Source organism: Podarcis vaucheri (genome assembly GCF_965113315.1).
Source record: "Podarcis vaucheri genome assembly, chromosome: 18".
NCBI classification, from domain to species: domain Eukaryota; kingdom Metazoa; phylum Chordata; class Lepidosauria; order Squamata; family Lacertidae; genus Podarcis; species Podarcis vaucheri.
The window spans coordinates 5,852,124-5,909,800 of record NC_138756.1 but is presented as its reverse complement, the minus strand read 5'-3'; the positions used below and the strand labels follow the sequence as shown (position 1 = coordinate 5,909,800).

Here is a 57,677-nt window from a genome sequence, read left to right as displayed (position 1 = left end):
GTAAACTACTTTCAGCATCTCTTTTGTCAGGAGTAAAACACCTCCCAACAAATAGCTGATTATATTTATTATACAGTGGTACCTTGGGTTACATACGCTGCAGGTTACATACGCCGCTAACCCAGAAATAGTGCTTCAGGTTAAGAACTTTGCTTCAGGATGAGAACAGCAATCGTGCTCCAGCGGCGTGGCAGCAGCAGGAGGCCCCATGAGCTAAAGTGGTGCTTCAGGTTAAGAACAGTTTCAGGTTAAGTACGGACCTCCGGAATGAATTAAGTACTTAACCCGAGGTACCACTGTATTGTTGTTTAGTCGTTTAGTCATGTCCGACTCTTCGTGACCCCCTGGACCAGAGCACGCCAGGCACTTCTGTCTTCCACTGCCTCCCCCAGTTTGGTCAAACTCATGCTGGTAGCTTCAAGAACACTACCCAACCATCTCATCCTCTGTCATCCCCTTCTCCTTGTGCCCTCCATCTTTCCCATCATCAGGGTCTTTTCCAGGGAGTCTTCTCTTCTCACGAGGTGGCCAAAGTCTTGGAGCCTCAGCTTCAGGATCTGTCCTTCCCGTGAGCCCTCAGGGCTGATTTCCTTCAGAATGGAGAGGTTTGATCTTCTTGCAGTCCATGGGACTCTCAAGAGTCTCCTCCAGCACCAGAATTCAAAAGCATCCATTCTTTGGCGATCAGCCTTCTTTATGGTCCAGCTCTCACTTCCATCCATCACTACTGGGAAAACCATAGCTTTAACTATATGGACCTTTGTAAAAAAATGTAGTATAAACACTGATAACTGGGAAACACTGACCTGCGAACGCTCCAATTGGAGAGCAGCCGTTACCAAAGGTGTCATTTATTATATTACGTATTGCATTATTACATCTGGTTATGACATTAATATCTCACTTTTCCTACTAAGGAGGTCAGGGAGGTCCTCTCCCTCCTCATCACAACAGTAATTTAAGGGTAATGTACTGTTGAGGGACTGTGCCCAGGTCAAGTTCATTCATGGAGCTTCATGGCTGACCAAGGATTTGTTTTTTTTTTTTAAGTGATATTTATTAAAGTTTCAAAAAAGGTTACAAAAATAAGAGAAAGAAAAAGAAAAAAAGAAAAAAATACAAAATACAGAAAAATAAAACAAATCAATCTTTCCATGTCTTGTCTTTCATTTACTTGTTTCCCTGACCTCCTCACACCTCCCTTTTTTGTATTCCAGTTCAGTTAGTTAATTCAGCAAATCCTTTCCCTCTTTGTTTTTATCCTAATCCTTTAACTTAATATATTGTAACTTTGGATTCTCACCTGTTAACAAACCACTTAACTTCATTCTGACATCATTCTAACATTCATTAATTTTGCAGTATTTCTGTAAATAGTCTTTAAACTTCTTCCAATCTTCTTCCACCGACTCTTCTCCCTGGTCTCGGATTCTGCCAGCCATTTCCGCCAGTTCCATGTAGTCCATCACCTTCATCTGCCATTCTTCCAGAGTGGGTACCGTAGATCTTGTGTCTTCCAGTACTTTGCAATAAGTATTCTTGCTGCTGTTATAGCATACATAAAGAAAGTTCTATCCTTCTTTGGCACGAATTGGCCAACCATGCCCAGGAGAAAGGCCTCTGGTTTCTTCAGAAAGGTATATTTAAATACCTTTTTCATTTCATTATAGATCATCTCCCAGAAAGCCTTAATCCTTGGGCACGTCCACCAAACATTTCAGCCAGTGGACATGGCTGACCAAGGATTTGAACCCTGGTCTGCCAGATCCTGAACTAACCCAGGGATGGGAAGCCATTTTCAGCATGAGGACCACATTCCCTCCTGAGGGGGCCACACGCCCATGGTGGGCGGGGCTGGAGGCGACAGTAGGCGGAGCAACAGGTGTTAATTTAACCTTCCTGCGATAGGCTAGTTTCCACACCCTCCCTCCCTATCCTCCAGCCAGGCAAGCAAGAAGATTTTCAGAGTTTAAGAGCTTTTTAAGCACCCTGTAATCTTTTGAAGAGTGGTATGTACATTTAATAAATAAGGATAATGATTGCAGCTAAGCAAAAAAACAAAAACCCAACACTGAAGAGAAGGCGCTTTATTTTGCGTTTTCATTTTGTATTTTTATGCTGTGAACCGCCATTTGATGAAGGGTGGTATACAAATTTAGTAAATAAGCCAACCAGGGCCAGTGAGGGATTTGGCCTGGGGAAGAGCCCTGAGGGCCACATAGACCCTAAGGGCTGCATATAATTCCCCATTTTTTTGCGATAGGCAAGCCATATTACGAATGCAGTTTTCCTTGCACAAGTCTTGTAACGTGAAAAATAAACTACTGTTTTATGTGCAGGGGAAACGCCCTTTCAGGAGATTGACATGTGCTATTAACATTATAATCCCAGAGTGGTGCATGCTCTGGTTATCTCCCGCTTGGACTACTGCAATGCGCTCTATGTGGGGCTACCTTTGAAGGTGACCCGGAAACTACAACTAATCCAGAATGCGGCAGCTAGACTGGTGACTGGGAGCGGCCGCCGAGACCATATAACACCGGTCTTGAAAGACCTATATTGGCTCCCAGTACGTTTCCGAGCGCAATTCAAAGTGTTGGTGCTGACCTTTAAAGCCCTCAATGGCCTCGGTCCAGTATATCTGAAGGAGCGTCTCCACCCCCATTGTTCTGCCCGGACACTGAGGTCCAGCGCCAAGTGCCTTCTGGCGGTTCCCTCACTGCGAGAAGCCAAGTTACAGGGAACCAGGCAGAGGGCCTTCTCGGTGGTGGCGCCCGTCCTGTGGAACGCCCTCCCACCAGATGTCAAAGAGAACAACTACCAGACTTTTAGAAGACATCTGAAGGCAGCCCTGTTTAGGGAAGCTTTTAATGTTTGATGTATTGCAGTATTTTAATATTTTTTTGGAAGCCGCCCAGAGTGGCTGGGGAATCCCAGCCAGATGGGCGGGGTAGAAATAAATAAATAAATAAATAAATAAATAAATAAATAAATAAATAAATAAATAAATAAATAAATATAATAATAAATTTGGTTATGGTTGCTTTTGTTGAACTGAGGCTGAGAGAAAAGTGATTTGCCCACCCATGGGGCTTTCCCAGGACAAAATGCTACTGAGAATTCTTGTCCCTTAAATCACCCCCCCACACCGCCACTTTCCCTATTACGCATGCGCGCAAAGCAGCAAGTTTCCTTCCCGCCTGGGCTCGCTCAACCAATGGCGCATGCGCCAGAGCGGATCGTGCACTCTGAGCATGCGCCGCAGCGGGCCCCGCCTGCTCTGCGCCTGCGCGTAGAGCTGCGGCCGCCATTTTGTGCGTAGCGAGAGGAGGCGCGCGCCGCGCCAACTGCCACTTTAATTATTATTTTATTTTGTTGCTGTACTTTAAATATTTCTTTCTGAAGAAAAGCAGTTTTGGGTTTTTTTTTTATAAAAAGAGCCGAGGAGGCAAGTTCCTTCCGATGGCGGCGGAGAACCTGGCCGGCGAAGCGGCGGTTCCCCTCAGCGGAGGCAGCGAGTCGGATGTCTCCTTCGGGTCGACGCGTCGCCTGAGCGACCTGCGGGTGATCGACCTGCGGGCCGAGCTGAAGCGGCGCAGCTTGGACAGCGGCGGCATCAAGAGCGTCCTCCTCGAGCGGCTCAGGAAGGTGAAGAAGCGTCGGGGGGGGGGGAGATTAAAAACGCGCCGGCGTGCAAGAGGTTAAATGCATACTGCGCATGCGCATCCGGTGGCCTTAGCCCTCCCCCTCCCTCCTGTGGATCTGTAGACTCCGAGCAGATAGACGCCCTTTGTTGTTGTTGTTTAGTCATGTCCGCCTCTTCGTGACCCCCTGGACCAGAGCACGCCAGGCACTCCTGTCTTCCACTGCCTCCCGCAGTTTGGTCAAACTCATGCTGGTAGCTTCGAGAACACTGTCCCACCATCTCGTCCTCTGTCATCCCCTTCTCCTTGTGCCCTCCATCTTTCCCAACATCAGGGTCTTTTCCAGGGAGTCTTCTCTTCTCACGAGGTAGCCAAAGTCTTGGAGCCTCAGCTTCACGATCTGTCCTTCCAGTGAGCACTCAGGACTGATTTCCTTCAGAATGGAGAGGTTTGATCTTCTTGCGGTGCATGGGACTCTCATGAGTCTCCTCCAGCACCAGAATTCAAAAGCATCCATTCTCCAGTGATCAGCCTTCTTTATGGTCCAGCTCTCACTTCCATACATCACTACTGGGAAAACCATGGCTTTAACTATACGGACCTTAGTTGGCAAGGTGATGTCTCTGCTTTTTAAGATGCTGTCTAGGTTTGCCATCGCCTTTCTCCCAAGGAGCAGGCGTCTTTTAATTTCGTGACTGCTGTCACCATCTGCACTGATCATGGAGCCCTTTGGGGGCGCGGTATTCCGAGTCCGCTTAGGTATCGATCTCTGGTTGCCTGTAAAAAATCGAGTGCTGACACCCCTGCCCCGAAGAGGCTACAATCTACTGGTATCCGAAGCGCTGTCACGTGGAAGATGACGACGCCAACAACATAGAATAATTATAGTAATTTTATTGTTTATACCCCGGCCATCTGGCTGGGTTTCTCCAGCCACTCTGGGCGGCTTACAGCACATAAAAAGTTGTGAAACATTAGCAAGCTTTATAATTGCTATGATTACTATCCTCCTGCTGCTGTTCCTCCTCCAAAATGGAAGGAGCCGGATGCATGGGTTCAAACGAAAAGAAAGGAGGTTCTCTATTGATTTAATAAAATCTCAAACACCGCCTGCTCGCAAACAAAGAAAACAGCGACTTCAAAGCTGCTTGCAAAGAGATAGAAGCATTAAAAAACCCGATTTTTTTTTCACAGCGTACAAAAAGTGTAAATTCTGAATCGGATCAAAATTACCTTAACTAAACTAAATGTTTAGAAGGTACATTTTGGCAATAAGAGCAGTTTGGCAGTGAGACAAGGGGCCTTGGAAGATGGTAGGCTCCCCCTCCTTTGGAGGTTTTTGTCAGGGGTTCTTGAGCTATGTTTGCTGCCTTCCAAAGGTGTTGCACAGGGGTGTTGCCTTTGGGGCCCTTTCCAACTCTTCAGTCTACGAATCTAAAGCTAGAATCTAAAGGAGAGTGTGTTAGGGAAGGGGCACATGATTCTAGTTACATGCACTTTGGTCTAGTTAAAACAGAGACCAGAAAAGAAGTTCGCAAATCCACAGTTGGACAATTGAGGTCCGGAAAAATCCTATGTGGTGGCAACATAAAAGCAGGGCCTTTTCCCCCATTTTGGCTTGTCATTGTAAGAACTCTGGGCTGTGCTCTCACAATATCACTGATTGCACCTGCCAGCTCTGCCCATCGTCCCAAACCCACGATGTGGAAATGTTTCAAGCTTTATTTCTACAGCTTTTGTGGTCTGTGTTGGTTTTGAAACAGGACATAGTTACGGGCCGCAGTTTGAGCTTAAGATGGCTCATAATGGCAGCAGTATTGTGATGCGAACCTATCGTAAAAAAAGACAAAGCCCTCCCTGCATGGTTTCACTGAAGCTCATGAAATGTTATATTTAATAGTGTGTGTTGTAGCAACGTAAATACACATACATATTTGTGTGTATTTATACATACGCATAAATAGAAGGAAAAGTGATAAAAACAGAAGTCAACAGGCAATGAAATGCAGAAAGTATAGTATGTAGAGCTTAGTGCATTTTTTCTGTACATTTGTGTGTGTGTATAATGCAAAGGTACATTCTGATAAGTGACAGTTAACAGAACAGCAGTAATTTGTGACAGCTAATAATAATAATGATAATAATAACAATAATAATTTTATTATTTATACCCCAGCTACCTTGCTGAGTTTTCCCAGCCACTCTGGGTGGCTCCCGACAGAGGACTAAAAACAGAATAAAACTTCAAATATTAAATACTTCCCTAAACAGGGCTGCCATCAGATGTCTTCTAAAAGTTGGATAGTTGTTTATTTTCTTGATATGTGACAGGAGGGCGTTCCACAGGGCGGGCGCCACTACTGAAAAGGCCCTCTGCTGGTTTCCTGTAACCTCACTTTTCGCAGGGAGGGAACCGCCAGAAGGCCTTTGGAGCTGGACCTCAGCTGGACCGGGCTGAACGATGGGGGTGGAGACGCTCCTTTGGGTATACTGGGCCGAGGCCATTTAGGGCTTTAAATGTCAGCACTTTGAATTGTGCTTGGAAACGTACTGGGAGCCAATGTACTCTTTTGGGACCGGTGTTATATGGACTCAATGGCCACTCCCAGTCATCAGTCTTGCTGCCACATTCTGGATTAGTTGCAGTTTTTTGGGTCACCTTCAAAGGTAGCCCCATGCAGAGCGCATTGCAGTAATCCAAGCAGGAGATAACTAGAGCATGCACCACTCTGGTGAGACAGTCTGCGGGCAGGTAGGGTCTCAGCCTGCGTACCAGATGGAGCTGGTAGACAGCTGCCCTGGACACAGAACTTACCTGCACCTCCATGGACAGCAGTGAGTCCAAAATGACTCCCAGGCTGCGCACCTGGTCCTTCAGGGGCACAGTTACCCTATTCATAACCAGAGAGTCCCCCACACTTGTTCACCCCTGTACCCCCAAAACAGTACTTCTGTCTTGTCAGGATTCCGCCTCAATCTGTTAGCTGTCATCCATCCTCCAACCGCCTCCAGGCACTCACACAGGACCTTCACTGGTCCTGATTTGAAAAAGAGGTAGAGCTGGGTATCATCCGCATACTGATGAATGGACAGCCCGAACCCCCTGATGATCTCTCCCACCGGCTTCATATAGATGTTGAAAAGCATGGGGGAGAGGACAGGACCCTCATCCCCCAACACCACTTTCTGAACACGGCCCAGGAGGAAGGAGCGGAACCACTGTATAACAGTGCCCCCAACTCCTTCCTCTAGATCACGGGTGTCAAACACAAGGCTCGCGGGCCGAATCCAGCCCGCCAGACCTCGTCATGTGGCCTATGTAGCCGCCGGCCACCAGCCTTCACCTTTTATTCTCGCTTTTTTTTTTTGACACAAGAAAGCCGCCTCTTCAGCGCATGCGCGGCAGCCTACAAGCCAGAGAACGTCTGCCCTCTAGCGGCGCCAGCCGTTCTACACAGGAAACCTCCACTTGCTTTTATATTGAGTGCATGCCATCCTGTGATGTGACAGATCCAATGGCTGCCTAAACCCTTCTCTCCTGTACTGTAAGTCCTACAGATACAACCGGCCCTTTGAGGGTGACCAAACTGCTGATGCGGCCCCTGATGAATTTGAGTTTGACACCCCTGCTCTAGATGGTCCAGAAGGATATCATGGTTGATGGTATCAAAGGCCGCTGAGAAATCCAGCAGAACTAGAAAACAGCTTTCACCTTTGTCGCTAGCCCGCCGGAGAGCTAATCATTCCTGCTTCAAAATCTTGCAGTGTAGTTACTTTGTCCAGAGAAGGGCCATGGGATTGTCCTGAAGAGTGAGTTGTAAGTAAATGCTTAACCCTATGTTCTTTTAACAGGCTGTTGAGGAGGAGGGGGGAGACCCTGAAGAGATTCCAGTGGTGACAGAAATAACCACAAAGAAGACGCCCAAGAGGAACAGCAAAGGTATGCCGGGGAATAGGGGAGGAGTTCTGCTTGCATGTGTAGGGTTAGCTTGCCTATAGCTGTGCCTCCCCCAAAATGCTGAGAAAGAGCATTTGCTTAAGACAGAGTGTCTGGACAAATCACAGAGTTGTGCTCAAGAATTCCTATATCAAGCACTCAGTCACCCTCCCCTTCCCCTTTAGTCTGAAGCAGCATTGAAATATGTTTACTGCTTCATTTGCTGTATGTATTCAGTTTATGACCTGCCTAATCTATACCTTCTAGGCAACTTACACCAAAACAAATGAAAATGCCAAACGGCATCTTTAGCCGAAACTAAAAAAACATAAACAAAACCCAGATTTTTGCAGATACATTGATTTTTCTGGTGGGTTTTTCCTTTTCCTATTGGGGCAATGCATTTATTTAATTATTACTCATTTACGCCATTTAGATATCACCCTTTAGCCTAAAAGGCTGCTGATATGGAGCAGGCTGATCATCATTAACAAGTGGGTCAGGACCCGCTGCTGTGTTGCGGCCTGATCTAGGTCGGGTGGCAGCAATAGCACACTTTGCCGTGCATACAGCAAAGCATTTAGCAACGGATCTCCAAATGGATGTTTGGGTTGTAGTGAAAAATGGCAAAGGGTATTGGGGTAGATATTGCATTGACCCATCTTGACAACATTGTGGGCCTTATTTATTTGTGAAATTTATACTCCACTTTTCCTCCAAGGAGCTTGAGGTGGCATACATAAAGGTAAAGGGACCCCTGACCGTTAGGTCCAATCGCGACCGACTCTGGGGTTGCGGTGCTCATCTTGCTTTATTGGCCGAGGGAGCCAGTGTTTGTCCACAGACAGCTTCCGGGTCATGTGGCCAGCATGATTAAGCCGCTTCTGGCGAACCAGAGCAGCGCATGGAAACGCCGTTTACCTTCCCGCCAGAGCAGTACCTATTTATCTACTTGCACTTTGATGTGCTTTCGAACTGCTAGGTTGGCAGGAGCAGGGACCGAGCAATGGGAGCTCATTCCATCGCGGGGATACGAATCGCCGACCTTTTGATCGGAAAGTCCTAGGCTCTGTGGTTTAACCCACAGCACCACCCGCATCCCTTGGTGGCATACATACTTTACTCCATTTTTATCATCAAAACCAACCTGGCTCAGAGTGAATGATTGGCTGAAGGCCACCCTGTTTGCTTCGTTGCTGATCGGGAATTTGACCCCTGGTCTCCAAATCCCAAGTCCAGCATTTACCTTTAACCTAGTCCATCATTCTTTAATCATTACACTGCCCTGGATTTCTGCTTAGATCCAGAGTTGTTAGTGAGGACTAGGCCTTAGTTTAACCTGATTCTATTTACATTTTTCATTTGCATTGCAGAATGGGCCCTGAATAAAGATTATTCTGTCTGTCTGTCTGTCTGTATGTATGCATGCATGCATGCATGCATGCGTTTTAATAACCCTTATCTTACTAGGGCGTAGACCAGAGGAAGAGGGAGTTGAAGACAACGGGCTTGAAGATGACTCTGGAGATGGGCAGGTACAACTAGCCTTGCAGCTGCACATTAATAGTTCTTCCTTGGAGTCCCGACAGCAATTATATATGCGGCCTTTTTCTCTTTTCACAGGAGGATATTGAAGCAAGTTTGGATAATTTGCAGGATATTGACATGATGGATATAAATTTGTTAGATGAAGCTGAAATAGATAACGGCAGTGGTGTAGATGACTGTGCTGATAGTAGACTTGGCTCCTCCTCTGAGTCTGATAGTAAAGAAAATGCTGGTGCAGAAAGGAGAGAACTTCCAGAGCAGCTTTCAGGATGTCCTGTAGGTAACATGGAGGCACTTCCACACATGTCAGACATTAAAGAAGAATCGAGAGAAATACCAGTAGCCATGGTATGCATCTCTTTTAAAAAATACATGCCGTCTGAATAATCGCCACAACTTCCATTAATTTTCTTAAAGTGGAAATAATTTGGGTTTGTTTTTTTTAAATATCCCATTTGATTCTTGCCCCCCCTTGTGTTTGTCCAAAGCTGTTGCAATTTTTTTTTTAAACCTATAAGCTTTAAATGCATGCATCATAAACGTTGCAGTAGAAAGATTCCAGAAATAGTTTTTTATTTTTTAAAAAAAATTAGTTATTTCCCCCCCTTCTTTTTCTTTTCACATGCATTTCCATTTGCTCATCTTCCTGTGTGTCTGGAGGCCTTTGCCGAATGCATCCCAGCTCAAGTTTTGCTTGAAGCAGAATGGTTCTGGGCAAGCCGTTTGTTGTCCTTAGAATCAGGACACTTGAATCTATCGAGAATTGATAGCCAGCTTAGCTCCTCTATACTTGTAGTTAACAAAAGAAATCAGGGGTTGTATCCTATGTTTGTTCTACTCCAGAGTAGATCCGGTGAAATGAACGCACATGGCCAGCTTAAATCTTGTTCGTTTAAGTGGGTCTCCTCTTTCCTGAACTTAATTGGATGCAACCCCAGAAGCCCAACGTGTCATTCTGTGCAGATTTAAGCTAGCTTGGGATTTAACCATTGTTAGAAACTGAGATATGGAAGCTCGGAGCTAAATGGCACATGGGCGCAACAACGGAATGTCTAGGCACACTTTTTAATAACAAGAATACAAAGCTGAAAATGAATGAACAGCAGCTAAAATATTCCATTCATTTTTCACATGGTCTAGTCCTTCCCCTGCCCACCCCCCTAATATTCTTAAGAGGATCTCTTCTCCAGTCTTCAGAGAGTAGCTGGAAGTGGGGAGACAGAAAAAGGTCCTCCTATCCTTCTACTCTGCAGTTTTAATCTGAAATCTTATGCACAGTACTGCACCCAGAGCTCAGAAACCGCTCATGCTAATGAAATCCCCTATCGCAAAATGCGCCTAGAACAATGAGAGTTTCGAACACTGGATCTAACGCCAGGCCCGCCAACTTCAAAAGGAATTTGTGAGCGGATTCCAAAGCCAGGTGTTTAGAACTGGGGTGCCAGGGATGATTTCATTTGTGAAGCATCTTAACTTCCCTGAGGTCTTGGGGAAGGGCAAGAGCTAGCTTAGTTCAGGGAGTGCTTGGATTTGGGAGACGCGGGCTTGAATGCTACCTCTGCAAGGGCTTACCTGTGCAAAGGAAACGTGCCGGGGAATCGTTACTTTAGGGTGTATGTGTGTGCATGAAATGCTGAGGCCAGGCCTTAGTATATGTGATCCCCAGTTCAGTTGTGGCAAAACGTGTGCACCTGCCCACACTCTGGAGCACTGATTTTAAAACTTAAAGGTTTATTAGGTCTTATCCTTGTATTTCATAACCACCTGGAGGCCAAGCTGAGCTTCTCTTCCCTCACCAGCCTCACCCTGGGTAGAATAGCATTGTCTCCCGTCCCTTGCAGTTTGGGTTAGCACTGCTAGTGGTTTAGACAAAACCTACCGGGGGTACGTTTAGGTCCTGCTTCTTTAGTGCAACACCGTTTAGTTTAGTTTTTTTTTTTGTGGGTGGAGAGACTAGCGGTCTGCTTCCGTGCTAAGCAACATCCTCTTACTGTGTATATAACAGGTGACTTAGAGAGGAGGTAAGAGGGAGGAATCTGAAGGCATGATGTGCCCTGGAATATGGGAACTCAGTAAGCTGCCTCATATTGAGTCAGTCCTTTGACCCATCTAGCTCAGAATTGCCTGCACTGACTGGCAGCTGCTCCCTAGAGTGTCCTTGCTCAACTTGGAGTTGCCTGGGATTGAACCTGGAACGCTCTACTGCTCAGCTATGGCCCTTCCCTATTAACCCCATTAAAACCATTAACCATCGCAGCAACATCACTCTCAAAGAATTTGCTGTCATTTTTCATCGTTGTTGTTGTTTTAAATTCCCCCAGTTTCGTTTACCACTGTTCTCAAAGAGGTAGAAAATATTATTTAACTACCAGCTGGTTTGGGGGGATGAGGTTGCAACTAAAGGGCTGTTGGAGGGCGGTCTCCCTATTTCCAATTCATTCTTGGTTTTCAGTGAAGAAACTGTGGTGTTTCAGGAAGTTTGACGCTGTTCTTCACTACTTATAGGTGGAAGGCGAAGAGGCCAGAAACACCTCTGATTTGGTGCCCTCTGATTTTACAGACGTGAAGGTAACTTTTTTCTTTCCTCTCTGTGTGTGTCTAGATCGATAGATGTAGAATAGACGGAGAATAGATATATCGAAAGAAAGAGCCATACATTCTGGTGGCAGCAAATAGGTAGGGTGGGATTCATTCAGCTAAAGAACTATGGTTCATTGGGTTAAAAACAATTGCGGTAGCTCTTTGCCTTTGCTCCTCAGCCATCATTGTGGCATTGAGATTATGGGCTGTACCCGAAGCTTGCCTGACTCAGACTAGGCTCCCTGAAGGTGATAGGCAGGACTAACTTGGGTTACATTAATTTAAATGAATCTACATAGTTTCAGACAACCCAGAGATGGGACAAAGCATAGAGATGGTTCATGCTAGCCGCCGAGTCACTGCTGGGGAAGGTGTTATGCTGTTGCGGCAGATTTTGCGTCGCGTTGACTTTTCATCTTGCCGTACAATGGAGTCTTGTAACTTTTGCTTGTTTCCACCCTTCCCCTGTTTATTATTTTAATAGGAGCTCGAAGAATTTCCCTTGGAATCAGGTACTGATACTTAAAAACAAAACAAAACACCTTGCTCTCCCTGGCCCTTAACCTTCCACATAGATTTTGCACACAAATCCCTTTAGTTACTCTTTTTAGGTTTTATTCCACTAGTATCTGTGGTTCACTTATTCGTAACTGGCGCAAAGTCCAGATCACACACACACACCAAAAAAAGGGAGAAAAAGCCACAGAGATTGGAAATCTGGTCATATCACCAGATCTGCAACAGCATCCTATTATTAATATGGCCCAAGACCAATCTTTCAAGACAGCAGTTTGCTTTTAAATCCCTTAATTGGGGAGTACACTGAGCTTAATGAGCAATTCCTGTGTGCAGAGCAGATCTTGTGATATTACCCAGTGCCTTGGTTCTGTAACTTTTGACTAGAGTCAGCAAAGGCAGGGACCCAAATTGCAAAGTGGATTCTTGGAAAGACGGAAGATGGGTCGGTCATGGAAATTCCCATCACTTGCTTTTCTGGACTATGAATGTCTTCTCATTCCCACCTGAAGTTGTTATTGGTGTTCACGTACGGACTGGTCTCCTTGAAAGAATTTCAGTAGAATAAATAAATAAAATCCGGGAGTTGAACTGTCTGAAAGAGAATCCGTGCGGTCTTTATAAGCATCATGGACTTTCAAAGCTCATTTCTGGGGAGAGAAAAAAATGTGGAAAAACGGAAAGCAGCACAACCGCGTGAAGACAAATGAGGAGCAAGCTGGGAACGCCGCACATAAAGGTTTTTCTTCCTTCTCTCTTTTCAGGCGTTGCCTTGATAGCCATGTAAGACTGAAGTTAGTGTTAGGCATTTGAATGTGGTATACCCAAGGGGTTTTCCAATCTCTGTGTAGCCTTAGCCGTTCTCTCAGTGTTAAGTCTGGCAGCCATGCCCGTTCCGCATTTGTCTTTGCTGTGTTTCCCTGGTGATTAAACCTTGTGCCATTCTATTCCTGTTAAATCCATAGAAAATGAGAAAATGCTCGACATTTTGGGTGACACTTGTAAATCTGAGCCCCTTAAAGAAGAAACTCCCGAAGCAGAGCAGGCACAGGAAGAGAATATCTCGTTGCCGGTCAAACAGGAAGCCCAGGAAGAGGAAGACGCACTTGCCACTGCCGTCGCTCAGTTGGACGAAGAGCTTTTAGATACGGACAGCCAGTCAGGCCAGGCTGCGGCCAAGAGCGAGGAGGATGAAGCGAAGCACTTAGTGGTAGCGAAAGGGGAGCCGAGCGAAGAGACAGTAGAGGAAGCTAACCTGGACTCTGACTCTTTAGCGGTAGAGAGCAGGTGTGGTGGTGGTGGAGGAGGAGAAGGAGAAGGAAGTGGTGAGAGTAGCAAAGCAGCCCAAACTCTGGAAGCCAGTAGTGAGGAAACTGCGGAGAAGGACGCAGGTTTCCAGGTGGTTAGCCAAGATGCCGAGAAGATGGAAGCCAAGGCTAATTGTGAGGAAGAGTCCTCTGCCCAAGAGGGTGGTGATCAGAACACGAGGTTTGTTTTTTCTCCGTTTTAGACCAGATGCTCTCTTTTTTTCTTCCCCGTTGGTCGTTTATGAATGCAAATGCGCTGTGAATTCCTCCAAAGGGGCCCTGTTGCAAGGCCCTTAACCTGATGATAGCTTGTTCCAAATAAAAATCTTTTCCTTTTTTTTTTAGTTGTCCTTGCGCACCTTTTTTTGTAGAGCGTGGTTCGCTATGTTCTCCCCCTCCCCAGCCCATTTCTCATTAAGCATTTATTTTATTTCTCAGTTTTGCAAGTTGACCTTTGTCCACTCTAAGTGGTAGCTCTGTTTCATCACCTCTGACCCTCCTTGTTGAGTTCTTAAAGATACCCCTTAAAAAGGGTTAATTCCTTTCACGTTATTTTCCTGGTAGGTATCTGATCATAGCAGACACAGCCTTGCGTGATCTTTTTCTCATGGCCTCATTCTTGTTGAGTAAAGTTCTTTGTTTCCCCCCCTGTCTTTAGCTCTAATAAGGATGCAGAGGCTAAAGGTGTTTCAAAGGATGAGAAAGGTAAGCTGTAACAACGATTCTTTGCTGTCGTCATTCATAGTTATCCTCAAATCCTACTTGCAGGTAGCGACCAGAATCCAACTAAGCTCTGAATCGACCCGTTGACATTAACGGATCTAAATGAATTTCCATTAATTTCAGCAGGTCTACTTCCAAGTGTGACCAAGTGGGACACTAAGTTTCTCTGGAAGAGTAATTTGGGTAATATTAAATGGTCTTGAATGTAATTTCTAATTTGAATCGGCGCTTCTACCAAATGGGTGGAAGATAATGGGACATTCCCCTGCTATATGAAGCTCACTCTCACACACATAGACAGTAAAAAAGGAGAAGAAGATTGTTTCTAAAATATAAATGCCTACAAAGTTCTCCAATCCTCTTTGCACGTAGTGGGTAGTATCACTAAGCTATACATGGAATAGACACATTGAAAGCTAGCCATATCCATGGGTCTAATGCGAGTATGACATGATACGCTGAAATTAAGGGGGGGGTATGTCAAGTTTGCCTAAACCAGTAGTGTGATTTAAGGCCCTGCTGTGAGCTTGATTTGGGCCCCCAAGGAAAAAAAAAAGATTTTGAGAAAAGTGACCTCAAAAAGTGAACTTGATGAAAAACAATGGCATTCTTCCCCCCCCCCCCAACCAAACGAAATAAGGTATCTTTGGCATTGTCCTTAGTCATTCCTGTGATGCTTCGTTATGCTCTTCGTCTTTCTAGCCCTTCTTGTCTACTCCATAAGTCTTCAGCTGATGCTCGTCCAACATTCTTAGCTATAGTTGCTTCTGCCCAAACAAGCACTTTTTAACATTTTCAGCCCCTGTGGAGAGAAACGCATTAAAACACCACATGGGTTTGAAAAAATTGGTTTTTGGACTACAACTCCCATCGGCTGCATGGCCATATATTGGCGCCGATGGAAGTCATAGTTCAAGCACATCTTGATATAGTATTGTTGAAGTTAGATCAGAATCCCTCATGAGCTCTCAGGTGGGCCGGAACCAAAGAAAACTTCCAAGTCTGTCTGCTTCTGCGATGCTATCTTCCTCTCTTTTTGGATGTAGATATTTACCATTTCTCTCCTCTCCCCCCTTCCAACTTAGGTCGGGCTGGTGGTAGTTCTGGCAGAAATCTGTGGGTTAGTGGTCTTTCCTCTTCCACCAGAGCTACAGATCTGAAGAACCTATTTAGCAAATATGGAAAGGTAAGCATTTCCCAGAAACAAAGAAGGCTGAAAGTATTGAGCTCGGTAGTCTTTTATTCAAGTTGTCCTTTTGTACATGCCAGGGTGAGCGTCTTTCGTCTTCCCTCCCTTCCACTGCCCCTACCCTTCTTGGATTTAACCCATATCACTAAAAACCAACCCAAATAAATAGCTCTGGAACATAAAGAGGCTGGGCTTCCTTCAGGCTGGAAGCTGCAACTAGTTATGAAGAAACCATTCTAAGCTGAAAACACCTATTCGCTTTGTAACGGGTTTTCATTCACCTTGCATCTGCAAATGATCAATCTGTCAAGTGTATGTCGGCAGTAAACAAACACTGGCGTCAGTGAAGTTAGCTCCTTCTTCCAAGAAACCAAAACAGCACAGGTCTATCAGTGTATTATTCATGCATCAATTATATTGATGATCACATTGGCTACATTACATTGATTTCCTGCAAAGGGGTGGGGCGAGACTTGCATTACCCCGCTCCAGCACACCTGCACTCTTTCATTCAAATGTAAATGTGAAGAAAATTGTAATTTGTCTCTTAATGATGTCTGACTTAATCATGAAACATTTTGCCAGAAATATTTGGTGCTGAATGGCACCCCAAACTGTTTCTGCAATACATAGTCTTTATTGTTGTATACAGTAATAATACAGTGGAACCTTGGTTCTCGAATGTCTCCATTGACAGACAATTCGGAACCCGAATGCCGGAAACCGTTTGAACCGAGGCATGTTTCTCCATTTTATCAATGTATTTTGCCGGCCGCCCTTTGTTCTTCGGTTTTTGAAGGTTTCGGAAGTCGAATGGTCTTCTGGAATGGATTACGTTTGAAAACTGAGGTTCCACTGTATGAGACATTTAGGAACTAACCCCCTAAACAGAGAGCACTGTTGACAGACAAAGAAAGGGGGGGGGGGATTGGGAAACTCCAGCTTCTTGAAATTATGGTTTATTCGAGGCCCCAGCCCTATGGTAAGTTTAGGAGGCATTAATCCAGTTGCTGGCAGCTGGCAGAAACTTGCTTCTACTATTGCAGTGCAGTGGTAACTTGGGTTACAAACACCTTGGGTTACAAACACTTTGGGTTTCAAACTCCACTAACCAGAAGTAGTACCTCGGGTTAAGAACTTTACCTCAGGATGAGAACAGAAATCGTGTGCTGGCAGCAGCGGGAGGCCCCATTAGCTAAAGTGGTACCTCAGGTTAAGAACGATTTTAGGTTAGGAGCGGACCTCCTGAACGAATTAAGTTCGTAACTGTACAGTGGTACCTCGGGTTAAGTACTTGCCGTATTTTTTGCACCATAACACTCACTTTTTTCCTCCTAAAAAGTAAGGGGAAATGTCTGTGCGTGTTATGGAGGGAATGCCTACGAGTGGCATGCCTACGGATTTTCCTCCTCTAAAAACTACATGCGTGTTATGGTCGGGTTGTGTTATAGAGTGAAAAATACGGTATATAGAGTGAAAAATACGGTAATTCGTTCCGGAGGTCCGTACTTAACCTGAAACTGTTCTTAACCTGAAGCACCACTTTAGCTAATTGGGCCTCCCGCTGCTGCTGCGCCCCCGCTGCACGATTTCTGTTCTCAACCTGAAGCAAAGTTCTTAACCTGAAGCACTATTTCTGGGTTAGCGGAGTATGTAACCTGAAGCGTATGTAACCTGAAGCGTATGTAACCTGAGGTACCACTGTACCTTGGTACTCAAACGACTTGGCTCCCGAACAAATCAGCTCCCGAACACTGCACACCTGGAAGTGAGTGTCCTGGGTTTGTGAACGTTTTTCGGAAGCCGAACGTCCGGCGCGGCTTCTGCGGCTTCCAATTGAGTACGGGAAGCTCCTGCAGCCAATCGGAAGCCGCGCCTTGGTTTTCGAACCGTTTCGGGAGTTGAATGGACTCCTGGAACGGATTCCCCCCCCCCCCGGTAATTTTGCTTCCTCCGGCATTGCTGTGCCAGAGTTGCCCATGCTCCTTTGCTTCCTGTCTCTCTGGCAGGTGGTGGGTGCAAAAGTGGTGACCAATGCCCGCAGTCCCGGTGCTCGCTGTTACGGCTTTGTCACCATGTCTTCATCCGAGGAAGCGACTAAATGCATCAACCATCTGCATCGGACAGAACTGCATGGGAAAATGATTTCTGTTGAAAAAGTGAGTTCTTTTTGCTACCCACGAGAAATGTGACCGAAAACAGCCCACTCCTTCGTGGTAAACTTTACCCTGAAATGTACACACAGGTGCCATGGTGAGAATGCTTGTTATTCACAAATTCAGTTATCTGAACGTAAAGAATTATGCCCAAACCTCACAATTCAGATATCCGAACAGCCAGGGTTTGCCCACTTCCTTACCCGTTTGTGTTTTGTTGGTCACTGGCAGCTATTTTGGGGCAGAAATCATTTAGGGAGAGAAGGAGATTGGACAAACCAGGGAGCAAGAGAGATCAGGCAAATCATTTTTCCTTTGTTTCTCTCTTGTTGGTTTGCTTGCAGCCATTTCAGGATGGAACCATGGGGGGAGGGGAAAGAAATTGAGCAAATCACAATTTATAAATGTTCCCATAGAGAATAATGGAAATCATCAGCTCATTATGCGAATGCTTGCCTTATGAACGATTTTCTGGGAACGCATTGTGTTCAGAAAGCGGGAACCACGTGCACCACCTTGGGCTTCAGGGGTGGGTGGGGACAAGCATTTGAAAATTTCTTCCTCCCCTATTTTGCAAGTGGTTCATCCCAGGAAGAGCATCTTATTGTGCGATCCTACTGACTCGTGTACACGCATGCCCCGGCCCTAAGCAATTTCCTCAATATCATTCCAGGCCAAAAATGAACCTGCCGGGAAAAAAGCATCATCAGACAAGAAAGAAACAGAAGCCAAGAAGGAGAAGGACAGGCGTCACTCAACCGACTCCAAATCGGAAAAGTAAAGCAGGAGTTTTAATAATCCCCTGTGTGTCGGGCTTTGAAGCCGTTTCGTGACAAAGCATGAATGAGCAGAGCAAATGGGGACAGGAACGCTTCTGAATGCCATTTGCTGGAAACCACAGGAGGGGAGAGTGCTCTTTTTGTTTGGGATACTGGGGCCCGGTGCTATACCAGCTGCAGTGGCTCCGGTGGAGTACAGGATCAGGTTTAAGGTGCTGCTTTTAACCTTTAAAGCCCTAGGACTCTCGTACCTACGGGGCCGCCTCTCCTGGTATGTCCCACAGAGGAACTTACGGTCTTCAAACAAAAACATCTTGGAGGTCCCAGGCCACAGAGAGGTTAGGCTGGCCTCAACCAGAGCCAGGGCTTTTTCGGCTGTGGCCCCGATCTGGTGGAACGCTCTGTCCCAAGAGACTAGGGCCCTGCGGGACTTGACATCTTTCCGCAGGGCCTGCAAGACGGAGCTGTTCAGCCAGGGCACAGTCGGACCCCCTCCTTTGGTCATCCCCACAGAACTGTAGCCCAATGGTTGCCATTAATTTGATTCTGAATTGATTTTAGAATGAATTGATTTTAGAATGTTGTGTTACTTTTATTGCTGTTAGCCGCTCTGAGCCCGGCTTCGGCTGGGGAGGGCGGGATATAAATAAATGATGATGATGATGATGATGATGATGTTCAGAGTAGAACCCCATGAAATTAATGGCCATGGAGACATGACAGCTGCTTCCAAGCGTGCTTGTGCACAAGGCTTCATTAGGTGATGAGCAGCGATCAAATCCTGCTGCCTAGGCTGCACGATCCTGTTCCTGACTGAAACTCGGGCAAGCAGCCAATGAAGAATTAAACAGGGTCTTCCTGCCCACCCAGTGATGTCACCAGTGATGTCACTGGGTGGGCAGGCGTGGCTTTGGGGAAATTGCCATGATTGGTTTGTGATCCAGAGGTTCTTCACCTCTGGACTGCAAACTTGCTTGAAGAAGCCAAGATCTGGCTGCTACTGCTGGAAGCATTGGGCTAGGCTCAGCTCTAGCCCCGAGAGAATGAAGGTTACTGCCACTCTTAAGCCAGAAATGTGGACAGACTGTGTGTATGTTCTCTCTGCTGCCCTCCAGGTTTGGGGGCAGTGGAGCTGTTCTGGGAGGAGTTGAAGGAAAAGAGGTCAGGTCCCTTGGTCGATGCAGCTGTGTTTTGTGCACGCAGAGAAGCACGTTGCCTCCTCCTTTTCCAGCCCAGGGTTGTGGATGTGTGCAATCAATGGCCAAGAATGGGAATCTCATTGCGCTAGAATCCTCAAACTGGCTTCTGTAGCTGTGACTTCTTATGAAGGAAATTCTCTGCTGCCCTTCAGAATCAGTTTCTAGGTCTGCCTATAAATAAAATGAAAAAGGAAAGGAAACAGAAAATACAATTAAACTAGCAAATAAAGGAAGCATTTCAAATTTTATTTTAAAGGTGCTCAGTTCTTTTTTTCTCTCTTAAAAGTTTTTTTCCTGACCACTTTATTTGTTGACATTGATGGGATGTTCTGATCTGCAAGGACATCTTAGCTGCGCCTTTAGAATCCCGTAGCTTTACGGCAAAGGTGTGTGTGTACAGTGGTGCCCCGCAAAACGAATGCCTCGCAAGACTGAAAACCCGCTAGACGAAAGGGTTTTCCGTTTTGGAGGTGCTTCGCAAAACGAATCTCCTATGGGCTTGCTTCGCAAGACTAAAATGTCTTGCGAGTTCCTGCGGGTTTTTTTCCCTCCCCCCTTTTTCTAAGCCGCTAAGCCGCTTATCAGCTGATCTGATAAGCCGCTAAAAGCCGCTAATAGCGCTAATCCGTCAATGGGCTTGCTTCGCAAGATGAAAAAACCGCTAGACGAAGAGAATCACAGAACGGATTCTTTTCGTCTTGCGAGGCACCACTGTATTTAAAGTTTTTGTGTGTGTGCTATAATCTACTTTTAGGTCTCCTAGCCTTAAGAAAGAAGAAAAACTGGAGAAAAAGGATGACCCCAAAAAGTCAGAAGAGAAAGAGGTGGGAGACGGGAAAGAGGGGGTCGAAACGGAGGAGCAAAAAAAGGGATCCTCTGACCGTTCGCGATCAATTAAATCAGGTAACAAAAGCTGTGGGGGTGGGTGGCTTTTTTAGTGTGATTTATGGCCCTGCTGAGAGCTTGATTCATGCATGTGAGGGGCGTGTGAGTGGGTTGGACATTTGTGTCCTATATAGAAGGCCTCTGAATAATATCACGCTACCCTTAGGAAAGGCGTGGGTGAGATTATGTAGGCAGAGAAGCGCTCACTAACCAGTCTGAACCTTTTCGTCAAGGGGAAGCTCTTGTAGGAGGCTCAATCCCGGCAGCTGAACAAATGCTCTCGGAAGAGGCTTGCTTAAAACCAGTCATTCCCAAATTGCTGTGCGCAGTGAGGAATAAATTAAAGAACTGAAAAGCTCCCTCGAGCCCAAAACGACCCCAGACGAGGCTGCCTGCTGCTTCTCTGCATGATCTGCAACTCTGATCTTGCCTGCTTCCATTTGGCCTACGTTGGGGTAGTGGGTGGTGATAGCCCATGTGACTGCACTTGGTGTGATGGGGTCATTCAGTTGCTCCTGGTGCAGCAGAACGACCTGCCTCCGGAGCAGGCTGCCTTTTGTTCCTCCACATGATGGGTTATGTCACGGGAAATGGGGTTGCTTGTGTGTAAATCTCCAGCCGTTCCAAACTGCTTAGGTGTGGTTGTGTCTTTCCCTGACTGAGCAGCCCCTTGCGCTGCTGCTCAGTCGCTAGCAGAATCCGTGAGTGGGCGTCTCCTAAATTTCCTCCAGCATAAGAATTCCTTAACGGACAACCTTCGCCTCGCCTCTCTGCGCGGAAGCCTTCTACGCAGAGTGGGCGTGCCGAGTGGTGGTCCTCCACCCTCCTCACTGACTTCACTGGAAGAGTCTCGGAGCCTCACCTCCGAGATGCTCTCTGCCTCTCCCTTCTTCCTGGTGTCACCTGGACTTCCTTCCCCAGATGACGTTCTCTCTCTTCCCTTACTCGTTCCCTCTCCTGCAGAGTCTGGGAGCCTCGCCTCTCCCCTCTGCTCCGATGTCAGTTCCCTGACAGGTTACTCTGGACAGAACAGTGACTCAGATAAATATACAGAGCATAGACTCATTTGATGAAGGCAAACTTTTCAAAAACAGCATTGAAACATGCCTTCAGATTTCATTCAGAGGGGGAAACGCACCTTTGCTTTGGAAAATGCTAGGCTTGTGTTCATTTGTGCGTCTCAGAGGGGTACCTTGGAAGTACGTTTTGACCTATTCAGAGCAATTCCTTTTGTCTCCAGCCTCTGTGATGCATCCTGTTTCATATGGATATGTCGTTCCCTTTGTTCAATTTGCTTTTGTGATGGCTTCCTCACTAGACACAAATAAACCTGTCTGATCTATCAAGGATACGAACAAGAAGGCATCTCTTAGCCTCTAATTTTACCTTGTTTGAATTGTTCTCTCTCCACCCCACCCCCCCAGCCCCATTCTTCGGCAAACAGTAGCATCGGTGGACTTCTGCCTTGTTAAGTGTCAGATAGTTAAAGCAAGGGATAGGGACCAGTGGCCCTCTGTGTCGGGTCAGCAAACCTTTTCAGCAGGGGGCCGGTCCGCTGTCCCTCAGACCTTGTGGGGGGCTGGACTATATTTTGAAGAAGAAGAAAATATGAATGAATTCCTATGCCCCACAAATAACCCAGAGATGCATTTTAAATAAAAGCACACATTCTACTCATGTAAAAGCATGCTGATTCCCGGACCGTCCGCAGCCTGGATTTAGAAGTCAATTGGGCCGGATCCGGCCCCCGGGCCTTAGTTTGCCTGTGTGCTAGGCGAAGGGCTACAGCTGAGTGGCAGAGCAATCTGCTTTGCTTAAAGAACTTCTCAGCTTCAGTTCCCTGATAAGTAATGCTTTGAAAGACACTCCCCTCCTCCCCTTGCCTGAAACCCCAGAGAGCTGCTGGCAGTCAGTGTAGGCAATATTGAGCTAGATGGCTCAATAGTCTGACTCGAGTGTAAGGCAGCTTTCTGTGTTCCTTCCCGTATTGCTGAACGCCCGCTCCCATCAGTCCCAGCCAATGTGGTCAGTATTCCACATGATTGTTACATGCGCGACTCTTGGCGTGTGCCGTTTTCAGTACCAGAAGGGGGTGGAACGGGGCTTACCCATGTCCTGACGTTCACGCTGCCTTAGAACGCAACTCCTTTGTAAATGGGGAGTTGCCTGCCAATAAAAGAGCGATGACTAGTCTGATTTTTGCACTCGTTCCAGAGATCTGAAGTGCCTAAACCCATTGTTGCCTTGCAGAAAGCCGAGGAACAGAGCGGACGGTGGTCATGGACAAGTCCAAGGGAGAGCCGGTGATTAGTGTGAAAACCACATCAAAAGAGAGAGTAAGCCATTGGTTTGGTGTCTTAAAACTAGACGGTGCCAAGAAAGGAAGGGCAGGGGAGGGGGCCACACCCTTCTCTTTTGTAGTTCTAATAAATCGTCGCACCCAGCAGTCCCTGGATGTGCAGAGAAGTCCTGTTGCCCTTTGTGTAATGGAATAGCGTCATGGGAGTTGGAACGGTTTCAACTGAGCCTGTGTGGGCAGCGAGAGGAGGACCCAGAGATTTAAAAGTTCCAGGAGGCATCGTTCTGCTTCTAAAGCAGGAGTGTGTGCAGCCTGTGGCCCTCAGCCCAATTTCACACGGGTGCCAGAAAGAGGAAAGGGGGGTGCCAGAAATAAAAGAGTCTGTCTTCCCACTTTTGGCTGTGCTGCTGCCCTCCTGCCAGTGTACAGCCCTGGCACGTTGCCGCAAGGGAATGTGGTCCTTGACCTAAAAAACAGTTCCTGGCCTGTGTTCTAAAGCTCCTCAACTTACTTGAGCACCCCTGTTTTTCACAGGGCTAGATGGACTTCTCTGGTGTGCTATCCAGTAGGGCTGGGCTTACATTCTCAGATGTGATCTGTCCAGAAGTGCCCCTTCCTAACAAGATTACACCAGCGCTGTGTTGGGAGGCAAAGACGATTGGGGTGGTGGTGGTAATCTTGTCCTCTCGGCAGGAAAATGGACATCTCCCCGTTCTTTTGTGTCAATCTTTCTAATCCTTGCCTTTCACCCCACCCCCCTACCCCACTTCTCGACTCCAGAGCACAAAAAGCCACGACCGCAAGTCAGAGAGCAAAGAGAAACAGGACATTCTGTCTTTTGACAAAATCAAAGAGCAGCGCGAACGAGAGCGGCAGAGGCAACGGGAGAGAGAAATCCGAGAGACCGAGCGCCGGAGGTAGGTTGGGATTCCCCCTCGCCTCACCTGCGGAATTCTGCCCTCCGCAGAATGGCAGGTGATTGGCATCGACACAATTTCTTTTCTTTTTTTTAAATATTTTATTATTGGTCACAGAATACACTGTTGAGTCTAGAAGGTAAGAGCCAATCTGCATTCAGTTGAAGCAAACTCACTACGAGTCGCAGTATGGCAGCTTGTATTCTTCTGGTCCATCAAGCTTCAGTGATAATTTCTCCCTCCGATCATGCTTTATATGGTCGAAGCTCCACATGTAGCTGAGAACCACATAGGCAGTTAGCATCATGGCGATGCCACCAATGCCTGGTTTCTTCACCTCAATGTACTTTTTGACAAATCTGTCATAGCCTCCTCGGATACTCGTAACAAACCCAGCTGGGGTGTAATCTCGAGTTGCTAACCGGTTTGGCAACTGCCCCACTTTTACATCCAGCAGCCTCGTATCTTTTACTGGAACGGGTCGGTCCGCCATCTTGAAGCTGCTGCAACGCCTCCCTATCGACACAATTTCTGACCCGTGGACCTAAGGCGACCCTCCCTCCTTTCTTCAGTTCACCCTCCTTCTCTTTTCATTGGCTGATCCCTGCGCCACCCCTGAGTGCTTTTACCTGACTGAAATGGGTCCTCAAATTGTGATTCCTCTTTCTTGTCGGGATGGAGAGGTGTTGAGGCGCTGGTGGCGGGGAAACCTCTGGGTTTTGTGGGTGGGTGGAATGTATCCTACTGCACAGAGTCCTAGCTGTTGCCACACCCACTTCTGGCGCCCAGGCCACACCCACAACACCAGCCTGTGGCCTCCCGGAAGGTTGCCCAAGAGGGAATGTAGCTTTCAGCCTGAAAAGGGTGTCCCTGCTTCTGAGAGAAACACCAGCAGGCATTTCCAACCATCTTCAGCCTTAAAACAGGGGCCTCTCATCATCATCTGTTTTAAGCGCAGCTGTGCTTGCATCTCCAGACATTTTATTTATACGCTGTCCACCAGCAAAGTCTTCTGGGTGGTGAGCCTTGGAATGGTGACATACCTTTCATAGGGTATAATAATAATGATGATGACGATGAATTATTTATTGAATTTATATACCGCCCTCTACCTGCAGGTCTCAGTGTGGTTCACAGAAAATATCACAATATATAAAGTCAAAATAAAAGACAATAGCCCAATAACACGCCCCACCAAAAGAGCCACATTTTAGAAGGGCTTAGGATGTCACTCAGATCAACCAAAGGCCTGGTTAAAAAGGAACGTTTTTGCCTGGCGCCTAAAGGTGTATAATGAACAAGCGAACTTCCCTGAGGAGAGCATTCCACAGACTGGGAGCCACTGCAGAGAAGGCCCCGTTCTCGTGTTGCCACCTTCCGGACCTCTCAAGGAGGAGGTAAACAAAAGAGAGCCTCAGAAGATCTCAGGGTCTGGGTAGGTTCATATGGAAAGAGGTGGTCTTTGAGGTACTGTGATCCTGAGCCATTGAAGGTTTTATAGGTCAAAACCAGCACTTTGAATTGGGCCCAGAAACTAACTGGTAGGCAGTGCAGTAAGACCAGGATCGGTGTAATATGCTCAAACCGCCTTGCTCCGGTGAGCCAATGAATTCTGCACTAGCCAAAGTTTCCAAACTATCTTAATGAACGTAGCTAACTTAGGTTCGTTCATTTCCCTGGGTTGAACTTGTTTGGTTGCATTCCTGAGAGCGGTTCACAGGGGCCACCCTAGCTGTCAGGGCTTTGTGGTTAGGCAGTGGCAGAGAGAGAGAGAGAGAGAATATTTATGCGTGCACTTACTCTGCCACTTAAAACTCCCCCTCTCCTATTAGGAGTAAAACTCTGGGGCAAGCGTTTACCACAGGGTGACTTTCAGCAGAACCACTGGAGGGAGCCCCAAAACTGCTTCTGGATCTCCTGTGCAGCTTAAGGGCTGCCCACTTGGTTGCTGGTGCTAAGAAGGTACTGCTGTCCTTTTTAAAATAAGGCAGTGCTAAAGGCAGCTATCGCTTGATAGCTGTGTGCTTATGCTAGGTTCAAGTCTGCGGCTGGAGGAAGAAAGGAACTGATAGGCTTTCTACACTAATGGAGTGGAACTCCAATATGGGCTGCCTCTCATTTGTTTCACCCTTGTTTCCATGCATGGCACGAGCACTCCAGAGGATTCGTTTTCTTTCTCTTTCTCTCTCTGCGCCCGCTCCCCCCGGCTTTGAAATATTTCTGCCTTGGCGCAGCAGCCAGAGATCATTATCCAGTGATGACTTTGTGCTCCGTTGACATTATCTATTATGCAGTTGTCACTTGCCTCGGCATCTGTGCTATCTGCTTCAGTTTAATGGGGATTGTTCAGCTTCTGAGCGAAGCCTCCTGCATATTTCCCCCCTGCCGCTCCCATTGTTCCAAGTGGATATTTTAAAGGGCTCTTTATTATGTAAGAGCCTGACACATTTTTCCCTCTTAGACGGGTGCTCATAGGCTGGCTGGTGAAACTCTTTCTTCCTTTCCCGTTCCGCTGATTAAACGTTGCCCAAGTACCTTTTTGTCTTTTCTGACACGTAATTATTACATTTCTCCTCCCTCCCCCCACCCCAACGCTCATATATTCACTTCTCTATAGGTCTCTGTCACTTCCCTTCCCTGCTCCCTCCATTTTATTTTTTCTCAATCGGTCTTGCAAGTTCTCTGCCAGAGTTTCTAGACGTGTGGAGGACCCTGGGTTTCCGCTTTTGCTTCTTCAGGGGCAAGGACTTTTCCTGATTTCCACATTCGAGGAATCCTCACTGCGGCAGCTCATATGCCGAAGGGTCTGCCGCAAATCTCCAGTGTACCAGTAGCCTTTTTTGTTGGGCAACTGGCTCAACCAGTACAGGGAAGGGGGGGCAGCCAAACCTTTTGAGTCTTCCCACTCAGCCGCTGGAACAGTGCCTTGAAACAGGAATGGGACTGTTTCAGAGCCTACTTAATGCTTTTGCGACAACCCCTAGCCCAGGAACAGAATAGTAGCTCTGTGTGTGTTTGTGTAGCCAGTTGCAAAATGTTGGCTTTAAAGAGAGATATCTATATTACTCAGTGCACCCCATGACCTATGTGCTGGGATGGAGTCAGGCTGAGCATTTTAAGCCCGAGCTTTTCATCACTAGCCGACAGAACTGTTCAAAGATCTGCCCAGGGGCAGCCAATCAGTACTCAGGCTTTGCACGTGCGAGGGACTTTCTATTGCTTAAACCAGGCTTCCTCAAACTCGGCCCTCCAGACATTATGAGACTACAATTTCCATCATCCCCGACCACTGGTCCTGCTAGCTAGGGATCATGGGAGTTGTAGGCCAAAAACATCTGGAGGGCCGAGTTTGAGGAAGCCTGGCTTAAACTATTGGGAGTCAAAAGCCCTTCCTAATCTACTGCAAACAACCTGGTGATCTACGCAGCTTCCCTGCCCTAGGACACAGCCAGCACGCTCAGGTGACTTCCTGCTGCTGGGGCTGGGGATGCAGAGTTCAGTAGATTCTGTTTTTTTAAACATATGATTAACCTTAAAAAAGCTGGAGGACGGTGGCTGGGGGCCTATGCAGTATTGTTGAGAGGACACCATACATTATATGCTGTTCTATAAATTGTAGGAAACACTTGGGCATAAATATTTGGAGAAGTGCATAGTAGTGGTTGCTACCCTAAGAATATGGGTAAGATTAAATACCTTGTCTCGTTCGGGCAGGTCTGCAGCATATAATGCAGCTAAGGTCTAGAGGGTGGCAACACGAGATCTGGCCTTCTCTGTAGTGGCTCCCCGTCTGTGGAATGCTCTCCCCAGGGAAGTTCACTTGGTGCCTTCATTGTACACTTTAGGCACTAGGCAAAAATGTTCCTTTTTAACCTAGCCTTTGGTTGAGCTGATTTACATCCTATGCCCTTATAATATGTGTGTGTTTTTTGTGTGGGGGGAGGCTATTGGGGGGTTGTTTTTATTTTTATTACGCATTTTGTGGTTTTATATCTTGATTTAATTCTGTGAATCACTCTGAGACTCCCGGGTATAGGGCGGTATATAATTAAATAATTAACAACAACAACAACTTAATTAATTCTCAGTGAAGACTGCTGCGCAGCTTGCCTAAAGCCATGCAGCCTCCCTTGATATTGAAGATTCTGGTTTTTTTAACGTATGATTTATTCATTCTAGAGGTCCAGGTCTTTAACTTTGCGTATGATTCTTGGGTGTTCAGTGTTACCTCCGGTTGCTAACAGAATCCGTTCAGGAGGTCCGGCTGCATCCCGAGGAATTTGCAACCAGAGGACCGCTTCTGCGCTGCACAATTTAGCGCTTCTGCGTATGCATGCGCGGCGACACCCAGAAAAATACTTGCGGGTTTGCTGCGTTCGCATCCCAAAGTTTACGTATCCAGAGGGATACGTAAGCGGAGGTAAAGGGACCCCTGACCATTAGGTCCAGTCGTGGCCGACTCTGGGGTTGCGGCGCTCATCTCGCTTTATTGGCCGAGGGAGCCGGCGTACAGCTCCAGGTCATGTGACCAGCAGGACTAAGCCACTTCTGGCAAACCAGAGCAACGCACGGAAATGCCGTTTACCTTCCCGCCGGAGCGGTACCTATTTATCTACTTGCACTTTGACGTGATTTTGAACTGCTAGGTTGGCAGGAGCAGGGACTGAACAACGGGAGCTCACCCCGTCGCGGGGATTTGAACCTCCGACCTTCTGATCGGCAAATCCTAGGCTCTGTGGTTTAACCCACAGCGCGGAGGTATGACCGTACAATTCATGTTTCTGCTTGAGCGCAACCTGTATTTTAAATACCGAACAGGGAGCGGGAGCGCCGGGAGCGGGAGCAGCACATCCAGGCCGTCCGGGAGCGGGACGAGAGGCAGAAGCTGCAGTGGGAGCGGGAGCGGCTGCAGTTCCAGCGGCAGCGTCTGGAGCGGGAGCGGATGGAGCGGGAGAGGCTGGAGCGGGAGCGGATGCACATCGAGCACGAGAGGAGGCGGGAGCAGGAGCGCATCCAGCGTGAGAGGGAGGAGCTGCGCCGCCAGCATGAGCAGTTGCGCTACGAGCAGGAGCGCCGCTCGGCTTTGAGGCGGCCGTACGACACGGACGGGAGGTGAGGAGGCGGCTGAGCTGCGCCTCGGGGAACTGTAGAGCTCGTGCTAAAGGCTGCATCCCTGCAGCAAATCGCAACTACCCCACTTTTTACCCAAATGCAGCAAAATGTGTCAATCATTTGAGTCGTCCCCTTAAATTGAGGGTTGGGGTCCCCTCCTGGTCATCTGGGGGGCAGGGAGGGGGGCTGCTTGTGGTTGGGAAGCCCCGCAGGTACGGAGCCAGAATAGAAATCAATGACCCAATAAATAAAGACGTAAGGCTGAAATCAGGTAAGTACTGGAGATGCAATGAGACTGCAATGAGACTAAGGGAACGTTCTTTCATATGGGGTGGACTGGTAAAAGGGTATTGGGGGGGAAACCAACAAACACCCAGAGTCCTTTTCGTTGGGGATAATTCAGACGGAAATGCCCAGGTGTCAAAAAAGGTTATTTACCGTATTTTTTGCACCATAACACTCACTTTTTCCCTCCTAAAAAGTAAGGGGAAATGTCTATGCGTGTTATGGAGGGAATGCCTACGGGTGGCGTGCCTACGGATTTTCCTCCTCTAAAAATTACATGCGTGTTATGGTCGGGTGCGTGTTATACAGCGAAAAATACGGTATGTATGCAACAACTGTGGCCCATGTTCTGTTAGCCCCAAAATGGAAAACGAGCAAGGTCCCAGCCAAAGAAGAATGGCAATTTGACGGAATTTGCATCACTCGTTTTCCATTTTTGGCCAACAAAACATCTTAAACAGTTGGAATATGCGCAGTTGGCAGACCTAATTTATAGAATAAGAGAACAAGAACAACATTTGTTTAGGATTGGGAAATGTTTATTGAATATACGGGGAATAATTGTGTACACTTGAAAACGTGGGCAGCATTAAGATAAATTCAACGGTGTAAATAAGTTTCGATGGAAGTAACAATGGAATACTGAATGGTTTAGTTTATATAAAATATGTTATGCAAAGTGAACCATGAAAAGATAAGAAGGGAAGTCATTGATATTTTAAGGATGCCCAAATGAATATTCTAAATTGTAAAACAGAAAATTTAATATAAATTTAATATAAATTATATTTAAGAAAAATAAAAATAAAGATGTAAGACTGAAGCCAAGCCACACGGCTGGTCCAAGTACAGCTCAGAGAACTCTTTGCCAGGCTGATTTTTTATTGTACCTGACCCCTGCCACGTTCCTCCCGGAGAGATTGGCAGCAGAAAGAAAAGTCCTGGGAAAGCCATTGCTAGTATAAAACCATTATCAGTTTGTGCTGGAGATGTGCCCAGTTGCTTACAGACACCTATGCACCCATCCTCTTTTTTAGGAGGAGAAGATTAAAAAGCACTTCAGGAATTGGATTTTAGTGGATTTTTACTTTAAAAAGTAAAAAATCTTATTTATGTTAGCAGAGATATCTTTGTGATGGATTATTTCTTGAAAAGCAGGGTATTTTTTTAATCCAGTTTTGGAATGATAAGGTGCAGGATGCAATTCATCCACGTGTTGTATTAGCAACAGTGATGATAATATTTTTTTTATTCACTTTTCTTGTTTTCTGCCTCTTCGTGTCTCTTAATATGGTTCTTTTTCATATGGATTTTTTTTTTTAAAATCTAAATATTCTTAAATTCTACGCTACCCTTTAATTTCAGGTTTGCAGGATTGCTGAGGTTTTTTTTTTTTAAAAAGTTTAATTTTAGAAAATACAAATGAAAAAAAGAGTGCCAGTAAAAGCAGCTTTAACAACAACCCAGAGCTGCCATTTCAAGAACTATGGGAGAAGCAGAAGGTCTCTTCCTGGTGCTGGAAGGGGAATGACCATCGGCAGGCCAGCTTCTCTGGATGGGGGTGACGATGCCAAGGAGTTGCTAAATCCGTTTCCCTTGCAGGCGGGACGACTCGTATTGGCCTGAGGCAAAGCGGGTGGCCCTGGATGATGGGTACCACTCTGACTTCAGTCGACCAGATCGCTTCCATGGCTTTGACCACAGAGACCGCAGCCGGTACCAGGACCACTCGGTGGACAGGTAGCAAAGTCTATCCCTCCTGTGTCTTGCATTGTCAGAAACCCAAGGCCACGCAGGGCTTGCCAGGTCAGGCTGGTGGCTCATCCAGACCAGCTCCCTGTTCTCATCGTGGCTGACCAGATGCCTATGTAATAATAATAATAATAATAATTTATACCTCGCCCATCTATCTGGCTGGGTTTCCCCAGCCACTCTGGGCGGCTCCCAACAGAATATTGAAAACACAATCAAACATTAAAAACTTCCCTAAACAGGGCTGCCTTCAGACATCTTCTAAAAGTCAGATAGTGGTTGATTTCCTTGACATCTGGTGGGAGCAGGTGCCACCACTGAGAAGGCCCTCTGCCTGATTCCCTGTACCCTCGCGTCTCACAGGGAGGGAAGCCTGTGAGGGCCTGCAAGCAAGGCCCGGGCGCAAGAGCGCCCTCTCCTGTGGCTTCCTGTGTATTCAAAAGTGTTTACTGCCTCTGACCATGGGAATAACCGCACGGCTCATTGTGGTTCAAATGAGCAATGGAAACTTTTTGTGCTCTTCTTCCTCACTCATAGGCAGCTCTTTAAGGAAGTGAGCATAGTTTAGTTGACAGAGCAGGAACTCCCTTTGTCTGAAACCCTGGAGAGCCAGTGCCAGTCAGGGAAGACAGAGCTGAACTAGACGGGTCAAAGATCTGTGTTTAAGGCCCTTTCCTGTCTTCCTCTTTAAGCCAACCCTTCATTCAGAACTAGAATCTTTTTAGAGTTCTAGGCACGAACCCTAGCATCAGCAGGTGATGGGAAAGACCACTCTCTGCTCGAAATCCTGGATAGCTGCTGCCAGTCAGAGAAAGCAGTACTGAGCCAGGCGGATGAAGTGTCTGACTTAGATAAAGGTGGCTTCCTCTGCTCCTAGGCCACTTTGGGTTTTGGCTGTTTCACAGTTTTAGCTGTTCACCCAAAAACGTAAAGTGCAAAGGTGACGTTTTGGCGTTTGAGGACAAGCGTGCTGTGCTGGTATACTGACCTCAGAACCCAAAACGGTTCAGTTTTTTGCTTTGTAATGTGTGGAACGACCTTGAGTCACCATGCACATGGCAGATAGCAGACCAGTTAAGAGCTGCCAAGTTGGTTTCTCCTGGCCATGACTTGTCAGAAGTTGAAAAGATGCTGGTGGTTATCGTAGTTTCCTATTGATTAATCCCAAAGTAACGAGATGCACTCCTGGCAACCTAGCAGTTCGAAAGCACGTCATAGTGCAAGTAGATAAATAGGTACCGCTCTGGTGGGAAGGTAAACGGCATTTCCGTGCGCTGCTCTGGTTTGCCAGAAGCGGCTTAGTCCTGCTGGCCACATGACCCGGAAGCTGTACGCCGGCTCCCTCGGCCAGTAAAGCGAGATGAGCGCCGCAACCCCAGAGTCGGCCACGACTGGACCTAACGGTCAGGGGTCCCTTTACCTTTAACAAGATGCACAGCAGCAGAATTTAGGAATATAGGGAACTGTCCCTGACTGAGTCAGACCATGGTCTATGCAGCTCAATACTGTCTGCACTGACTGCCAGCAGCTCTCCAGAGTTTCCCGGCCCACCTTGGGAATTGAACCAGGGCAACTGCATGCAAACCAGTGGCTCTTGCTTGTTTCCAAAGCTTACCCACCTATGTGCGTTAACACGGATTTCCTCTTCCCTCCCGACCAGGAGAGAGAGTTCAAGAACTGTGCCAGATCGGGATGGACAGGTATGCCCATGCAAAGCAGTATCGTTGTCAAAAATTCTTAGATGCCCAAAAAGCTCGCACAATGGCTTATGGTCTTACGGTATTGGTTGGGAATTCCCAGGCTGGGAGTAGTAGGCTGAGGCAGTGCCGCAAGCAATTTAATTCAGGCAAAGGCTGCAGCAAGCGGGAGACACGTACCGTATTTTTTGCTCTATAAGACTCACTTTTTTCCCTCCTAAAAAGTAAAGGGAAATGTGTGTTCGTCTTATGGAGCGAATGCAGGCTGCACAGCTATCCCAGAAGCCCGAACAGCAAGAGGGATTGCTGCTTTCACTGCGCAGCGGTCCCTCTTGCTGTTCTGGCTTCTGAGATTCAGAATATTTTTTTTCTTGTTTTCCTCCTCCAAAAACTAGGTGCGTCTTGTGGTCTGGTGCATCTTATAGAGCGAAAAATACGGTAGCCACAGAAGGAGCTAACTGTCGCACCTCTGCATGATTCCTGCTCTGGCACTGCCTCACTCCATGCAACAGGGGTGTGTGTAATTCTCACATGTTTGAGCATCGTTGGGATCATTTCAGTCAATTTGTTTCCGGGGTGGGATCCTTGGAAAGCAGATAATCCTGACAGAGGCTGAGAATAAATCCCGTCAGGAATTCGTGTGAAGTGTAATTCCACATTCTTGATAACAGCCTCGGCTGTCAGAGATTTGGGGATCCTGGTCAAGAAAGGCGATTTGGATTCTTGGAAAGAGAAACAGGTTACAAATAAAACGAAGGGACTACCTGCTGCTACGTGAGAGCTTTTGCGTGTCTTCCTGCGTAGGGACAGATGAAGAAGAACTGTTCTCGAGCCATGTTTTCCAGGCATGATCACTTCCTGTTGGCTGCACCACATCCAAAATACCTGGAAAATCAGACTCAGAACACCAGCCTGTTATCCATAAGAGACAGGCACTAACATTCTACTTGTGTCTCTTCAGCGATTCCCACTGCTGAAGAGGCAAGCCTTTTTAAACAAGAACCAAAAACAGCCCACACCTGAATAATGGTCTGTTCTCTTGGCAATGGAGTGAACTCTTCGTAACAGAGAGAGCGCGAAGCTCTGGCTTCATGTGTTCTTGAAGAACAACCATTTATTTCAAATACCTTTTTATCTCTGATTTTCCAACTAAAAAAATTGCTCTGGCTGGTTTGCAGCCACAATATGAAAAAGCACCAATAATTAAAAGCCGTAAGAGCAGCAGGCCAAACAAGAGTGGCAGGTGATTTGTCTCACTTTGCACATGAGAAGCAAAGCCAGGTTGACTATTGCTCACACCTTGGGCGAGCCAGGGTCTAAGATCCCTTTATCCGGATCCCAGCCACAAAATTCTCATCGGCTGCTTCAGCACCACGGACTCTCTTTCATGTCCTTCATTGCTTGATTGATGAAGCGGGCAAGGCAGAGAAAGGAGGATTAAAGCTGAAAGGCCAGTAGGGAAAGCTCCTGTATGCTGTAGGAATATCCACTGCAGCCTTCCCAATACGTACAAGAAAACCCCGCTGGTGCATCTCTGTCCTTGTAGTCAGGTGGTGCGCTCTCTGAGCCATTGTGGTGACCAGGCTAGGGCAAGGATGATAAGCCAGGGATTTGATAGAAGTGCCAGTCATACCAGCCAGGAAACCCTCCAGAGCCATCTACGAACCCATTGAATGAATGAATGAATGAATGAATGAATCTACGAACCCATTGGATTCATCTTTCTCCAAGGGCAGATCATCCTGATAGGTTCCCCTGTCTCTGCAGAGGGGGGAAAGTGCTGAAAGCCTAATCTCAACAGAAAGTCATCTGTGGCCTATAGGCTGGAGCTATCCCCCCAAAAAACCCCCACATTTTTTGCAGATGCTAATGCCTTGTGCTTTACTCCAACTTTTTTAAAAAAAGATACTTATTAAAGTTTCAACATATTACAAAAATAAGAGAAAATGAAAAGTAAAAACCATTAAAAAACGATCAGTCTTTCCATATCTTATCTTTCATTTGCTTGTTTCCCTGACCTCCTGGCACCTCCCTTTTTTGTATTCCAGTTCAATTAGTTAATTCAGCAAATCCTTCCCCTCTTTGATTTTATCTCAATCTTTTATCTTAATATATTATAACTTTAGATTATCACCTGTTAACAACCCATTTTTACTCCAACTGTTTGGGCTTGCCTTTTCAGCACTACTCTGACGAGCGGCACGGAGGGCCTGACCGCCACTCGCGGGACAGCTGGGGAAGTTACGGGTCGGAGAGGAGGCTCAGCAAAGGGCGGGGGTTGCCTCCACCATCCCGGTGAGTGTCCGTCAAGCAGAGCTGTTACACGCTGGTGCCATGCTAGAAACTCGGATATAGAAGCCGGGCACCAGGTGGCGCCTTAAACCTAGGTTGCAGTCACCACAACGGAGCGTCTGTTCGCCAGGGGATTGGACTGGGGGTCCCTTCCTCCAGTGCTACAATTCTGCGATTCTATTGCCTCAACTGCACTGCTTGCTCTAATACAGTGGTACCTCGGGTTACATACGCTTCAGGTTACATACGCTTCAGGTTACACACTTCGCTAACCCAGAAATAGTGCTTCAGGTTAAGAACTTTGCTTCAGGATGAGAACGGAAATCGTGCAACGGCGGCGCGGCAGCAGCAGGAAGCCCCATTGGCTAAAGTGGTGCTTCAAGTTAAGAACAGTTTCAGGTTAAGTACGGACCTACGAAACGAATTAAGTACTTAAGCCGAGGTACCACTGTAGTAGTAGTAGTAATAGTAGTAGTAGTAGTAGTAATAATAATAATAATAATAATAATATAATAATAATAATAATAATAATAATAATAATAATAATAATAATTTATTAATACTCTGCCCATCTGGCTGGGTTTCCCCACCCACACTGAGCGGCTTTCAACCGGATGATAAAAACAATACAGGGTCAGACATTAAAAACTTGCCTAAAGAGGGCTGCCTTCAGTTGTCCTTTAAAAGTAAAATAATTGTTTATTGCCTTGACATCTGCTGGGAGGGCATTCCACAGGGCAGGTGCCACTACCAAGAAGGCCCTCTGCCTGGTTCCCTGTAACCTCACTTCACGCAGCGAGGGAACCGCTAGAAGGTCCTCGGCGCTGGACCTCAGTGTCAACAATTCACTGGTCCCAGAAGGAGAAACACACACAATGGAAATGGTATTAACTGTGGACTAAGCAGTGCTTTGTGAGTTCTGTTTTGTGTGCCTGTGGAAAGCCTGCAGCGCAGTCAAATATATCTGTACTCAGCCCTTCACTTAATTTTCCTTGATGCGATGATGGAGGTCCGTGTGTGAGTCAGCCAGGCTTGATTCAGCTGTCAGTCGCCCAGAAATCTCCACGTAGTTGGGGCTGCAGTTGGACACCCACAGTAGTAGTAAAACGCGCTTGGCACCTGGGGGATTTTGAACACACTGCTAGTGTGCTGGGAGGTGGTGTGTGAATTCTCGTGTGCTTGGGCAGCACAGAACAGGCAACCTTGGTTTTCTAGCCCTCAGTAAGCCAGAAAAATCCAAGCAGTGTCTGGATGGTAGAGAACTGGGGTCTAAGGGCACAGGAGTGGTAGTGCTAGCCAGCAGGAGATGGTTCTGGGGAGCCGACAAGTCATTGGAGGAAGGCACAATGGCTCCCCTTTTGTTTTATCCCCAGCTCCTGCTACTCGTAGGTAGACTGCCTCTGGATGTTAAAATTGGATTTCACTAAACCATTTTAAATCTTAAGGCTGGGCTCTGCCCACACCCTAAGATCACCAATGGAGGTCTTCTTATGTTCTGTCATAAGGGAGCTGGACTTCCTCTTTGAGGTTCCCCTCCAGAGGTGACCTAAGTACACTGTCAAGGCAAGTCATATTTACAAGGAAACATCACTAGCTTCCTTCCATGCTTGCTAACAGCACTCTTCTCTCTTTTGGGTGGGCGGCTCCCTCATCCAGAGATGGGCGCGACTGGGGAGATCACAGCCGCAAACTCGAAGGTCACCCAGACCGTTCCTGGCAGGGCAGTGTGGAAGAAGGGATCATCGGCCGGGAGCATGAAAGGTGGCAAGGTAAAAAAAATAAATCAAAGCAAACTTTGCAGGGTGCTCCCCTCTCTACCTTCGAAATGTTTTGTTTCTAATAAGTACAGTTCAGCAGTGCATTTCAGAACCAAGGGCAAGGGTGGCGCAGTCAGGGGAGCGAAGTGTTCCCTGGTGGGTTTCCCACTTCCTGAGGCTCAGCATGTCTGATTCAGGCCTGTAATTGGAAAAAAGTTAATTGTAACAAGCCCCATTTGTAGGCATGCTGCTAATGGCTCCTAAGAGCTTAGGGCTGGAGTTGGGTGGTGACGTATGTGGAGCAAAAACTTAAACACACCGCAGCGTTCCCCAAAAATAGACCAGAGGCAGTTCATAGAATCATAGAATCATAGAGTTGGAAGAGACCACAAGGGCCATCGAGTCCAACCCCCTGCCAAGCAGGAAACAAGCCTACGGCACCTGGTATTCCCAGGCGGTCTCCCATCCAAGTACTAACCAGGCCTGACCCTGCTTAGCTTCTAAGATCAGACGAGATCGGGCGTGTTCAGGGTAGTATGGCTGTAGAAGTTGTACTTGATCCAACAGAGTTTTACTGCTACTGAAGGCAAATGAGCATAGTGGTCACAAATCCAATACATTCAGGATTGGCACAGTCCATAAGAAACTCAGTTGCAGCAGACTTATCTTAAATTTAACGTAAAGGTAAAGGCCATTAGGTCCAGTCGTGACGGACTCTGGGGTTGCGGCGCTCATCTTGCTTTATTGGCCGAGGGAGCCGGCATGCAGCTTCCGGGTCATGTGGCCAGCATGACTAAGCCGCTTCTGGCGAACCACAGCAGTGCATGGAAACACTGTTTACTTCCTGCCGGAGCAGTGCTTATTTATCTACTTTCACTTTGATGTGCTTTCAAACTGCTAGGTGGGCAGGAGCAGGGACCGAGCAACAGGAGCTCACCCCGTCGCGGGGATTCGAACTGCCGACCTTCTGATCGGCAAGTCCTAGGCTCTGTGGTTTAACCCACAGCGTCCCTTTAACTTACAGCTTATATAAACCTTAGCACTATATCAGAACAGAACACTGCACCAGAACAAAGAGATAGAAAGAGGAAATGAGAAACCCAAGCTCCTCCAGCCCTGACAGAAAGGATAACAGAACCAGTTTAAAGAGGCCCCAGGTTTACAGGTCAGACAGCTGGTGATGAAAGACTTCCTGAGAGAGACCCTGGCCATCTGCTGGCCATCAGAGTCAGGCCACACCAGGCTAAATGGACAAATTAATCAACATAGGGCAGTTTCCTACATTCTCTTGGAGACGAAAGGAGATTGACCACAGGTGCCATAAGAGGGCTTTATGAGGCAAACCTTGAACTGTGTGCAGAAGTCAGCTGGAAGGCCAGTGTGCTGAGAGCTTGAATACTAGAGCATCATCCTGGTTAGACTAGGGAAGATTAGGGTTTGAATCCTTCCTCAGCCATAAAGCACACAGAGTGATCTTGGGCCTGTCGCCGTTTCATAGCGTAACCTAAGCTCGAGAACCACAAATGCTGCTTTGGGGGTATAGAAAGGCACAAATAAATGAAACATGGCAATGCAATCCTAACCATGCCTACCCAGAAGTAAGTCCTACTGAATTCAGGGTAAGGGTAAGGGTGGTTGGGACTGCAGGCATTTGTTAAAAAAAATTAAACAATACAATAATTCCTTAGTGACTTGTTCCCTCCCGCCTCCCTGCCCCATTCTTTTCATTTCTTAGCTGGTGAGAGGAGTGCCCCTGCTCAGACAGGGCCTGGCAGTGTGATAAACAGAGGAGGAATGTCGGGGTAAGAGTTCCCTGAAAAGGTTTTGCTGCTCCCCGCCCTGCAAAAACCCCACATTACTTCTGCCGAGAAAGTTTGAAGGGGCTTGGGATTGCGGCTGAAATGTTTTAAGTGACAGCTGTTCTCTTTGTTAGGTAATAGATAGGTTTGTGTGCACATGCAAAAGACTTTGGGGTGGGTGACGATGACCGAGTGGCCTCTTAGCACGCATGCTTGGTCAGGAAAAATGTATGGATTAAGAAACTTGGGAGGCCATGATTTTAAAGACTGCCCTTTAAACAGTGGGATGGGGGGTTCTTGGGTTGTTTTTATTTTTATTATGTAGTCTGTGTTTTTTATACAGTGGTGCCCCGCAAGACGAATGCCTCGCAAGACGGAAAACCCGCTAGACGAAAGGGTTTTCCGTTTTGGAGGTGCTTCGCAAAACGAATTTCCAATGGGCTTGCTTCGCAAGACGACAATGTCTTGCGAGTTCCTGCTGGTTTTTTTCCCTCCCCCCCTTTTTCTAAGCCGCTTATCAGCTGATCCGATCAGCAGATAAGCCGCTAAAAGGCGCTAATAGCGCTAATCCTTCAATGGGCTTGCTTCGCAAGACGAGAAAACCGCTAGACGAAGAGAATCACAGAACGGATTCTTTTCGTCTTGCGAGGCACCACTGTATACATTAGAATTTTATGTTGTGAACTGACCTGAGATCTGCGGGTATTGGGCGGTATACAAATTTAATAAAGAAATAAAATTAATGAAGGAGGGTGCAGGGTGAGCCCTTGAGCAGGAAGTCAACTTTCTGCTTTTTGTCCTCAGGCGCGGAGGGTTCGTTCAGGGTGCCGTCCCAGCTCCCGTGGCCCAGGGAGCCAGTCTGCCAAGTGGTTTTGCCAGCCCAGATAGAACAAGCCGCCCCAGCGACCCTCGATTCACCCGCCGCTATTGAGGACTTTTTGCTTCTTCGCCACGACGCGGCAACTGCACCGAATTTTGTTTCCTGGTCTTCGCCTTGAACTTTTGCCAACTGAAACGAAACCACAGCGCCCTATCATAAAGCTTGCGTATGACGTGAAATCAAGTGTATGTTGTTGCCTCCCATCCCCCCACCCCACCCCCGCAACTTGTTCTTAGCGGGACACCACTCAGTTGTTTCGGAGGAAACATTCCATTTTCCATGAACAATAAATCTGTATTGCACTTGTGAAGTCTTTAACTCTGATTGGCTGAGCCGCCGCCATAGCTCAGAAGGTTCAGAGAGCTTTGAGAGTTTCTACCCAGTCCAGCCTCTGTGAGGGCAGGGAAAGTAGTCAGTACGGTTGGGATTAAAACCTTGCATGGCGCGGCAGTGAGGACTAGGCAGAAGTCTGGGAAGAGTGAAGGAGAGCTCAGAGGCAGAAGGGAGCTTGAGAATTAGAGCAGTGTTGAGGAACGCAGGGCCCTGAAGAAACTTTGCAGCCATTCAAGATCAGGAGAAGTTACCGTATTTTTTGCTCTATAAGACTCACTTTTTCCCTCCTAAAAAGTAAGGGGAAATGTGTGTGCGTCTTATGGAGCGAATGCAGGCTGCACAGCTATCAGGAGCCAGAACAGCAAGAGGGATTGCTGCTTTCACTGCGCAGCGATCCCTCTTGCTGTCCTGGCTTCTGAGATTCAGAATATTTTTTTTCTTGTTTTCCTCCTCCAAAAACTAGGTACGTCTTGTGGTCTGGTGCGTCTTATAGAGCGAAAAATATGGTGCATCCCCTGTAGGGATTGGAGGAAACTGGTGGTTTCTAGCGTTGCAGAATGTCAAGTCTTGGTTGGTGTGGTATGATGCCTATGTGAGGAAGAGAGGACGGGGAAAACGAACTTGTGAGGATATTCTTGGTTTTAACATAACCTCTTCCCTTTGGGATACCAGATGTAACGTCCTAGCTGTGAAAGCTCCAGGCCTCTGAAGCCTTTTCTGTGAGATGGTTCTAATTTTATTTATATCTGCTTGTGGAACTGGGGGGGGGGGGGGGGACACCAAGCCAGACTAGACCACAGTTTGGATTTGTTTTGCAAGCCTGTGTCCTGCTTGCCCAACCTGTACCCTCCTTTGGAAGCTGCTTGCCATAAGCAAAATCTAAAATTCTCTGGGGAGGAAAAAAAACGAAGCTAGCAACAACAGAAATCTTAATCCTCAGGGAATGTGGAAGAGGTTTAAGCGTGCTCAAAACAAAAAGTTGAAGTCTCTTTTTAAAGAAAGTTTTTTATTAGGCAGGTGGTCCTTTTCTGGAAAAGGAATGAAAGACGCATCCCAGATATTCTGTTCTTTGCAAAAGGGCTTGCCTAGTGCTACACAAGACAGAACTGTGGTTTGACTAGGGTGTATTTGCTGGTAAGGTAAAGGTAAAGGGACCCCTGACCATTAGGTCCAGTCGTGACTGTCTCTGGGGTTGCGGCGCTCATCTCGCTTTATTGTCCGGCGTACAGCTTCCGGGTCATGTGCCCAGCATGACTAAGCGCTTCTGGCGAACCAGAGTAGCGCACGGAAATGCTGTTTACCTTCCTGCCAGAGCGGTACCTATTTATCTACTTGCACTTTGACGTGCTTTCGAACTGCTAGGTTGGCAAGAGCAGGGACAGAGCAACAGGAGCTCACCCCATTGTGGGGATTCGAACCGCCAACCTTCTGATCGGCAAGTCTTAGGCTCTGTGCTTTAACCCTATTTGCTGGTAGTTTGCTGGTAATTTTGGTTGCATAAGTGCCTCTTCTGGTGCTCTGCTTGCAAGTAAAGCCTATGTGAGTGGGGAAGAAGGCACAGAGCTCCCCGCTGTGCCCCCTTTGCTGCCACCCTGGTTGCCTGGTCAGAGGGTGAAAGTCTGACGCGCGGAACTACCTAGTAGAGCCTCAATGCATTATTTGGAACCCTGGGTTATTCGGGTTCCAAACTGCACGGTGTGCCACCCCGAATTAGGGGAGGCTCCCTGCTTCCGACCACCGTTCTACAAGAGGTTGAGGAGCAGTGCTTTGTGGATTTCCCCCACTCCTTGTTTGAGTGTACAGTTCCCTTCCCTTGAGTCTGATCTAGCTTGGTCAGGGGAACCAGCCCCCAGCTTAGTGAAGCCACCAGAAGGGCAAGGGTTTTGACAGCACCTCCCCTGGGCAGCTAGCAATCCATACCCTCTGTGCCTTTTCTACTCTGTTATCCTCTTCCCCCCCATCCCCACCCCATTTGCAAACCTGCCAGTAGGGATTCACCTGCTTTAAAAATTCTCGGTAAGACTCCTCGTCTCCACTAAGCACTTAATAATACACACATAAAAGTAGAATTGTCTGTGCTGTCGGATTACTTCTTAACTTGGTTACGACTTAACCTGTACGAGATTAAAAGCAAACCCCCAAATCCTAAACCTCTTTATCCTCCAATTCTCCACGTTAAGCAGAAGCGAAAGGTGGAGCCGCTTGGAAGAAACAGGGCGGTCAAAATGCACAAAAGGCCACTCTTGCAAAAAAAAAAATCGCCTTGTGTCGTCTCAGGTGGAGGTGTGTGAAATGTGCGAAAGAAGGATTCTGGGTGTGTGTGTGTTGAGTGTTGCAATTTGTTCGGTTACATTTTTGACGGGTGAAAGCGCCTTCTCATTTGCAGCTTCTCATTTGCAGGGCGCTAACCCCCCGCTGTCCGCTTCTGATGCTGCGCATGTGTGTGTGTGTGCCTGTGCCCATTCATGCGCATGGATGCTAGGGCCTGCCAGCTGTGCACAGCTTGCTTCTTGGGATGCAGCTAGTGATGTTTATTTGTGAACTGCTGAGGGCAGCTTGTGGTGGAGAACCTGTGGGGCTCATTCCTCAAGTGGAGATTCAGCGGCAGAGAGGTTGAGACAGGTGAAGGGGTGGCACAGAGAGAGATGGGGTGGCACGGGGCGGGGGGAGACAGAGGTAGCTGCAGACCACCCATCACTAGCTGGGGCTCCTACTAGACTCACACTTTGTGGGCCAACTGCCATTCATAGGGTGACAAGTCCACAAACCCATGCATATTTACTTGGGATTACATACAACATACAATTCACTTACACTTTTTTACCAATAACCAAAACACAAACAGTGAAACCCCCCCAGGAGACTGATACATAATCAACAATAACATATTCAAATCAACCATATGTACAATTTTATATATGTTAACACTCCTCCATCCACAAGGTTTATTTAACTTTTTAACATTTTAATTGCCCCAAATTGTTCAAACCTACCCAAATAATTCAATATATTCTCAAACCAATCCTCTTTCTCACTGACCTTAAACGCTTTCATTCTATGTATCTTCACAGTTAAGTATTCTAAAATTATAATATTATTTAGTTTTTTTCCTCCATTGGCTCACCCCTAGCTCTTCTGCATTTTTCCAATTACTCGCTATAACCTGTCTGGCTGCAGTTACCATCAATTTTACCCATTTACATTCCTCTTTTGTTTTTAACTCGGTGCTACTCAGACTAATAAGAACCATTAATTTAGCTATTTCCACCTTCCTACCCACGACTCCCGATATTTCTATACCAATCTGTTTCCAAAATTCATTAACTAACGGACACTCCCACCACATATGACTGTACGTTCCCATCACTCCACATTTCCTCCAACCCCCAATGGAAGCCCCAGAGGAAGCAGGCTCAGAGCCCAGGGGGTTGGTGGTGGGGCACTGATGGAAGAGGGGAGGTGCCGGATGCCGAAGGGGCAGCAGGGTTTAGTGAGCAGGAGGAGCCGATGACAGGGAGCAGTTCAGACTTGGAGGCTGAAGCAGAGGCTGCTGAAGAATCCAGGAAGTCTCCCTCTTTTGCTGTGACAAACTCCCTTGATCTCCAAGAACGATCAGAGTAATAAGAGCAGAGACCAGAGGTGCTCATACGCAGTTTGAGGCTGCTTGGGAAACATCCGGGAGATGAGCCTTAGAAAGGGTGGAAGGCAGGGACCTTCAGTCCTGGCAACTGCCCCATATGGGCATGACCTACTGGGAAGTGTTGTTGAGTCGTCTGCCTGTTTCCTTGAATAAACAGCTCACTTCACCGACAACCGGCGCTGCTTCTTCGTTGCTGCCCTGTGTCTGACTTCAGCCCTGACTCCTGGTGCTGGTGGGATTGACAGTCCTAAACATCATGGAGAGAGTTCCAGGTTCGGGAAGGCGGCAGAGGTGCGTTGGGAATAGCATACTGTGAACAGTCATTAAGAGTCGTCAACAGGCTCATCTCAGCTACCTGCCAATCTCCCATTCCCACCACCCTTCTGAGTAATACCCCTCCCCACCTTCTCACTATATAGAAGGGTCCGGCAACTTCGGTTTCAGTGTATCTGAAGAAGTGTGCATGCACACGAAAGCTCATACCAAGAACTAACTTAGTTGGTCTTTAAGGTGCTACTGGAAGGAATTTTTTTATTTATACTGTGAATAGTTATTCCAAAAGCCCCCTTTGTTGCTAGAACGAGTTGATGAAGCAAGAGGAAGCAGAGAAGGGCGAACCATTGGGATGGGCAGGGATCCTTGGTATAAGCCTTTGGTCAGCGATGGTGGAGAGGGCAGTAAGTTGCAACCATTAAGAGCCTAGCAAGAGCCCACCTAGTATCCTGTTTCCCCTGTGGGACGCATCCAAGCAGGAGCTGAGCAAGGCAGCAACCTCCCTGCTTCAACTCCCAGCTACTGGTCTTCATAAGTGTTCTGTTTTCATGAAGATAATGGCTGGCAGCCATCAGTAGCTTTATCCTCTTTCAGATTCGTTGAAGGAGATGGGATCTCTCAGGTCACATGGGCCCAAGCACAAAACGCAAAACAATTGCCTTGCCACAGAGTTGTGGATGCTCGTCTATACAGAGGAAGCTGCCTAATGAAGAAAGGTAAAGGTAAAGGAACCCTGGACAGTTAAGTCCAGTCAATGGCGGCTATGGGGTTGTGGCGCTCCTCTCGCTTTCAGGCCGAGGGAGCCGGTGTTTGTCCGCAGATGGAACACCGTGATGGAAACCAGAACGCATGGAAACGCTGTTTACCTTCCTGCCGCAGTGGTACCTATTTATCTACTTGCACTGGCATGCTTTCGAACTGCTAGGTTGGCAGGAGCTGGGATAGAGCAGCAGGAGCTCGCTCCGTCGCGGGGATTCGAACGGCCGACCTTCTGATCGACAAACCCAAGAGGCTCAGTGGTTTAGACCATAGCGCCTCCTGCACCCCCCTAATGCAGTCCAGAAGGGTCCACTCCCACAGAATGATCTGGACTTGGCTTTGAGAGTTCCTTTAATCTTGCATTTGCTCCTAACTTAACGTCCCTCCCTGCTGCATCCATTGCAACAGCCTCCCTGTTTTCATTTGCAAAATATTGAGTGGGGTGAGGAAAGCTTGAGATCGGGTGATCTCATCGACTCCTGAGATTCCCCCCACCCCATCCGGCTATTTCCAGACCCACCGCCAGATGTCAGTGTGGATTAACAAATCTGCTTCTTGACTTGCATATATCTTATCTTTTATTGCAAGGAGTGTTGCAGTCGAATTCTCCCTATCCCTCCCCCACCCACCCTTTGCACAAATGAATTAAGCAGCTAAGCTGCTCCATCTAACTGCAAGAATAGCAGTCATTCAAGGAAACTCCCCAAAGCGGTCAGAACGAGCGATGTAAGAGGCGTAAGCTTCTTAATTCATTCTCTGTTGCAGTCAAGGTAAAATACGCTGTCCTAATCTCCGTTCTACTTACTCCCCCCCCCTTTTTTTTATTCTATAGCACTTCACTTAAAGCACTTTGATCATATTAGCTTGGCCATCTTATGCTATGGAGTTACACCAATGTACTGTCCTCATGTTTAAGGCTCTGCTTTATGGTTTGGTTTGGTTAGAAAAGTAAACTGAAGTGCAGAGTGTTTGCACGGAAACCAAAATGCTTGTTTACAAAGCTATTGTACTACCAACATTACTGTATGCGTGTGAAACATGGACCACTTATAAACACCATCTCCAGCTGCTTGACAGATTCCATCAACGGTGTCTCTGAAAATTTTTACACATCACTTGGGAAGACAGGCAAACTAATGCCAGTGTCCTGGAAGAAGCAAATATCACAGGTGTCGAAGCAATGATTCTTCAACATCAACTTCGTTGGACTGGTCATGTTGTGCGGATGCCTGATTATCATCTTCCAAAGCAACTACTCCATTCTGAACTTAAAAATGGAAAGCGTAATGCTGGTGGTCAACAAAAGAGGTTTGAAGACTTTCTCAAGGCAGATCTTTAAAAATGTAGTATATTGTTGTTGTTTAGTCGTTTAGTCATGTCCGGCTCTTTGTGACCCCATGGACCAGAGCACGCCAGGCACTCCTGTCTTCCACTGCCTCCCGCAATTTGGTCAAACTCATGTTGGTAGTGTCCCACCATCTCGTCCTCTGTTGTCCCCTTCTCCTTGTGCCCTCCAACACTGACCTGTGAACGCTCCAATTAGAGAGCAGCCTTTACAAAAGGTGTCATGGACTATGAAGACGCTCAAACTCAGGACGAAAGGGAGAAATAAGCTAAGAGGAAGGCACGCTTGGCAAATCCTCACTGTGGAAGGACGTGTGGATCCAGAATTGGCCTCCACAGTCACTTACGGACTCACGGTTAAGACTGTGTTCATGGAAGACAATCTTACTCGGCTATGAGTGATCGCCAAAGAAGAATTTAGTTAAAGGTAAAGGGACCCCTGACCATTAGGTCCAGTCGTGGCCGACTCTGGGGTTGCGGCGCTCATCTCGCTTTATTGGCCGAGGGAGCCGGCGTACAGCATGTGGCCAGCATGACTAAGCTGCTTCTGGCGAACCAGAGCAACTCACGGAAACGACATTTACCTTCCCGCCGGAGTGGTACCTATTTATCTACTTGCACTTTGATGTGCTTTTGAACTGCTAGGTTGGCAGGAGCAGGGACCAAGCAATGGGAACTCACCCCGTTGCGGGGATTCGAACCGCCGACCTTCTGATCAGCAAGTCCTAGGCTCTGTGGTTTAACCCACAGCACCACCCGCGTCCCCTCCCACACTTAGCCCCTGGAAATTCCCTATGGTTCGAAAATCCAAAGGTGGAATTGAAGGAAGCACCACAGGGTTCACAATCTGCAATAAGACGAGATATGGATGAGCTGTTAGCTTTCTTTTCCTCCCCTTTGCCTCAGTTTCCCTTCCGATATCTGCCTTCCCCCCTTCTTCTGTAAAATACCCGTCCGAAGGAGCTGCTGCCAGCCCGTGTTGACAGTCCTGATCCTGGAGTAGGAGGCCCTGCTATTTTAGGTGGCTCTTGTTTTTAGTGATATATGTGCTATATTTGATAAACCACAGGTTTTTTTCTCGTCAGCTACCTTTCAGGGCCTTCTGGGGCTAAGAAACGTGGGAGGCAGATCTAGGCAAAATTTTAAAAAATATAAACAGGCCCCAACAACTCTCCGTCGGTGTTGACAATTGTTGACTATTTTTAAACAGCCGCTTTAAACTCAGTTTTGCACTTGCTGACAACTGTTTTAATTGGATTTTTTTGGGCATTATTATCATTATTTTTACATTTGCCTCGTGAACCTGTTTGGAAAGGTTGTTGATAGATGCGGTAAATGAATTTAAACGAAAGCAGGCTTGCTTGACAAGGTGCCATCCGAAGGGCGTGGGAGATTGCCGGGTTTATTCCTGGCTCAGTCTGTCTGGGTTTTGGGGCCTCCTGACTTAAGGGGTGGGGCCTGGGAGGCAAGGGGCGGAGCCTCACACCTGCCAATCACCGCTAGTCACCTGCCAGTTGCTTTTGCCAGTGCAGTTTGAAATCAACCCACATGGGCAAAAGGCACGGAGCCTTGCAAGCACCTTGCAAACCTGGCGTTTGGTGTGTCTGTGTCACTTGTGTGTCGCTTGGGGGTGGGTGGGGTGGAAATGGCCCCCCCATCCAAATCAGGCACGCTGGTGATCCTTTTTTAAAAAATATATATACATTTTTATTGGTTTTTTTACATATCATTTCCAACAATCATTTAACATAGCTTCTTATCTTCTACAATATTTTATTTTTTTATAATATTTTATTAAATTTTATCAATAAAAAAAGTTTAGAGAGCACAAAAAACACATACTTGACAAATAGAAAAATACAAAAGCACAAAAATACAAAATACAAAATTACAAACATTAAGCACAAAAAGAAGAAAAATCACACATATAAAAGAAAAACAAAATTTCTCTCTTTCTTAATCTCTCCACTTTAAATTAACTTATTTTCCTGACTTCCTCACATCTCAGTTCAGCAAATTCATGATCTATTAGTTTGTCCATTTATTAATCCCCTTATACTTTATACCTTGTTGCTAGAGCCCCCTGAATTCATTTCAGTGTCATCAGCATTCAAAAATTTTACAATATTTCTGCAAATAAATTTTAAATTTCCTCCAATCTTCTTCCACCGACTCTTCTCCCTGGTCCCGGATTCTGCCAGTCATCTTCTACAATATTTTAGACTTCCATCAACAACCTCTGATGATTTTCTGTTCTTTATCACTTATTCTGCATTTCTTAATTTCTCTATTACTCTTAATTATCATTAACTAACAATCCTCTTCATAGTCTTTCTTGCAATATTTCAAATAGTCCTCCTTACAGAACTTCTTGCAGTCCTGCTAGCGTAATCTGTTCTTTACAATTGCTTTTCAAATAGTTCAGATATTTACTCCAGTCTTCTAAGAATCTTTGGTCCTGCAGGTTTCGAACCCTTCCTGTTAATTTATCTAATTCTGCATAGTCCATTAATTCCATCTGCCATTCTTCTTTCGTCGGTAATTCTTCTTGCTTCCACTTCTGTGCCAATAATATTCTTGCATATAAAAACAACTTACAATTTTGTCTGTTAATATCATCTCCTACAATGCCAAGTAAAAATGCTTCTGGTTTCTTAATAAATGTATATTTCAACATCTTTTTCATCTCATTATATATCATTTCCCAGAAGTTTTTCAGGCCCGCTGGTAATCCTAATCAGACCCACAGGGCAGAGGTGGGGCCCTTTGGATCAGTTTCCATCGCAGACAATTTGATCGGCGAGGGTTCCGCCCCCAAAAGCAGAAACCTCTCTCTCTCTCTCTCTCTCTCTCTCTCTCTCTCTCTCTCTCTCTCTCACTTAGCAAACAAATTATCAATCAATATAACCATTTACACCCCCTCTTTCCCCCCTCCCTCTCCCCCCACCGCAAGGACTTCCCTCAGCTCCCCTCTCTGGTTTCTTTGCACATATTGTTCTCTCCATATTATAAAATCGTACATATCATTGCCTCATCTATCATGTATTCAACTAATAAATTTGCGGATGTTTATTCAAAACCCGCCAAGGAGTCCAAATCGTTGTGTTGTCTTTTTAGATAATTTTTTAAAAGTTCCCATTCTTCCTTGAAGTCACGATAGTCCTCGTCACGCAGTTTATATGTCAGTTTGGCCAGCTCCGCATAGCTCATCAATTTCCCTTGCCGCTGTTCTTTCGTTGGGGTGTCCTCGTTCTTCCATCCTTGTGCTAACAAGACTCATGCCGCTGTTGTAGCATACATAAATAAATTCTTTGTTTTTCTTGGCAGAAACCTTTTTTGGGGGGAAGGTAAAGGTAAAGGGACCCCTGACCATTAGGCCCAGTCGTGACCGACTCTGGGGTTGCAGCGCTCATCTCGCTTTACTGGCCGAGGGAGCCGGCGTACAGCTTCCGGGTCATGTGGCCAGCATGACTAAGCTGCTTCTGGCGAACCAGAGCAGCGCACGGAAATGCCGTTTACCTCCCCGCAGGAGTGGTACCTATTTATCTACTTGCACTTAGATGTGCTTTCGAGCTGCTAGGTTGGCAGGAGCAGGGACCGAGCAACGGGAGCTCACCCCGTCGCGGGGATTCGAACCGCCGACCTCCTGATTAGCAAGTCCTAGGCTCTGTGGTTTAACCCACAGCGCCACCCATGTCCTGACAAGAAATGAGATTCCCACTAAACCTTGGGAAGAACTTCCTGGCTGTAAGAGCCTTTTGACAAGCGGAACAGGCGACTTCGGAAGGTGGTGGTCCTCTCCTTCGTCAGAGTCCGGCTGGTCAGGGATTCTTGAGCTCTGTGACCCCTCCAGTTGGGGTTGGGCTAGATGACCCCACGGTGTCCCTTCCAACACAAGTCTAGGATTCCACTTTAGCATTGCCTCCACCCTGCAGGCCGATGTGTGGCTCAGGCAGGGATCCCGCCCACTCCCCATCCTTGCCCTTTCCAGGACTTTGAGATGAAGAACGAGGAGAAAAATTGGGGTATCGAGATGGAGCCTTTATTAATATTGATGTGGTGTGTCCCCCCCCCCCCGAGATATTGGTGTGTTATCTCTAGCCAGCTGCCTCCTTTTTAAATTGCTTCCCTTGTTTTCCTAATGTATGCTCCCCCTGTGATGCTCAGACCTGTCTCGTGTTTGTCTTCCTGATGGGGAAAACGCATTAAATCAATAAGGTTGGATTTGATTTGTAAATAATGCCCAGGCGCAGTGTGGGGAGAGAGAGGTTCAGTCGCACTAATGTTAGGCCCGTCTTTCTGATTCCGAAGCAGGCTGGGGACTCACAGTGTGTGTGTGTGTGTGTGTGTGTGTGTGTGTGAGAGAGAGAGAGAGAGAGAGAGAGAGAGAGAGAGAAATGGAACATCCATATCGGTCGTTGTTGTTGTTTAGTCGTTTAGTCATGTCCGCCTCTTTGTGACCCCCTGGACCAGAGCACGCCAGGCATTCCTGTCTTCTACTGCCACCCGCAGTTTGGCCAAACTCATGTTGGTAGCTTCAAGAACACTGTCCCACCATCTCGTCCTCTGTCATCCACTTCTCCTTGTGCCCTCCATCTTTCCCGACATCAGGGTCTTTTCCAGGGAGTCTTCTCTTCTCATGAGGTGGCCAAAGTCTTGGAGCCTCAGCTTCAGGATCTGCCCTTCCAGTGAGCACTCAGGGCTGATTTCCTTCAGAATGGATAATCGGTTTGATCTTCTTGCAGTCCATGGGACTCTCAAGAGTCTCCTCCAGCACCAGAATTCAAAAGCATCCATTCTTCGGCGATCAGCCTTCTTTAGGGTCCAGCCCTCACTTCCATACATCACTACTGGGAAAACCATGGCTTTTACTATACGGACCTTTGTTGGCAAGGTGATGTCTCTGCTTTTTAAGATGCTGTCTAGGTTTGTCATCGCTTTTCTCGCAAGAAGCAGGCGTCTTTTAATTTCGTGGCTGCTGTCACCATCTGCAGTGATCATGGAGCCCAAGAAAGCAAAATCTCTCACTGCCTCCATTTCTTCCCCTTCTACGGAGAGTCTGTCTCAGAGTGTCACATGCAGTGGCAAGGAACTGGCCTGCATCCCTGGCCATTGGTCCTTCTGGCTGGGGCTGATGGGAGATCAGCAACCTGGGTTGATGCTGGGGAAAACTTTGGAAAAGCGATTTGAAATTTTACAGCATATTATTCTTTGAAGGAAATCTTTTCTTAAGCATATCAGCCCTGAGTGCTTGCAGGAAGGACAGATAGTGAAGCTGAGACCCTAATACTTTGGCCACCTCATGAGAAGAGAAGACTCCCTGGAAAAGACCCTGATGTTGGGAAAGATGGAGGGCACAAGGAGAAGGGAGGACGAGATGGTTGGATAGTGTTCTCGAAGCTACCAGCATGAGTTTGACCAAACTGCAGGAGGCAGTGGAAGGCAGGAGTGCCTGGCGTGCTCTGGTCCAGGGGGTCACAAAGAGTTGGACACGACTAAACGACTAAACAACAACAACATTCTTTACAGGTGGTATTTAACTCCCGAGTAGGCTTGCTAAGGTGTATAAGACTGAATCAGATAAGTGCTGGAGATGCAAGGAAGCGGAGGGGACATTCTTTCAACATGTGGTGGACTTGTAAAAGGGTAAAAGAGTATTGGGAAATGATATATAATGAATTGAAAAAAAAATGTTTAAAAGTACTTTCCCAAAAAGCAAACAAACCAGAGTCCTTTTCGTTGGGGATAATGCAGACTGACATTTCCAGGTGTCAAAAAAAGGTTATTTATGTACGCCACTACTGCAGCCTGTGTTTTGTTAGCCCCAAAATGGAAAATGAGCAAGGACCAAAGAAGAATGGCAATTTAAAGTTGACGAAATATGCGCCTCTCGTTTTCCATTTTTGGCCAGCAAAACATGGGCCACAGTTGTTGCATATGTAAATAACCTTTTCTGACACCTGGGAATTTCAGTCCGAATTATCCCCAACAGAAAGGACTCTGGTTTATTGCGGAAAGTAATTACAAACAGTTTTTTCAATTCATTATAAATCATTTCCCAATACTCTTTTACCCATCCACCAAATATGAAAGAAAATGACTATTTAAGGCATCTAGTCCATGTTAATGTCCACCTTCTTTACTTTCTGTTAAACCATATTTCTTTTTAGTACAGTGGTGCCTCGCAAGACGAAAAGAATCCGTTCTGTGATTCTCTTCGTCTAGCGGTTTTTTCGTCTTGCGAAGCAAGCCCATTGACGGATTAGCGGATTAGCACTATTAGCGGCTTTTAGCGGCTTTTAGTGGCTTATCTGCTGATCGGATCAGCTGATAAGCGGCTTAGCGGCTTAGAAAAAGGGGGGGGGAGGAAAAAAAACCAGCAGGAACTCACAAGACATTGTCGTCTTGAGAAGCAAGCCCATAGGAAATTCGTTTTGCGAAGCACCTCCAAAACAGAAAACTCTTTCGTCTAGCGAGTTTTCCGTCTTGCGAGGCATTCGTCTTGCGGGGCACCACTGTATTGCTGTCTCATTCGCTTCTTCCTCCCATGAAAAGTCCAAGAGTGAATCCCAGTTTTATTATTATTATTAAGGAGTACCTCCGTTAATTCCCACCGCCAGCCATCGCTCGGCTATATTGAATGCCCACAAGTTATGAGAGAGGGAGAAATAAAATCCCGTTATCAGTTTTTGCTGCCCCCAGATTTAAGATCTCGCTTTTGGGGCTCCAGATTTCTCCACCAGAAAACGACCTTGTAGGAAGGAGCCCTCTCCCTTTGTGCCCCCAGACTTCCCCCCATTTTCCCATTGAGAAATAGCTGTTGGCAACTCTGCCCCCTCCCCAGTGAGCAGTCGAAGGATTCCTAGGGATTTCCCTGAACACCATTTTTTTAAAGATCCAAGTTCATTCACATCTTCGCAGTTAACCTGCAAAGAGGCGTCAGAACTTCCTGACATAATTGCTTGGGACAGATAATAAAAAGTCCTTAGGCAAAACGAAGGCAGTTAATATACCGACCAAGTTGAAACCCAACCCCCCCCTTCCTTCGGCTACCCTCTTGCTTTTTAATAATGGTTTAATGAAAAATTCAAAATTAATTGGAACTGGCGTTCGGAGATCGCACGGGGGCTTGGGAGCCTTAATATTTCAAGGCTGCGCTTGGCTGGGGTGAATCACAGGGTCGCAGAATCGGAAGGGAACCCCGAGGGCCATCTAGTCCAACCCCCTGCCATGCAGGAAACCTCAACACGCGGTCCCCCGTCTAATATGAAACTGCACAGGACCCTGCTTAGCTTTGCAATAGCGCCAGCGGTCTTATTGCTGCACCGCCGGGAAGACAAGTAAGGTGGTGGAGCATTTAGGATATCAGAGGACCTGTTGAGCTTTCTGAGTGCATTGAGACAGCGTTGTGGCAGAAATCCAACAGGTGCTGTTTCCTCCAGCTTGCTCTCATTTGCCATGTTTTAGTTATTCATTTAGGGACGCGGGTGGCGCTGTGGGTTAAACCACAGAGCCTAGGGCTTGCCGATCAGATGGTCGGCGGTTCGAATCCCCGTGACGGGGTGAGCTCCCGTTGCTCGGTCCCTGCTCCTGCCCACCTAGCAGTTCGAAAGCACGTCAAAGTGCAAGTAGATAAATAGGTACCACTCCGGCGGGAAGGTAAACGGCGTTTCCGTGTGCTGCTCTGCTTCGCCAGAAGCAGCTTAGTCCTGCTGGCCACATGACCCGGAAGCTATACGCCGGCTCCCTCAGCCAATAAAGCAAGATGAGCGCCGCAACCCCAGAGTCGGCCACAACTGGACCTAACGGTCAGGGGTCCCTTTACCTTTAAGTTATTCATTTATTGCATTAATGCCCCCCTCCTTTCCTCCAAGGAACTCAAGGCGGTATAAGTGGTTCTTCTCCTCCTCATTCAATCCCCACAACAAAGTTGCCGAGTAGCGGTACTTTAAGCTGAGAGTGAGATTCATGCCTCAGTGGAGGAGTTGAACCCAGATCTCCAGGTCCTAGTCTGACCCTCTGACTGCCACTGGCTTTATCTCTTGCTTCTCTTCTGAGGCACTGCCTGAGGTGGTCGTCTCAACTTGCTTCATGGGTGGGGGGCCCATCCCTAGCCGTTGGCTTGATCCAACAGGCTAGTCCAGGGGTCTGCAACCTTTAAGACAAAAAGAGCCACTTGGACCCGTTTCCGAAGAAAAAAAAACTGGGAGCCGCAAAACTCGTCATTATAAAAATAACTTTTTTGTCACTTTTAAAAATTATTTCTGTGTTTGACCCCTCAGAATTACTCCTCCTCATAGAAATAAATGTTAAATTAACAAGTTACCTTTTTGTGTGTGTGTGTTCTTCACTCCCCTTCAAAACAGTGACCAGCGTACATGCCCCCTTTCAATGCAGTGACCAGCGTACATGCCCCTTACAATGTAGCGGGCGGGTGGGCGGGAAGGTGACGTCGGAACAGTGCGTGACTAACGCACACACCGCCCCCATGCGACGTCACAGCCAGTACAGCGCCCGCCACAGTGGGGAGTGTCGGGGCACACAATGCGCCTCCTCCCCTCGCTAGTATCCGCCCCGGAGCCGCGGCAAAGGTGTAAAAGAGCCACATGCGGCTCCGGAGCCGCGGGTTGCAGACCCCTGGGCTAGTCTTATGTTCTTAGTCTCCACCAGGCCTACAAAGAGCTATCTGAAGACCCTTTGCCCAGAACACCCACAAACCTGCCGTCGGCTTCGCATTTCGCCTCCCTCCTTCTGTTTCTCTGCTGTCTTGTCTTAATTTGTAAGCTCCTTGGTTGCAGAGCCCTGCCTACATTTCCCGTCTACGTTGGCGGCACAATGTAAAGCAAATTGATGACAAAAATAGGCGCCTCTGTGGAGGTGCTCTTTGGATATGCTTTCAGAGACCTGAAGGGAAAACGGCAACATCTTTTAACAGTTCCTCTGTGTTTGTTCCATATTTTGGAAGCGCAGCCGAACTAAAACAAGCCTTCGCAGCGTAAAACAAGGGTGCCCTTCCTTTCACAGCCTCGCCGCTGAAGAACAGCTGAGAATGTTCAGTAATCTATCTTTGTATTGTTGTGGTTTTTGCAGGGAGTCTGTTCATCCCAGAGGTTTCGCCCTTGATGAGGAGAACAGATTATTTCGCCTACTGTGTTTGGTGTCTGTGAAATATTACGGGGATTGCTTTTGCTTCCCAATTTTTGCCGCTTGCAACTACAGATCCTCTGCGTTGTTATCCAGCTAGGTTTTCCTCAGAGTAAAACCCATTACTTTTGGAGTCATTACTTTTAATGAGGGCGAAAGAGGAGAGCGCAAAATATGGTTTGAAGCTCAACATCAAAAAACCGAAGATCATGGCCACTGGTCCCATCACCTCCTGGCAAACAGAAGGAGGAGAAATGGAGGCAGTGAGAGATTTTACTTTTTTGGGCTTCATGATCACTGCAGATGGTGACAGCAGTCACGAAATTAAAGGCGCCTGCTTCTTGGGAGAAAAGCAATGACAAACCTAGACAGAATCTTAAAAAGCAGAGACATCACCTTGACAACAAAGGTCCGTATAGTTAAAGCTATGGTTTTCCCAGTAGTGATGGATGGAAGTGAGAGCTGGACCATAAAAAAGGCTGATCGCCGAAGAATTGATGCTTTTGAATTCTGGTGCTGGAGGAGACTCTTGAGAGTCCCATGGATTGCAAGAAGATCAAACCTCTCCATTCTGAAGGAAATCAGCCCCGAGTGCTCACTGGAAGGACAGATCCTGAAGCTGAGGCTCCAAGACTTTGGCCACCTCATGAGAAGACTCCCTGGAAAAGACCCTGATGCTGGGAAAGATGGAGGGCGCAAAGAGAAGGGGACGGCAGAGGACGAGATGGTGGGACAGTGTTCTTGAAGCGACCAGCATGAGTTTGACCAAACTGCGGGAGGCAGTGGAAGACAGGAGTGCCTGGTGTGCTCTGGTCCATGGGGTCACAAAGAGTCGGACCAGCAGCAGAATTCAAAAGCATCCATTCTTTGGCAATCAGCCTTCTTTATGGTCCAGCTCTCACTTCCATACATCACTACTGGGAAAACCATAGCTTTAACTATACAGACCTTTGTTGGCAAGGTGATGTCTCCGAATTACCGTGTTGCAAAATGATGCATGTCTTAAAAAAAGTGCGTCACCAATGTGATAAGTTGGGGAAGCTCTGCAGTAGAGGAGACACTCTTAATCTCAGGGTTGTGGGTTCAAGCCCCGAGTTGGGTGAAATATCTTTGCTTTTGGTGGACTTGTAGAAGGGTAAAAATTTCCAGGTGTCAAAAGAGGTTATTTATGTATGCAACAACTTGTTTTGCTAGCCCCCACAAATGGAAAACGAGCGAAGTCCCAACCAAAGAAGAATGGCAACTATAGTTGATGGAATATGCGCAGCTTGCAGACTTAACATAAGAGACTTAACATAAGAGAACAAGAAGAACATACGTTTAGAGAAGTTTGGAAAACGTTTATCAAATATATGGGAAATAAATGTGTACAACTAAAAACACTGGCAGCATTAAGATAAATTCTACAGTGTAAATAAGTTATGATGGATGCAATAATGGAATACTGAATGGTATAGTTTCTGTAAAATATGCAGGGCTTTATGTTATGCAGAACAAACTATGGAAAGAGAAGGAGGGAAGTCATTGACATTTTAAGATTGTTTAAATGAATATTCTGAAATGTAAAACAGAAAATTTAATAAAAATGAAATAAAAAAGTGTGTCGCTAGCACGAAACGTTTGGAAAGCTCTGGGGTGGAGCAGAGACTCTTAATCTCAGGGTTGTGGGTTCAAGCCCGGAGTTGGGTGAAAAACCTTTGCTTTTCAGGGGGGTGGGCTGGATAGCCCTTGTGGTCCCTTCCCGTTCTGCGATGCTGCGATTCTATGAAATAAGTGGTGGTGATAGGCCTCCCCATATTGTGACGCAAGCCAAGCCCCTGATAGAATCATAGAATCATAGAAGAGTTGGAAGAGACCACAAGGGCCATCGAGTCCAACCCCCTGCCAAGCAGGAAACACCATCAGAGCACTCCTGACATATGGTTGTCAAGCCTCTGCTTAAAGACCTCCAAAGTAGGAGACTCCCCCACACGCCTTGGCAGCAAATTCCACTGTCAAACAGCTCTTACTGTCAGGAAGTTCTTCCTAATGTTTAGCTGGAATCTTCTTTCTTGTAGTTTGGATCCATTGCTCCGTGTCCGCTTCTCTGGAGCAGCAGAAAACAACCTTTCTCCCTCCTCTATGTGACATCCTTTTATATATTTGAACATGGCTATCATATCACCCCCTTAACCTCCTCTTCTCCAGGCTAATCTCTGCCTCTGCACTCCTTGGGACAGGAGACAGGGCGAGATCTTGCCTGGAATGCGAAACATGCCACCCGGCGGGCTCGGGCCGGGACCGGTTTGTCCAGCTTGGCAGGCTGGCGTTCCCTTTCCGAAACCTCCCTGGGAGTTGTTCCTGGCTTCCCTGCTCTCGGCTTCATGCTTTCGCTGGCCTCTCTCTCGCCTGCCTCTCTCGCCGAGCCGGAGGGGATGGAGACCCTGCGGAGGAGCCTGAGCCGGTGGAAGAAGTACCACATCAAGGTCCACCTGGCCGACGAGGACCTCCTGCTGCCTCTGACCGTGAGGCCCACCGACACCATGATGGACCTGAGGGCGCACCTGGTGCGGGAAGGGGTGACCTCGTGGAAGAAGACCTTCTTCTACAACGCCCGGGTGATTGAGGAGCACGAGACGGTGAAGGAGGCCAAGATCCAGAATGGGTCCGTCCTCCTGCTCATCAGCGACAAGAGGTGGGTTCCTTGGGCATCGCTTCTCAGCCAAGCTTAGCCAGATGCTTAGGAAGTTTGGGTTGGTTTGGGGAGCTGTAGAGTTGGAAGGGACCCCCAAAGGTCATCCAGACCAACCCGCAGCAATGCAAGGAAATCGCAGCGGCTGTCTCTTGGGCTGAGATGTAGTTGAGTGGGAGAGCATCTGCTTTTAGGGCAGCGCTTCTCAACCTGTGGGTCACCAGATGTTGTTGATGGACTTCAACTCCCATCATCCCTGA

General features: G+C 47.1%; 2 protein-coding genes and 1 long non-coding RNA gene across 5 annotated transcripts in view; all 3 read left to right on the top strand.

Annotated features, from left to right (window-relative positions):
* The first annotated feature begins 3,315 nt into the window (after positions 1-3,315).
* On the top strand, positions 3,316-39,563 carry LOC309522755 (scaffold attachment factor B2-like). Of its 3 annotated transcripts, none has more exons than XM_082206295.1 (21): positions 3,316-3,648; positions 7,497-7,584; positions 9,052-9,116; positions 9,205-9,405; positions 11,635-11,697; positions 12,194-12,221; positions 13,191-13,713; positions 14,191-14,237; positions 15,341-15,441; positions 17,454-17,603; positions 18,274-18,377; positions 20,333-20,481; positions 22,714-22,799; positions 23,543-23,679; positions 28,498-28,791; positions 30,679-30,816; positions 32,489-32,528; positions 34,708-34,820; positions 36,474-36,586; positions 38,310-38,376; positions 39,178-39,563. In XM_082206295.1, exons 1-21 carry the CDS (start codon positions 3,463-3,465, stop codon positions 39,302-39,304), a joined length of 2,820 nt encoding a protein of 939 aa, XP_082062421.1. In that variant the 5' UTR covers positions 3,316-3,462; the 3' UTR covers positions 39,305-39,563. The 3 variants fall into 3 exon arrangements, with proteins under 3 accessions (XP_082062421.1, XP_082062420.1, XP_082062422.1); XM_082206294.1 differs by having other exon boundaries at positions 9,205-9,477; XM_082206296.1 differs by lacking the exon at positions 9,205-9,405 and having other exon boundaries at positions 3,317-3,648.
* On the top strand, positions 29,059-30,394 carry LOC309523101. Its single transcript, XR_014215249.1, has 2 exons — positions 29,059-29,210; positions 29,386-30,394. It is a non-coding gene; the product is annotated as an uncharacterized lncRNA (long non-coding RNA).
* A 17,397-nt stretch (positions 39,564-56,960) lies between the features above and the next one.
* The window catches only part of TINCR (TINCR ubiquitin domain containing), a 17,245-nt gene continuing 16,528 nt past the window's right edge, over positions 56,961-57,677 (top strand). The window contains exon 1 of the mRNA XM_082206817.1: positions 56,961-57,420. Within this exon, the coding sequence (XP_082062943.1) occupies positions 57,110-57,420 (311 nt within the window). The 5' untranslated portion in view covers positions 56,961-57,109. The remainder of the gene's footprint in view (positions 57,421-57,677) is intronic.

What these genes read in the sequence shown, in the direction of transcription:
- LOC309522755 (XM_082206294.1), top strand. Translation starts at nt 3,463, where the DNA reads ATGGCGGCGGAGAACCTGGCCGGCGAAGCGGCGGTTCCCCTCAGCGGA. An exon ending in TGTTTCAAAGGATGAGAAAG is followed by an intron (nt 14,238 to 15,340) that starts GTAAGCTGTAAC and finishes CTTCCAACTTAG; the next exon opens with GTCGGGCTGGTGGTAGTTCT. An exon ending in AAACCACATCAAAAGAGAGA is followed by an intron (nt 22,800 to 23,542) that starts GTAAGCCATTGG and finishes TCTCGACTCCAG; the next exon opens with AGCACAAAAAGCCACGACCG.